A 71,603-nucleotide genomic window follows, 5' to 3' on the forward strand; every position below is an offset into this window, starting at 1 on the left:
GTGTTAAAAAAAAATTAATGTTATATAGGTATATCTTGGTCCTCTAATTAGCAGATCAGTGGGCCTGAAGGGCTACAAAAAGTGTTTTAGTAGAAGTGGACTCTGATATGAACCTAGGTGTTCTATTCGGGAGAGAGAGAGGAAGAAGAGAAAAATGGCTCAATGGATTTGGGAAGAGGAATATGCAGTTGGATGGACATTGTCGGTGAAGATATAAGGTGGAATGTGCATAAAACGATAAGACTAAATGCCCTATAGATCGCCGAAGTGACGCAGCAAAAAAGAACGAGCTGCCTAATAAGAAGATTAGGAGGGACACAGAGCACCTTCCTTGGATGAACAAGACCAATGGGGGAGATAATAAGGCAGCCCCCGACGACCGCAATGAACCCTACCTCGTGGAGCTCCCGTAGCCAAGAAGAAACTCAGAACGATTCCACTACAGAAGGCGTTGATCAGCGCGGAGGCCCCTTCTCTCTCACACCCTTTCTTTCTCCTTCTCCACCGTCTCCTTCTCCTTCACCACCTTTCTGAGCTCTCTCCCAGGTGATTCACATTGGACGGACTAATCGATCCTATATTTCTGACTTTCTTCAAATCCCGATATGACGTGGAATCCACGTGGCTGCCAGGTGGATTCCGCCTAGGTGGACTCCGCCGGAAACCCACCTGGCAGCCACGTCGATTCCACGTCACAGCCGGGTTACGGCGGCGGACCAAATAGGGAGTTTGGGCTGTGCCGCGGCGAAAAAAAAGTTAGGGCTATAACTCGAATTTTCGGAAAAGTTTGGGCTGAACCGTGATATTAACCCTATCAGAAACTAGATCAATCAGCCGATCTCTGATTCTGAATACGAGGTAAGATTTTTTAGGGTTAATATCACGGTTCAGCCCAAACTTTTCCGAAAATCAGCGTTCTAACCCTAACTTTTTTTTCGCCGCGGCACTGCCCGAACTCCCTATTTGGTCTGCCGTCGTAGCCCGGCTGTGACATGGAATCGACATGGCTGCCAAGTGGGTTTCCGGCGGAGTCCAGCTAGGCGGAATCCACCTGGCAGCCACGTGGATTCCACATCATAACGGGATTTGAAGAAAGTGAGATATATGATCGATTAGTCCGTCCAAGTAGAATCACCCGGGAGAGAGCTCAGAACAAGGTTTGAGAGAGAGGGGACGGCGGAGAGGGAGAAAGAAAGGGCGTGAGAGAGAAGGGGCGGCGGATTGTTGCTATTTGCAGTGGAATCGTTGCGAGTTTCTTCTTCGCTACGGGAGTTCCACGAGCTAGGGTTCATTGCCGTCGTCAGGGGCTGCCTTATTATCTCCCCCATTGGTCTTGTTCATCCAAGAAAGGTGCTCTGTGTCCCTCCTAATCTTCTTATTATGCAGCTCGTTTTTTTTTTTTTGAAAATTTATCCGAAAGTATCGCGGTTTGTTGCGTCACTTCAGCGATCTATAGAATTTTTTTTTGTTGCGGTGATCTTGTTTAAAGCTGATTGTTCTAAAGGATGAACTTGTATGAAAAGTGTTGATTTTCCATTGGAATATTCTTGAAAGTTGCTGCACTTTCCCATATGGACTGTGTACTTCTCGTTGTCTTTGTTAAATTTTTAGCTCAAATATCTTGTTGATGATCCTCTCAGAGTTTATCTCTTGGGAATTACCTGACATTTGTGGATCGTCTTGTTAATTTGGCCATCTATCTGAAAAAAACGATGTGATGTCCTTGTTGACTGTTGGTTGATCTAGGTTGAGAATTTGCGCAAGAAGAGTAGAATTCACATAAAGTGGCCTGAATGGACAGAAATACCATCCTCTCAACCAATCCCGTTCTCCCCTCTCTACACTGGAACTTCTCTCTCTCACCTCTCCCTCTCTCTTCTCTCTGTGAATGCTTGTCAACGCTTTGTGAGCTTTTGGAATATCATTTCTGGTTTGGGAATCGATTTACAAGTATGGATCAATCACGCTCCTCACCCGGGATCATATCACCTTCCTGGAAGGTGATTCGGATTTGTAAATGGATAAAATGTGTTTTTTTGAAGGAGTTTGTGATTGAAATAAGGATACAATATGTTCTACAATAGATTACACGAGTTGTAGACATCAAAATATTAAATACATTGTAGAATGTTTATATTTGAACATCAGTAATCCAACTTTAGAAAAATATTATGATTTTACCCCACTTTTCTATCCTTCCATTGTCTTCCGTCATCTTCTGTCATCTATCCATCATCTCAGAAGGTTGACAGACGAATGGCATAATGTTTCCGTCCAGTCATCCGTCCTCCAATCTCAACAATCATGGATTAGAACAAAACGGATGATGGTCAGTCATTCATTATATAACCCTAATATTGGGAAGATTTTTATGATATTCAATCCTACCCTTTTCCTATTTCCTCTGCTCCTTTTATATAAAATCATGTCTCCCTCTATCCAACCTTAAAAGCATCAATTTAGGTAAACCATATTAAATTATATCAATTCATATATTCCAATTTTGACATCTTTAGAAATCAAACAATAGGTTTCCAAATTCGATTTTTCATACACAACTTTTATTTTAATCCATGTTAGCATTCCTTTATTTCATTAGAGTCTTGTTTGATAAATGTACAATCATTTTTTACGTAATACAGATTAGGGTTAATTTTAAATCTTTTTTTAGATTTTTATTTGATTTCTCCCATGAAAAACTCATTTGTTTAGTTTTAAGATAAACTATATTACAATGGTCTAATGTTAGGTTAGCCATTAAAAAATAATCGATAGTTTAATATTTACTGGCGCACCTAAAGATTGCTGTTTGTTTTTAGATTTTATACATGACAAATGCGGGACCAAATCAGGTTATTAGTTTTTTTGTTGACTATTTTGACATTGTCCTTGAAATTTTTGTAAGTCATCTTTCTAATTACAAATTCTTTTACTCTTTTCGTCTATATTCAAAGTTCAAAAGATTAAGCATACCCTTATGATGTTTTTGATTTTTTCTGAATGATCCTGTCGCTCAAGTTTGTATTTGATATGCTGACCATGGATAAGATGAAGGTATTGTACATCATAAGTTGCTAATTATGCTTATTTGGATCAATTTATTGGACAGAATTGATTAACAATTTCATTTGTAGTTACCGTCAATTTTATTTGTCAAATTGAAAGCATGGGATCATGGAAGTAAACGCATCTAGATACCTGATATTTCTAATTTTTGGTGGGATGTTTGGAGCTTCGATCATTCATCAGAGATCTGTATGAGAATCCTCGGCACCTAGACCTCAAACAATAAATTTCCTCATTTTTTTAGAAATTCTTCTGTATGAAGAGCTGGGAGACCACACCTTAGTGTATCTGTACCGATGAATTCTCAACACATATCATTGGACTCGCAATATTTATTTATTGGTTCTTACTTATCAAATCTTGGAGCCCCATGTGTAAGGTTTGTGTCTTTCTTCCTACCAAAAGAAAGGTACTCCGCTGAGTATAAACATTGTCAAGTGTAAAAGGGAAATGATTTCTAGGTGACTTGAGTGTCACTGAGTTAATTTCCTGATTAATTATGCACTTGTCTGAATAATTGAAAGAATGAGTCCCTTCCTTACATTAGTACTGTGTCTCCACTTATGTCACATTCTCTGAAGATACATTATTCTTCACTCCCACTTTGTCCACTCCTATTATCTTGTGTGGAGGTGGCCTCCTTGATTTCACACCTCTTATCTTACATGCATTGCATCTTCTCTTATATTTTTTTGAAATTCACATTCCGAAATTTATGGTCTGAACGAAGCAGAACGAGCTGGACCACGACCCAACCTACTTACATTCAAGGTTCTGAACGTAAGAAGTATCTAAAAGCGGACTGAATTTAAGGTCCAGTTCTTCATCGTGCAGTGGTGATCTCCCCCAGCACGCTCCGATTAGTGTAGAAGAATGTAAGTTCTGCCTGGTAATTTAAGTATAGTGCACGCGTGATCAATTACAATTTTCCATTTGTCTCTTAAACAGGGCTGATGACGAGAGTAATGTGTTTGGTTCTGATTATGATAGCGATGATGATTCTGAATATGGTATATGTGAGGAAGATGAGGAAAGTGACTTGTATGCAAGTGCTCCCGACGAATATTCAAGTGACGAATGGAATGAGGAATTGGTTGACGGCCACAAAATTAGAAACGAACATGTCCAACAACAAACATTTGTTACTGGATATCATAGCGAGTATGATGATTCAGAGGATGATATGTTAACCCCCAATGATACCGATGATGAGGATGAAAATGGCAGGAACATATACAGGGGCAGGTTGTATGATCCGAGATGCCCCACTGAGAGTTTTATATTTCAATTGGGCATGAAATTTGAGTCGGCTTCTCAGTTTAGGGCAGCTGTGAAGGACCATGCTATATGGAACAGATTCAACATCAGTTTTATAAGGTTTGGTGACCGGAAAGTTGAAGTCGTTTGCAAGGGAGACTGCCCATGGAGGATATACGCTAGTTGGGATGGTACGAAAGAGGCTTTTGTTGTGAAAACACTTAATGATACGCATATGTGCAGTAGGGCTCCGAGGAATAGCCAAGCCGATTATCATTGGGTTGCGAAACACTTCTTAGAGAAAATTCGAATGAATATGGATTTAAAGGTGGCAGATATGATGCGAGAAATAAATGCTATGTTTGGAATCACAGTTTCAAAGCAAACCTGTTATAGAGCTAGATCCGAGGCGCGCATGAAGCTTCAAGGAACTTTGGCTGACCATTATCACATGCTTCCTGCTTATGTTGCCGAGTTAAAGAAGGTCAATAGGAATGGTACTTTTGAGCTGGTTCTTGATAGAGCCACTCCAGATTCTTTGGTTAGGTTTAAGAGGCTCTACATATGCTTTGATTCAATAGCAAGAGGTTTTCTTGAAGGTTGGAGAAGAGTCATTGGCTTGGCCGGATGTTTCTTGAAGACCAAACTTAAAGGCCAACTGTTGAGTGCTGTGGGCAAGGACGGGAATAATCAAATGTCCCCCATTGCCTGGGCAGTGGTCGAAGGATAAAATCAAGCTTCGTGGACTTGGTTTATTCAACTACTAATGAATGATTTAGGAATGGTGGACGGAAATGGTTGGACTATTATTAGCGATCAGCAGAAGGTACTTAATTAACTCGCTCATATTTTGGAAAGCTGTGAAGTGCACAACTCATGAAGATTTTCAACGGATTATGAGAGAGATGAGCACATTGAACCCACCAGCCGCGCAAGACTTCCAAGATATAGGTATAAAGAAGTTTTGCAGGGCGTACATTAGTAAGGATACAAAGTGTGAGGTGATTGACAACAATATTTGCTAGTGCTTCAACAATTACATCATACAGGCTAGATCTAAGCCTATCATAGATATGTTGGAAGAAATTAGAGGTGCAGTCATGCAGAGGGTAGCTAAAAAAAGGGAGTTGTTTTCTGACAGAACTGATCAATTATGCCCTCGGATAAGGGACTTGGTCGAAGATAACAAGAAGAAGTCTAAGACATGCACTCTTAGGCATGCAGGCAAGTATCAATTCGAGGTTACAGACTTGGGGAGCAGATTTGTGGTTGATCTACTTCGTAGAACATGTAGTTGCGGATATTGGGAGATAAGGGGCATTCCATGCCCCCATGCTATATCTTGCATTCATTAGATCAAGGAGGACCTTGTCATTCTTGTCAGTGAGTGGTTGAAGAAAGATGTCTACCAGCTAGCTTATAGTTACGGTATCCCGCCAATGAATGGAAAAAACTTATGGAGTGAAGATGATGGGAGCTATGTATTCCTCCTCTCGAGGAAACAACCTGGAAGGCCCAAGCTGAAGAGGAGAATTGACGTCAGTGAGAAAGAACCCATGGTACAAAGACTATCGAAGAAAGGCGTGCATATGAAGTGCTCCCTCTGCCACCAAGTTGGCCATAATCGGAAGACACGTACCCAACCAAGAATAGAAGCTGGACGCCAAGTACAGTTTGAATTTTATGTCCAACTTTGTTTATATGCTTCTTTGAGTTTTTTCAACGTAAACTAATAAACTTGTTTGATCAATCATGCAGGGATCTCAGGGAGCTACAGAACCTCCACGTGTTTAAGTAGACGACACATATCCGCCAATTATCAAAGACCATCGCCGTTGAAGTTGCAATGGAGCTACGAAACCTCCACGCGTTCAAGCTTATCATTCACTTGTACTATCAGAACATTTGCATAACACGATTTAGTTGTCATTTAATGATATGATCTTTGTTGTCTAATTGCCCACAATTTTCGTTCATGTTTGCCATTTCAGGCCCTCTAGCAGTCCATGGCTATGAGGAAATTATGGTTAAATTGTGTATATTAAATGAGAGTAACAGAAGCGACGACTGTTCTGCGATGTTTCCCATCTTTAAGGAAGCCAACACGCTTGGACAAAGGCATTTTGAAGCACGCTCAATAATCCATGAATTTCGGTGCTTGTTCATCATGCTTCTTCGTCATGGACCATGAATTTCCAATAAACCAAAAGATTCTTATGAATTAAGTCAGCCGGAGTCATGACTAATTATATTATGTTTTTCAATGATCATTATTTTCCAATAAACCAAAAGATTGTTTTCCAATAAAACAGATTTTATTATGTTCCTCGCTTCTTTAAAATAGAGGCACACAACAAAACATAATACACACGTCTGAGAAAGATGATACATCCTCATTTACGAGATGTCGATAAAAAAGATACATCCTGTTTACGAGATGTCGATAAACACAGGTCCTCATTGAAAACACAGGTCACATCAAAGGGGACGAGCAGTGTCGAGCCAAGCAGCTTAGCCCATGGCATACTTCTGGGTCCAGCTCTGGGCCGTGCTGTCGTACTTGTTGCGGTTGGTCTTGTACATGTGCGCGATCTCCGGCACCAGCGGGTCGTCTGGGTTTGGGTCCGTCAGCAGCGAGTAGATCGACAACAGCACCTGAGACACACCAAATTTGACCCCCGGTCAACAAGATTATTGGAGATGGTCAACGCCGTGCTCCACTGTTCCTTGAGGATGTCCAAACATCCGCAAGTAAAAGACTGTCAATTTTGACAAATTAATGGGTAAACAAAAATAACACTCACGCTACTACAACCGCAGCCAGTTGAGGAAGATCATCTCCCACATTGAAAGAGCAGTCAAAGCGCCACCAACTGACAACCTAGTAAACAATAGCAACTCAGTTATGCTGACTAAGAGAATATAAATAATTCTAATTCTTAGTAGAACTGCAGCGATACCTACGAACGTCGACAGCCCACACAAGTTTATTTGTACGAAACAATTCAGGGAAAAGGGCACGTCGAATGGCCTCTTGGAGCACTCTAGCTGCTCGTGCCCTTTGACCCAACCACCAGAGCGCCTCTAAGACTGCATTATACAATCGTACGGCGACACCACAACCTTGTGAATTTAATCTGTCGAAAACATATTCCACCACCTGCCAGTTTGATTCGTCATCATAGTCACCCTTAATCATGGACCCAATCACTTGGTGTGCATTGGAGAACTTGTTTGTTTTCATTTCTTCCACAACTGGTTCACACTATCCCACCTATCATGACAAAGACATCATCAGATCAAAGTGAGACAGTTTAAACGATTTAAAAAAAAATAATCATAAACGTACCTATCATTTTTAGCATAAACTGACAACAGCAAGCAATAAGCTACCACATTGGGCACGCTGCCAAGCGATTGAATCTCCGAAAACAGCTCTCGGCTTTCTTCAATCAGTCCAGCGCTGCAGTAAACATTCGTAGCTGTCTCAAGCATCTGCTCATCTGGTTTGAATCTGGCGTCCTGCATCTCCACATACGCTTTCAAAGCTTCCTCGAACTGCCCTCCTTGGCAAAACGCCTCGATCAAGCCATTGAAAGTGCTCCCATCTCTCTGAATTCCCGCATCATCCATCCTCGAAACAATCGCACGAGCCTCAGTGAAAAGCCCACCGCGAGCAAACGTGTGGGTCATCGAATTATAAGTCTCTAAACTCGGCAAGCTGCCAACTTCATGCATAGTATTGAAGGCAACAATGGCTTCTTCGTACAATGCCGCCTGCCCATTAGCTTCCACAACTCCACTAAAGGCCTTAGAGCTGGGCACAATTCCCCTACTATTCATGTATGACAATATCTTCCTTGCACTTTCATGAAGACCCCCTTTCCCACAAGCAAACAACAGGTTCTCAAATGGCTCCATGTTGGGCTCAACCTTCTCCTCAACCATGTCATAGAACAGAGTCACCACCTCCTTGAAGTACCCACCTTCTCCAAACACTTGAATTAAGATATTATAAGTAGAAGCATCAGGCTCATAGAAATTGAGTAGAACGCTGTAGGTGGAAGCATTCGCGGTGCAGCCGGCCGACTGCATCTGCCGGAGCACGCCGACGCCGGCCTTGGCGTCGCCGGCGCGGGCGTGGGCTTCCATGAGGATGTTGTAGCAGGCGGGCTTGGGGCATTGCCTTCCTCCTCCATCTCTCTGAGCAGGTCACTCACTCTGGAGAGACAGCGGAGCTTGCCGAAGGTCTCGACGAGGTAGGCGTGGGTGACGACGTCGGGGAGGACCCCGGCGGCGTTCATGGTGCGGAAGACCATCTCTTCCTCATCGCCGAGGCCCCGGCTGCCGCCGGCCGCCAGCAGAGTGTTGTGGGTGACAAGATCATGCCGCATCTGCCCAAAGAGCCCAATTAGAGTGTCCCAGGGCACCTCCGTGGCCCAGGCGCAGGCGTTGATGACGGTGTTGTAGGTGAGGACCGTCGGCGTGATGGAGTCGGGCGGCCGCTTCATCCGATCGAGGAGGGAGAGGGCGGCGGCGTGGTCGCCGTTGTGGCCGAAGGCGTTGATCAGCGCGGAAGCCCCTTCTCTCTCACGCCCTTTCTTTCTCCCTCTCCACCGTCCCCTCTCTCTCAACCCTGGTTCTGAGCTCTCTCCCAGGTGATTCTACTTGGACGGACTAATCGATCATATATCTCACTTTCTTCAAATCCCGTTATGATGTGGAATCCACGTGGCTGCCAGGTGGATTCTGCCTAGGTGGACTCCGCCGGAAACCCACCTGGCAGCCACGTCGATTCCACGTCACAGCCGGGCTACAGCGGCGGACCAAATAGGGAGTTCGGGCTGTGCCGCGGCGAAAAAAAAGTTAGGGCTAGAACGCTGATTTTCAGAAAAGTTTGGGCTGAACCGTGATATTAACCCGATTTTTTATATGAAACCGATGTTTTTGAGTTCTTTTGTTGAATTTCATTTGATTTCTGGCAGAGGAGGAAGAAGAAGAAGAAGAAGAAGAAGACGATGACGATGATTAGTCCGTTTATATTGGCGATCGTTGTTCCTATTTTGACTGCGATCTTGTTCTGGAGGAAGAAGAGTCCCAAAATTCGAGGAGTACCTGTTGATGCCGGCGGAGAAGCTGGATACACAGTTAGGAATTCTCGTTTTGAATTCCCCGTTGAATCGCCATGGGAAGGGGTTACGACGATCGCGGAGCTCTTTGAGCAGTCCTGCAAGCGATACGCGGGCGATCGATTTCTAGGTTTTCGAGAAGTAATCTCTCAGGAGACGGAATTGGCTGCGGATGGAAGATCCTTCGAGAAGCTTCATCTCGGGGAGTATCAGTGGATTAGCTATGGCGAAGCGCTCTGTGCGGTCTTTGATTTTGCCTCTGGTTTGGCAACGTTTGGACATGAGAAAGAGGCGCGCGTGGCGATTTTTGCTGATACCAGACCGGAATGGATGATTGCTTTGCAGGTATAAACGAATCCTTTTTCCTCGAATTAGCGATGATCAGCGGCCGAAATCTGCTTAATTTTGCAGTTAATGACTGATAGTCTTCTGTGTAATCAATGCTGTGCCACTGAATTATAAGTCTACCTTATACGTGGAGTAAAATGAAGTTTTTGGGTCTCTAGAAAAAAAATGCAGAGACCTTTTGATGTTGGAATTCATGGGTCTTTGGATGTTATTACTCTTTGGATCAAATTATTGATCCATCTTCTATAAACTTGCGATTATCAGCTGCAAAGTCACCAAATTTTGCAATAAATCATTGTCAGTCATCCGTTTAATCATCGGGGAGTCAGTAACTTAAAGATCTGCCTGACGCGTTGAGTATAAGGAAGTTGGGTCGTAGGAAAAATTGCAGAGATCCTGCTAAAACCTTTTGAGGTTTGGCCTCATTGATGTCCTTTTGATTTTGTCATATTTCATGATACATAATAATGCGGTCAGTGGCTCGGAGCGTGTAGTCCAACCTCCGAAAGTCGTAGGACTGAAAGCGGGGGATGGAGATAAGACGAGTAGAATGGCTGCGGCGGCGATGATGGAAATACCTCGCCTGCCTTCGCGGCGAGCCCGACTCCAACACCGCCGCTAAGCGACTGGTGAGTCTTCACGACGGGAGCCCGTTACCTCTGGCTTCTCACCAACAAGATAACTTAAAAGAAACTACTTTCAAAATAGGAGAAAATGTTCGACCCTGTCCCACACTATGGGAGCTCCCTATTTATCGACCGTCAGAGGGAATCAAAAAGGGAAAACAGAACGCCTAGAAGTAGAAATATTCCGATGGTCGGGCCGTTGGCTTCACAGGGCGCCGCGGACGCTCCGCTCGTCCTTCGGCCTTGGACAGGATGATCCCCTCAGGTCCCGTACGAGCATTGTCGCCCCCCTCGAATTCCTGTTTTTGCCCTGTCAGGTCTCCCCTCTCGGCGACCGCCTCTGGTTCATAGGCCATTACTTCCTTTTCCAGCGCGCGGGATCCGTCACATAAGATTCTTTTTTTTAACGAAAAATATGCAAGACCACCCGGGGCCGGTGGTCTACCTGATACCATTAAAATGAAGATTTAAATTTTATTCAATTACATTATTTTATTTTCTCTCTTATTTCATTTAGGGATGCTTGAGGAGGAACGCCACAGTCGTCACTATTTATTCATCTCTCGGTGAGGAAGCTCTTTCCTACTCGCTTAATGAGGTACCACGCCTAAACACTCTCTGATCAATTCTATTTCTAAAGGATTTTATTTTGGAAAGACTATCAACACTGATGAGAACCGAACTCAAGCTTCTGAAACTTTTTTGTTCGAAGCTCTAGTTGATTATTATGAAACTTTTTCCGTAAATACATGGGCAATCCGGTTTCAATCGCCATTCATAATTTTTACCCTGTTTTGATATATTTATGGAATTGAAATCTTTCATTGGTGAAAATTCGTTTCTAAACTTGAAAGAGTCCTGTGAGTGGTCCTATGATTTGATTTCGTTCCTGAAATACCCCAGGAATCTGGATTCGATTGCCACACATGATTTCAATAAAATAATAACCGTACTTTGTTGAAACTTCTTCTCTAATCCTTAAAGAGGACCTGTGCGTTTAATTCAAAGATTTGATTTCGTTATAGATACTTTGGCGATCAGGTTTCAACTGCCATAAATAGTTTGATTCACTATTTTTTTCTTTTCAGTGCAATAGAAATGTTTCTTTGGTGCAATTTAATTCTTTTTTGTTGATAAATAAATCACAGACTGAAGTCACAACCGTGATTTGCGGGAGCAAAGAGTTGAAGAAACTGGTCAGCATAAGCAGTCAGCTGACGTCAGTAAAGCGCATCATCTGCATGGATGACACGTGTCCTCAAATTAGCAATACAGACTGGAAGATCTCCTCTTTCTCAGAGATCAAGAATCTGGGCAGAGAGAATCCTCTAGAAGCAAATCTCCCAAGCCCATCCGACGTGGCAGTGATAATGTACACAAGTGGGAGCACTGGTCAACCCAAGGTTAACCTTCTAACACTGTGTGCATTCATACCCTCAAAAGTTTTTTGTCTTATCCTGTTGACCACTATCTCAATTCAGGGAGTGATGATGACCCACACTAATGTACTGGCCATGGTTTCCGGGGTGAAGTTAACAGTACCTGACATTGGCAGAAAAGATGTGTATTTGGCATATTTACCGCTTGCCCACATCCTCGAGCTGGCGGCTGAGGTTGACGTTTTTTAACAACCTTATGTCAATGTTGACCATGGCTAACCTTTTGGTTTTTTTGGTTTTGTAGAATGTAATGGCTGACATGGGAGTGGCCATTGGTTATGGCTCTGCGTTGACTTTGACTGACACGTCTAACAAGGTCAAGAAGGGGACAAAGGGCGATGCCTCTGCTTTGAGTCCCACACTGATGGTTGCTGTGCCAGCCATACTTGACAGGGTCAGGGATGGAGTTAGAAAAAAGGTATGATGTTCTCTCTCTTGTATAGCTTCATATTTTTTAAAGGAGAGGAAGGTGAAGTTCTTGTTTTGAAAGCAGTTTAGTGGGCCTCGGCAAGTAGGGTTTGCAGATGATGACAAATTAGTGATCATCATCCCTAATTTTTATCGTCATCATCGTCACCCTTGTGCGCAAATTCAATAGATGGAGGACGATGATGTCCCTTGGAAACTGGATGATGATGATGAAGACGACGACGATGATGACATGATTGAATGCTCTATATAAACTTGATAACGAATCAATGATGACGAAGAAGACATCAGTGATTTCTCTTTAATACTTGGTGATGACAATTCTTTATCCAGTGATAGATTACAGTGTCGATGAGGACAATGATCTATTGAAGGCTCTTATAACAGATTATTTCTGTTTCTTGAGAGAGAGAAAAAGAGTGGCCATGGGAACTGGGTGTTGGAATCAGGCCCACTCACAGGAGGACAAATTTAGTTAAAAAATGATTTGATGTTTCTCTTACTTCCAGTGATTCATTTTCTTTATAGATGGAGAGAGGAGGATGGGATTTTTGTTTTGGGGGAACCCTGAAATCATTAGAGAGAAGGATTTTTTGTGTTTCTTGAAGGAGAAAGAGTGTGGCCATCCAAGATCATTGATGATCAGTGAGTGAGAAAAAAGGGATATCCATTACCGAGACAGGAATTTTTGAAGAAGGCACTCCATGAGTTTAAAATTGATCATTCCTCTATTGATTTATGGACATAGCGAGAATGGGATGGACCTCCCAAATGTTTCTTCTAGCTTTAAGAAAAATGATAGGCCGAATTGGAATTTATTCTTTTCACTAGGACATAGGTTGGGTCTAGGGTTAGGCACATCCCAACAATGTTGAAATTTAGGATTGACATGTAACATTGACATTGGTTGATGTTGATGTTGGCGTCAATGCAGTCGTTGCTGTCAACTGTCCAAACTAGGGTTTCAGCACATCCAGATGATGATGCTCTATAACAGTGACGTTGACAAGCCCTGTCGTTTGTCAATGATGGTGTCAACATGGCCCTGAAGCAGCTGATAATTTCTTACTAAAATTAATGAAAATGGCAGTTGACGATCATGGATGGCATCAGCGGTCCATGACACTGATGTCGACGGCATTGTCAGTGTCAACTAGGCCAGTCATTGATGACATTGACAGTGTTGGCAAATTTTGACAATAGTTTTTCTTAGTAGGCGGCTGACCTTGACAGACGGTGTCAACCGTCTGTGATACATGGTCAACAACGTCATCACCCACCACTCTAAAATTCATCAACATCATCGTTGAGAATGGTATTGACTTTGACGAGTGTGACAAACCCTAGTACGGTCATATGTGAACTAGCTTATATTTTCGGATGGTTACTGATGTTGCCTCCTCAGGTGAGTGCAAAAGGGGGATTATCGAAGAAGTTATTCGATATGGCTTATATGAGGAAGTTAAATTCAATCAATGGACATTGGTTCGGTGCATGGGCCTTGGAGGGAGCAATGTGGGACTTTTTGATCTTTAGAAAGGTCCGCGCTATTCTGGGTGGCCGCATTCGCTTCATCCTTTCTGGTGGGGCCCCTCTCTCTGGCGATACCCAGAGGTTCATCAACATCACTCTGGGGTTTGTATCTCTGTGTCTCTCTCCATCTCTCTCTCTCTCTACCACTGGCTTTCTTCCTATTTCTCACTCTCTATTCTCTCTTTCTCTTTTTCCCTCTACTCTGCCATCATCTCCCTTTCTCTTTCTGTTCTCTATTTCTCTCCTTTTATTTTTCCCTCTCTGTTCTCTCTTTCTCACTCTCTTTTTATTTTTCCCTCTCTGTTCTCTCTTTCTGTCTCTCTCTTTTTATTTTTCCCTCTCTGTTTTCTCTCTCTCTCTCTCTCTCTCTCTCTCTCTTCTGTGCCGCTTTATCTCTTTTTATTTTTCCCTCTCTCGTCTCTCTTTCTCTCTATTGTGCCTCTTTCTCTTTTTTTATTTTTCCCTCTCTTGTCTCTTTTTCTCTCTATCTGTGCTTCTATTTCTCTTTTTATATTTCCCTCTCTGTTATCTGTCTTTCCCCCTCTCTACAAGCTCAATCTCTTTCTCATTCTCTCTATATGTCTTTCACTTTATCTTTCTTTCTCTCTATTCTCTCTCTTTCTTACTGTCTCTGTTTTTATTTCTCCCTATAAGCTCTCTCTCTCTCTATCTTTCTCTGTGCTGCTGTATCTGTTTTTCTTTCTATCCATATGCTCTCTCTTCTCTCTTTCTCTGCGCCACTGTCTCTGTATTTCTTTCTCTCTATGTGCTCTCTCTCTCTCTGCTCTCTGTGCCAGTGTTTCTGTTTTTATTTCTCCCTATATGCTCTCGCTCTCTCTTTCTCTGTGCTACTGTCTCTGTTTTTCTTTCTCCCTACATGTTCTCTCGCTCATCCCCCCCAATACTAGTCACTGTCCCGCTTCCTCTTCCTCCCTCTCTCGGTCATGGTCCATCTTTCTCTTTCTCCCTCTCTCGGTCATGGTCTCTCTTTCTCTTTCTCGCTCTCTCTGACACAGTCTCTCTTTCTTCTCCCTCTATATTCTCTGTATCTTTTACCGGTCTCTCTTTCTCTTTCTCCCTCTCACCCCTCTCGCCCTCTCTGTCATTCGCTCCCTTTGTCTTTTTCTCTCTCTTCCTTTTGTCTATCTCTTTGTCTTCTTTCCCTCTCTCTATGCGTTTTCTCTCTTTGTATTTATCCCTCTCTCCACGCTTTATCTCTCTTTGTTTTTATCCCTATCTTATATCTCTCTCTCTATCTGTCGACATCTATTCATCTATCTCCTCTCTCTGGGTCAGATATTTCTGTGTAGAAAATATAAATAAATTTGGAAAGGGGTCACTGTATTAAGACGATATATAATACAAGGACAAATGCAAATGTAGTCACAATAAAAGTTGGTGTTTAAAAGATAGAGGTATAGTGTTTTAATTAAGATAATCTTCTCTCTCTATATCTAGCTATCCCTCTCTCTACCTATCTTGTCCTCTCTCTGTATCTGTGTTTATCAATGTCTCTCCTTTCTCTCCCTCTTTATCTTCCTATTTCTGCCTCCCTCCCTGTTCTTCTCTATTATTTTATCCATCTATCTATTTATTCCATTCATATATCTCCCTTTGTCTCTTTCTTCTCTTATCCACCTCTCTCTATCTCTCTAAATATCCGTATGTATCTATGCAATTGAGTTGATCTAATATGGCTATGCCAACAATGGGTGCAGGGTTGCAATCGGACAGGCATATGGACTCACAGAGACATGTGCTGGCGGAACGTTTTCTGAGCAGGATGACACATCGGTCGGTCGCGTGGGCCCTCCTCTCCCTTGCTCATTCATTAAGGTGATCTGCGGGACAACTTATCGTACCCTTCCACCCATCTTACACATAAATTCTCTATCTCTAGCTACTTGGGCTTCGTCTTTTAACATTATAGGTGATAAATTAGCAGAGCTATATGCCGTCTGAAATGAACACCCTCTTATAAAAAATGTAGCTTAAGAAGAAATATAATAAAAGGAGAGTGCATGAATTGAAAAGAAAATGATCTGCAGGACCTTTCTGTCCTGTTACATCCCTTAACAGGGTTTACATCCTAACTGTAAAACATTTATACTTCGTTGTTCTTTGAGGGTATTGACTGTTGTCTCCTGTGGTCTGATCCTCTGTGATGTCGTCATCCCGAGTTTCCTTAACACTTGTCTATGCCAGTTTCATCCTCTTCGATTGTAAGTATGATAAGGTATTCATTTAAGTTTCTGTCATGGCAGCTGATAGATTGGGCTGAGGGTTCATACTTGACAACTGACTCTCCTCTGCCTCGGGGAGAGGTGGTTATTGGGGGGCCGAACGTAACGGCAGGCTACTTTAGGAGCGAAGAGAAAACTAGAGAAGTCTACAAGGTGAGGATGCTCCTCTCCTTCTGTTGGAATAAGTTTTATTTTATTTCTAATTTTTAAATTGGTATCAATTTTGATTTTTCTGGGGCTTTGGGTTGTGGAATGGATGGTGCAGGTGGATGAGAGAGGAATGCGGTGGTTCTTCACTGGGGATATTGGTCAGTTTCATCGTGACGGGTGCCTTGAGATCATTGACCGCAAGAAGGACATTGTTAAGCTCCAGCATGGTGAATATATCTCTCTAGGAAAGGTGTGAATTTTATGTGTATCTCTTTATACCTCTTCCCCTCTTTTTCTCTTTCTTCCCTTCTTGCATCCTTTCTGTCCATCTCTCTCTCTCTTGCCTTCTTGCTTCCTTTCTGTCTGTCTGTCTCTCACTACCCTTCTTGATTCCTTTCTGTCTGTCTCTCTCTTCCCTTCTTGCTTCCTTTCTGGCTGTCTGTCTCTCTCTACCCTTATTGCTTCTTTTCTGGCTGTCTGTCTCTCTCTACCCTTACTGCTTCCTTTCTGTCTGTCTGTCTCTCTCTACCCTTATTGCTTCCTTTCTGGCCGTCTGTCTCTCTCTACCCTTACTGCTTCCTTTCTGTCTGTCTGTCTCTCTCTACCCTTATTGCTTCCTTTCTGTCTGTCTGTCTCTTTTTTCTCATCTTTCTCCCTTTCTGTCTGTCTGTTTTGTCTCTCTCTCTCTCTCCATCTTTCTCTTTTTCTGTCTGTCCATTCTGTCTATCTGTCTCTCCCTCTCTCTTCCCATCTTTCTCCATTCTATCTTTCTGTTTCTCTCCCTCTCTCTTCCGTTCTTTCTCCATTCTATCTTTCTGTTTCTCTCTCTCTCTCTCTCTCTCTCTCTCTCTCTTCTTGTCCCATCTTTCTACATTTTGTCCGTTTCTCTCTCTCTCTCTCTTTAAACGCCTTTCTTCCTTCCTGTCTTCCTGTCTATCTACCATCCAGTCAGTCTGTCTCTCTGTCTCTCTCTGTTGCCATTTTCCTTCCGAAGTCTTTATCTCTCTCTTGTCTTGCGTATCTCTCTCTCTTTGTCTTTCTCTTGCTTCGTGTATCTCTCTATGTGTTTCTTTATCTCTTTCTTGCTTCGTGTATCTCTCCCTGTCTCTTATCTCTTTCTTGCTTCGTGTATCCCTCCCTGTGTCTCTTTATCTCTTTCTTGCTTTGTGTATCTCTCCCTGTCTCGTATCTCTTTCTTGCTTCGTGTATCTCTCCGTGTCTCTTATCTCTTTCTTGCTTTGTGTATCCCTCCCTGTGTCTCTTTATCTCTTTCTTGTTTTGTGTATCTCTCCCTGTCTCTTATCTCTTTCTTGCTTCGTGTATCTCTCCCTGTCTCTTATCTCTTTCTTGCTTCGTGTATCTTACCCTTCGTCTCTTTATATCTTTTTTGCTTTGTGTATCTCTCCCTGTGTCTCTTTATTTCTTTCTTGCTTCGTGTATCTCCCTCTCTCCTTCTTTCTGTCTCTCTCTGTCTGTCCGTCTCCTTATATCTTATTATCATTTTCTTTACATCTTTCTCTCTTTCTGTCTGTCTCTGACTATCTATCTGTCTTTCCATTTCTCTCTTACTATCTATGTTTCATTTTCTCGCTCTTATGATCTGAAACTTCAGGTCGAGGCAGCACTAATAGGGAGCCCGTACGTGGACAACGTCATGGTACATGCAGATCCCTTTCACAGCTTCTGTGTGGCCCTTGTTGTTCCTTCTGGCCCGGCCTTAGAAACTTGGGCCCGGCACCGAGGACTCGCCTTCTCCAACCTCGCTCATCTCTGCCAGACCCACGACGCCGTCGCCGAGGTCCTCTCTTCCCTCACCAAGGTTCTCTCTCTCTCTCTCCCCCTTTTTTACTCAGAGAGATGAGATTTTTTTTCATTAGGTATAGGTGACAGATAGATGGATTGATGGGTATTTACAGAGAGATTGATAAATAAATAAATTAGATCAGTAGGAAGGTCAGTAGACAGAGAGGAATGGAAAGACAGATATATTTGTAGGAAGGGTGGTAGAGAGAGAGCAATGGATAAATTTGGAGAGGTGGAAAGTGGAAAGAAATAGATAGACATAAAGATAAGAAGGTAGGTGGAGAAATAGTTTGACATACTGATTTGGATAGATGGGTAAGTAGGACTTAGATAGGTGTTGATTCGGATCGATGGATAAGTAGAAAGACACATATATATATATATATATATATATATATATATATATATATATGCAGATAGGAAGGTTGGGAGAGAGAGAGAGAGCGATGAATTGATTTGGAGCAATGGAGAAATGAAAGGATAGGGACATATACTGAAAGGTAGATAGGTTAATTGGATGGTGGACAATGTGTTGTAACAGTGGATTGATTTGTAGACATACATATATATGAAGGTAGGTGAAGAAGAAAGGTAGAGAGAGAATGATACAGAAACATAGTGATGGATAAATGAGTGAGAGATAGATTTAGAGAAATGGAAGAATTAGGAGGGAAATAAATAGGTTGATTGATCAATATATATAGGGGGGAGAGAAGATATTGTGATGATGATGATGATGTCAATCAGTGAAACATTAATTCAAGTTGTTTGCAGGAGGGAAAGGGTGTGGGCCTGGATAAGTTTGAGGTGCCGGCGAAGATCAAGCTTGTGCCAGAGCCGTGGACTCCTGAATCAGGTCTGGTCACATCAGCCTTGAAGCTCAAGAGGGAGGCCATCAAGAAGGCCTTTGCTAAGGAGCTCAGTGACTTATATTCCCCTTCTTGATCTCTCTCTCTATCTTTTTATATCTCCCTCTCTTTCTCTCTCTTCTTTGCAGACTTTCCTTTGGATTCTACAGGACATAGGACTTAGATTTATGTGTGTATACCTGTTCTATTTACATAAAAGGTATAGCTTACAGGTGAATTTTGTATATTATCTTCAGTTTAAATAAGGATGAGAGCTATTAAACAGCTTGTTGATGAATTTTTGTGTCTATGGCTGTTCTATTTTCAGAAAAGATTTATGTCATATTGTATAGTATCTTGATCTTATCAGAATGGCAGTAAGATGTATTAAAAATAATCAGAGGAGATTTAACATGATGAGAAAAGTCTGTTTACTAGAAAGAAACGTATGATGAATGTTGAGCTTGCATTCTCTTAGGAAGATTCCCATTCAGTTATTTTTTCAATTCTGAAGACTCTCTTATAATTTATCTTTGGTTTTTGTTTTTATCCTTGTATAAAATTAAAAATACTCAATTTTTGAGTATTTTTAATTAAAATTTTCTTCATGCATGATTAATATAACCGAAAAATGCTATTTTAAATTTAAATTAAGGAATAGATAGGGTCCTTGTTATCTGAAACAATATAACTAAATTTCAGAGTAAGACTCTCAAAATTTTCTCAACTAGATCCCTCTGAATAATGGGCTACTTATCCTATAATATTATTATATCATAACAATGCTCCAGAAATTTCTCATGAATTGAATAGCTCTAAAATCATATCTAACCCCTATTCATGAAACATCTTAAGAAAATTTACCCCGCCTATAAATACCAGATTACTCTCTCATTAAATTAACATGACATGTTTCACTCCATTGTCTTGATACACTGAAGGCATTAAATGTGATAATGTGATAATAATAAATCCATTTTTTATAGCCAGAAATAATCTAGCATTTGAGTGATAAACTCAAACTAGTAGGTTTAATTTGCCGTTGAAAAATGAGGTTGCAAATAAAATTTATACAAGGCATTCACTCTAAAAATTATGATTATATAGTGACAAGAAAGTGTAGTCGCCACAAGGAATGGTGATTAGGATATGACGATGGATATTTTATAATATAACACATGGTGATAATTATGATGATGATATGAGAAGGTTATATTAGATGTATGCGAAAAGACAGGGATATACAAATAAAATTCAACAGAATCCAATAGTTAAGCGAGTAATGAAGGAGAAAAATAGATATTAAAAAGTAGACAAATCATTAGTAGACACCTATATAGGATATAAAAAAATGATAACATGCATGAATTACATGGATAAATTTTAATATTTGTGCATTTTTATTTATTAGATGAATTAGTTTTAATATTTATGTAGTTTTATTTATTTTATGCATAATTGTATTAGTGAGCACATGGGCATGATATTTATTATTTTATAATGTATATAAGTAATGAAATAACTTCTATGCATGAAAATGAGGGTAAAAAATATTCAAGAATCTTAATTAGGGTTTTATGATTTGTCTAGCTTTTCAGGGATGTTTCCAGGATGTTGGTCTTTACAATGAAATGATTTATTTAATTCAGAAACTATTTAAGAGTTTATGTCTTTTGTATTCCAGGATTCTTCTGGTGATCAGATTGGCATATTGGATCAGAAAGTGAGCTCAGAATGCCAATGGATGGTTGCAGGTTTAGATGGAGTTAGTTTCTCTGAAAGTTAACAACAAATCCACATTATTTAAATTAATTAATACATTATTATTAATTTGTGTTATTTAAATGAAATGCAAGGGTATGTGAAATGATGAGGACATAATGCATTGATTCCCTATATTGAAAGACATATTACAAACATTACGATTCAAGGAATATTAAAGAAGTATATCATATTATCGATTAGTACTATATACTATGTCTCAAGTGAGTAGTATGGTAGATCTCATGAACATCTGTGGGAAGACACTCATGGAAGAAAACTGTGGTGTTCACATTAGTGATGTTGTAATATAATTTTCTTTAATCAAATAATTTTTTTTATTATAGAGACTCACTCAAGTACGTATAATGGGAGTGATGTGTCTCCACAGTAACTGGCCTTTAGAGGTAATTTAATGAATGAGTTAGGATTAGGGAAAATAAGATGATAATAAGGATAATGAAAGTAATTAATTACAATTTGAGTAAGCGAGGTGATAGTACTAACAATGAAGATGTTTAATTAGTAAGTGGAGATATATTTTAAGAGTTGGAGAGAAATAAAGAAGGTACATGTAAGATGTTTATAAGATAAGATATCAATTATTTATATTTTTTGAATTAATGTTTGTATGTATATAAGAGATGGTGATTAATTGAAGATGGAAATTTATGTATATTATTAAAATAAAGATAGACAATGGAAGAGTTTTTTAATATCTTTTCTAATTAATGTAAAGAAAAGTAAGGTGAACAGATATTAGTAATGATACTATGAGTAGTAAGTGATGTACTTAGTAGAGTTATTTATTTTAGTTGAGACTAGGTTATGTTTAATCTAGAAGATATATATATTTATTTATTTATAAATAGTAAGCAAAGGGATATTACGATTAAGGTAATAAGTACTGAATAGGGTTGTTTTATTTTATTGAGATATGAGAAGAAGAATGGAGAGGAATGGATAAGGACTATGATGGGATTAAGAGAGGGAGTATTTAATTAGATATAGATTAATGAAGGAGAGAAAGATCTATATATGCTAAGAATTTAATATTCAGAGAGACATATTAGAGAATAGGTATTCTTTAATTTTAGAAGAGTTAATTTGTTAGGTAGAGAGGATAAATTCCAACTTTTTAAAATAGTTTAATTAACTAGATATAGAGAGAGATTGAGAGACGATAGAAGGATTAATAAGATTAATTGAGAGAAATGTATTTATATTATTTTATGTTTGTGGGTAGACTAGAATCATATAAATATGGTTTACATAAAAATTTATATTTCATAAGTTTTAAAAATATTTTTATATGGTAAAATTAGGAATAAATTGGAAAAACTGTCAGTGTCCGATAGGTGTTTGACAGAATGCCTCAAAGACGCCACACTATGAAAACATGATGAAATGAAACTCCACTTGGATTAAAAATTATATTCTATTCAATTTACCGTGTTCATAAAATAACTTTCATCCAAATCAAGCCAAGAAAAGTACCAGATCACATCTGATTTGAAGAAAGAAGGATGGGGATGCCGATCGCCTCCCCCTAGCTTTGGTGTGAAAATTTCCCATTCTCTTTTCCTCCATCTACTTAAGCCTTATCTGGTGATGTCTTGAAGTTACCAAGCTCCTAGGAGAATGTCATGACCTTAAATGAACAGAGAGACTCTAAAAGGGTCCCCCTTGTTGCTACAGTTCCTATGATGAGAGATCTGGAATTTGGCATCAAAATTCAGATTTAAAGGGTCAAGAGACGCTTTCTCTGTCTCCAATGGGCTCATTTGGTGGTCCCATTTTTCTCATTGGTGGCTGCACCAAATCAGAAACATAAAATAGAAAATAACAAAAAGAATAAAATAATATTTGGGCTGTCTGATCTTCGTTAAGAGGATCAGATGGTCAAGATCAAGTAGCAACTTAAAAATTGGCCTGCCATGACCTGGGCTACGGGCTGAGACGGCCCAAAGCCTGGTCATGGTTTTCCTTAATTATTTCTTGAGATCACATCCTGTTGGTCTGCGACCTTCTTTTCTTCTCTTGTTGGTCCAGCCAGGGGATGGAAGGAATCCACTAGAGGTTGTCCCATATCAAAACTTTTAATAAATACTATTTCCATACAAATTCTGATTGGGAACTCAATTGAATAAATGAAACACTTCCCCTCTCGTGCGAGTGCATGAGCCTCATGAACATGCATTGGCCCTCCTGATTTTGGACCTTTGGTGGTCTCCTTTTCCAGGCCTTCAGTGGACTCCTTGTGCAGATCTCTGCATGTTGGCACTTTCAGACTGGGGGCAGGCTTGAGCGCTTTGTGCTCGCCAGCTTGTAGCTGTCTTGAGTGCTCTACGCTCGCCAGCTTGGCATGCTTGAGCACTGCCAGTGCCTGGCTCAGCCATTGGCTCATGGCATCTAAAAACTACTATGTTATTTAATTCTTTTATTTACTCCAGCCCTGAAAAATGTACACCACCAACTAGAAAGATAATTCAATCCATTAAAAAGGATGATCTTCAACCAAATTTTACATGAAACTGTATAGGCATGTATATTATGTAGAAATATTAAAATATGTTGTTTTAACCAAATGGCAAAATAATGCATGAAATGATAATTCATATCAAAATGAAGGTGGGATCAATAAATGATACAAAAATGACCTTAAGATGTGTATGTTTTCATGAGTCATTTTGGGGTCATCAAACACTAAGGATAAATAAAATGAATCTTTTTGTATATACCCACGAATCATTTTATCTGTGACTTTCAACCATGTCAATTCATGTCACAGTTAAGTGGTCCTTAAACACGAGACTCAAAGGATGTCTTGTTGAAGAACCTACAAGCCAATAATTACATGATTCCAAATACCCGAGCATATTATGTCATGTACATTGGCTCAATATGTTTCATAGAGTATGAATCAAGGATTAAAAATATTTTTTACTCTAGAAATTTTAGAAAGTAAAAAATATTCACATTTTTTTATTTGAAGTGAATTTTGAGGGTCCTTTTAGATTATTTCCCATGATTTAACTTATTCTTTAATTTTCATATAAAATTAAGTGAATTATTTCCTAGCCAAGAGTTAAGTGAATTTTATATTTTCTAAAATAAAAAAGTATTTAATTTTTAACTATATCAATCTTAGATGTAGAATTAAAATAAATTTAATCACTATAGAATTATTATACGAGAACTCAAATATATTGGCACTACTTGTAGATATTTCTATTCTTTTTTATGAGTTATTGAGAAAGAATCTGACATATTGGGTTGGGAGAGGTTTGGGACGAGTATGGGAAGGCTGTAAAGGCTACGGGAATGGAGAATGGCCTGTTGGAGCTAGCGAAAAGAGAGTTAAAATTGCCATGAAGTTAGATGTGGTAGGAGTATCTGAGAACATAATATATGTAAAGACAAATATAATTATTTTGGGCCTTTCAGTTTTTATGAGGAATCTTATTCATGTTAAATCATGGATATTTTAAAGTGTTTTCTTCATCATGAGCATCCACAGAAAATACAAATTTATTCAATATTGATTGTTATTATTCCAGAATTATGATTGTCTCAAAAAAGAAGTACATGTCATTTATTTTTAATGAAATGTTAAAGGGTCTTGGTCAAGTGCTATGCGCCCATGAACATCCGTTCATAAGTTATCCCTGCATTGAATTCTAGTTTTATGTTTTAATAATACGTATGGAAGTAATCAGATAATTATGTATAGTGTTCAATGAACCGATAGAAATAGCTGGGTGGAGTGCATTGGCCTGATAAGGTGAATTGCAAAGATTGTACATCCAGAGAGGAGTCAGAGGAAGTGACCCATAAACTATATTTGTCCAGTTTCTCTTTAGCTTACCTTCTTAAGAGGAAAAATGAAATTCAAGACTTTAGGGGCAATTCAATGAATAGTTATCTTGCATTATTAGAGTCTCTGTCATGTAACTAAATGCCTTAAAGAAAGGAAAGTGTATAGATCCAAGGTAGGTTTATTGAAAGTCAATATGTCACATTTTACCTCTTAAAAATATAAATAAACGTATAAAAATGGTTTTATACCTATATAACCAAACTGTTCTCCACAGTTGTTTTTATTGAGACTAGTCAAGACCATTAGCTACTTTTTTCTCCTATTTATCCCAATTTTAAGCAATATAATTTTCTCTTTATTTGTAGATGATTAGGAGAATATAAACTTTAGTTAAACCTAAAATTGTTCTTGGTAAATATCCACTGGTTTTAAAGTGTTTTCAACTTTTGAATGGACATGATTATGAAAAATTTCTGATTATACTTAAACTAAATTTCAAAATACTGATCAAACCCATAATCCTAGTAGATTGACTTGGTATAATCCTGTGAAATGACATCAAATGGATAATAGATAAAAAGTCTCATGTTTTATAAATAGTGTCTGTTATAAGGAAAATTTTAACCTATGTTATTGTCAACTATTAATATATTACTCAAAGAGAATTATCTTTTATGGTTTATTCATTTGTATTATTTTATAGAATATTATGTTTTGATTATTTAACCAAAGGAGACATTTAATAGTCACTATATAGGTCACAAACTAAATAACTTTAAATGAATGAAACTGCATAATTTAAAATTTTAGGCATGAACATTGCTAGAAAAAAGGAAAAATATTAAAAAATTATATAAAAGTTAGTTGTACAATTTCTTTTACTATGCATAAAATCTTGATAAAAGAAGTCACTGTCAGGTTTGATATTCACCATTGATGGTTATGAGGTGTCTTGGAAATCCAATCTCTGTACCACTACTTTGTCTATAATAATTGTTGGATACATGATTGTCACTGACGAAATACAAAGCTAATTTTATGATAGTCCAAGTGACTTTATTTTTTAACACAAGATTAATCTCTCGATCACCAACAATAAGTAAATTAGTAGTCTACCTTCTTGTTGTTACCCACTTATGAAGATATAACCAGATAAAAATTTAGTTATAAAATAACCTAATTGTTAAATCAGTTTAAATTCAATTAATTATTATTATTAAATTCCATTTAGACCCCTAATTAAGGCATATATTCTTGGTATTTTTCATGCTTCAATATGTGTTTAGAGATTAATTTGGTGTATCACATGGCACTAATCAGAGGCAAACCAAATTCAAGGAAGTGGGCTGCCTTGCCCGTAAGGGACATGCCCAATGCTGTCTCATTATCTGGGTCCACTTGCTAAATAATGCCAGGGACAGTGAAATCACCTAACGATTCTTGATTTTCAATTTCTAGCTCTCTCTCTTGATAGGGACAAAGCCCTTCTCCCCCGCCAAGAGATTGCGTTGAAAGTAAATTTCAGTCATCTCCCACTTGATAAATTCCTTGCTTCACATGAAATCAAAGTATAGAAAGAAAACTATATCATCTTTCTGATATGTCATAAATAAAACATAGAATGCTAGAGATTTCCAAACAAATGCTCTATCTATCCCTCCATTGCCCCTAATTGATTATATTCAGAAAAAAACTACTAGATAAGCTTCGGCAAGAGTAAAAAAATTAAGCATTTGAGATCACAGAGATCATGCTAGTCCAACTTATTATCTCTGATATTTTCTGCCTGATCCTTGCGTTGAACATACTGATTCAGCAGGCTGAGCCTAGCCGTCTCAAAAGCAAAGTACCCTATAGCAGCAAAGCAAGCACTGTGAAGAACACGAGGCCCCATGCCCCTGAACAACCCCTGCCACCCTTCTTCTGTTAGAATCTGCCCCACTGTCTCCGTTATTCTCTTTCCCCCCTCCCCATGCATCTGTGTCATCAACCGCGTCTTCACCACGTCGAGCGGTGTCGTCAGCAATGCCGATATCGCCCCCGCCAGCGCCCCACATGCCACACTCTCCGCCGGCTCGAGCGCCGCCCTCCCTGTCCTCCCTAGCACGAAGCCCTTCAGGTACTCAAACGAGGAGTAGCTCAATATCCCTGCCGGCAAGTTCCTCAGCAACGTCGCTGAGTACCCCGCATACAGCCCCAAGACTCCGTCTTTCTGAAGTATCCTCAGGAGAACTTCCCATGACCTGCCTGTTGCACCCGCCTGCATGCAAAAGTCACCATGACGTGTTACGATGATGATGATGATGATGACATTGATGAGTGGTTAGCATTTAGAGGTTAATGGCATCATTATAAACAATTGTCGTCGTCATCATCAATGAGGGTCAAAGAAATTGGCCCGGCCGATGACTTTTAACTTCATAATCGAGTGAAACTGTCTGGGCATCCTTCAAAAATAGCCATGACATGTTACGATGATGAGGATGATGACATTGATGAGTGGTTAGCATTTAGAGGCTAATGGCTTCATTATAAACAATTGTTGTCCTTATCATCAACGAGGGTCAAAGAAATTGACCCGGCCGATGACTTTTAACTTCATAATTGAGTGAAAATGATGGTTGACATTGACAGATGACCTCAAACTGTCTGGGCATCCTTCAATATCAAAGAGGATAGAACCCCCCATGAATGGCGTCCTCCACTTGCTCACATTCAAAGATCTCCAGGACATGTGACAATGTCGATGACGTTGACGGGCGGTTTACTTGATGTGGTCGACTTTGTCAATGTCAACAACCCTTCTCATCATGATTAAAAGTTTGAGGATGGACAACATAATGGGACTAAATTGGTCCTCAGATCTTGGACGGACGGAGTGGGACGACAAAAAATAGACTAATTGACCGGAGTTTGATGACAGAATGGAACCGAGTCGGTGACTGAATTCGTTCCATTTCCATTCAAAGGTCAGGACTGATGACTGGTGAAGGATTGGAATCTGTCCCGTCACGTTTGTCATCCATGCATGAACCATATCATCAAAGATGGTTAACAGTTGATGGTTGACTGACAATGTCAACCACCCGGGGCTGACGGTTGACTAATAGTGGGACTAAATTGGCCTTCAGATCTTGGACGGACAGCATGGGATGATAAAAAATAGACTAATTGAGCGGAGTTTGATGACAGAATGGAACCGAGTCAGCCACGGAATTCGTTCCATTTCCATTCAAAGGTCAAGACTGATGACTGGTGAAGGATAGGAATCCGTTCCGTCACGTTTGTCATCCATGCATGAACCATATCATCAAAGATGGTCAACAGTCGACGGTTGACTGACAATGCCAACCATATCAACAGTTGACGGTTGACTGAAAATGTCAAAGATGGTCAACATTGCAGTCTGTAATTGAAAAATGTCAACGAGGGTGTCGCCTTTGACATGCCAGTTGACTTCTGGGCAAATTCTACCTGCATGCGCTGCGTGATGAGCTCCTTGGGCACCATCACGGCGGAGGAGACGATGTTGCCGGCGGCGCCGGCGGCAGGCGGCACGAGCAAAGCCGGGAACGAAGGAATTGTGGACAGGACGGCTTTGGCGAACTCGCACGTCCCAAAGTAGATGGACGACGAGACGGCGGAGCCAACGACGACGGCGGAGACCCCCCTGTAGAAGCCCAGAACACCGCTGGCCTGGCATAAACCACGCAATTAACTACAAATTCAACCACTATGAACACAATTCTGAGGAATTAAATCAACTGGGTTGATGATAATTACATCTAATTCTACAATTCTACGACTGGGTTGATGATAATTACATCTAATTCTACAATTCTACGACTGGGTTGATGATAATTACATCTAATTCTACAATTCTACAACTGGGTTGATGATAATTACATCTGATTCTACAATTCTACAACTGGGTTGATGCCAAAGCGTTACCTGGAAGGTCTTGACGGCGGCGTCCAAGGCGCTGGAGTAGACTTGGGCGGCGCCTTTGGTCTGAAGCTTGGTCTTGACGGTGTCGATGGGGAGGAGGCAGACGTAGGTGAAGGCGCCGGCGATGCCCCCGGCCATGGCTCCGATCAAGGCGCGATCGACGGTGGAGAGCTTCTTCAGCAACGATCTGGGCCTCAAATCGGCGCGATTGTGGGTCGAAAGGGAGGTCGATGCGAAGCTGTTCTTCTTCAGGGAGTGCCCATGGCGCCGGCGAGATGGGTTTATTCTGGGTATGGAGATTGGGGAAATGCTGAGGTCGAGGATGGAGTTGTGCTGGTTGGAGAGGAGAAGGGTGTTGAGATGGAGGAAGGAAGCGTTGAACTGTGAGGTGTCCGGATGGGAAGTGGGTTCGGAGCCCATTGATCTGAGGAGGGGAGTCTCTGCTCTGGATGTTTTCTCTTCGGCAAGAAAGTGGAGAAGATGAAGAAGGTAGTGGGGAAGTAGCGAAGGGAAGGGAAAGATGAGTTTTTTGGGAGAGTTACTGACTTACTGGTTCGGCCCACGTCATAGCTGTGGCCCAAACATGTTTTTGGGCACAGATAAACAGAAAGATGATATGCATATTTTCTCTCTCTCTCTCTCTCTCTCTCTCTCTCTCTCTCCCTCCCTTCTTCCATCTCTTTCTCTCTGTCTGTATCTCTCTTTATATCTCTCCCTCTATCTGTCTGTATCTCTCTTTATATCTCTCCCTCTCTCTGTCTGTATCTCTCTTTATATCTCTCCCTCTCTCTGTCTGTATCTCTCTTTCTCTCTCCCCCTCTCTCCGTCTGTATCTCTCTTTCTATCTCTCCCTCTATCTGTCTGTATCTCTCTTTCTCTCTCCCCCTCTCTCCGTCTGTATCTCTCTTTCTATCTCTCCCTCTCTCTGTCTGTATCCTCTTTCTATCTCTCCCTCTCTCTGTCTGTATCTCTCTTTCTCTCTCCCTCTCTCTCCGTCTGTATCTCTCTTTCTATCTCTCCCTCTCTCTGTCTGTATCTCTCTTTCTCTCTCCCCCTCTCTCCGTCTGTATCTCTCTTTCTCTCTCCCCCTCTCTCCATCTGTATCTCTCTTTCTCTCTCCCCCTCTCTCTGTCTGTATCTCTCTTTCTCTCTCCCGTCTCTCCATCTGTATCTCTCTTTCTCTCTCCCCCTCTCTCTGTCTGTATCTCTCTTTCTCTCTCCCCTCTCCATCTGTATCTCTCTCCCCCCCTTCTCTCTGCCTGTATCTCTCGTTCTCTCCCCCCCTCTCTCTATCTGTATCTCTCTCTCTCTCTCCCCTCTCCATCTGTATCTCTCTCTCCCCCCCTCTCTCTGTCTGTATCTCTCTTTCTCTCTCCCCCTCTCTCCGTCTGTATCTCTCTTTCTCTCTCCCCTCTCTATGTTTGGATCTCTCTTTCTCTCCCCCCCTCTCTGTCTGTATCTATCTTTCTCTCTCCCCTCTCTCTGTCTGTATCTATCTTTCTCTCTCCTCTCTCTGTCTGTATCTATCTTTCTCTCTCCCCCTCTTTATGTCTGTATCTATCTTTCTCTCTCCCCCTCTCTCTGTCTGTATCTCTCTTTCTCTCTCCCCCTCTCTATGTCTCCATCTCTCTTTCTCTATCTCCCCTTCTCTCTCTCTGTATCTATCTTTTTCTTTCCCCCTCTCTCTGTCAGTATCTCTCTTTCTCTCTCCCCTTCCCTCTGTCTCTATCTCTCTCCCCTCTCTCTATCTCTCTTTCTCAATCCTTCTATCTATCTCTCTTTCTCTCTCCCCTATCTCAATTTCTATCTCTCTTTCTCTTCCCCCCCTCTCTATCTCTTTTTCTATCTTCCTCTCTCTCTTTTTGCTTTACATTCCCTCTCTCCCTCTACCTCTCTCTGTGACACACACACATGCGCACACACACACACTCCCTCACATATACACCCAATCTCTCTCTCTCTCTCTCTCTCTCTCTCCTGACACACAAACACACACTCTCTCTCACACAGATACATACTCTCTCTCTCTCACTATCTCTCTCACACATACATTCTCTCTCTCTCCCACACACACATACATTCTCTCTCACACATACATACTTTCTCTCTCTATCTCTCTCTAACACACACACACACACTCTCTCTCTCATGCACACTCCATCTCGAACTCTCTTGCTCACACACACACATACTCTCTCTCTCTTTCTCTCTGTCACACACTTGTTGTCTCTCTCTCCCGATAACATACACACTTTCTCACTCTCCCTCTCACTATTAATATATTTATATTCTCTCTCACCCACACCTATTTCTCATATGAACACCTCTTTATCATATATATAGTCTCTCACTCTGACACTCGGACTACTCTCTTTCGATATCTCACTCTCAATGTCTCCAATCTCTCTCTGTCTCAATCTCTTACACTTAATATATTTCTATCCAATACTCATTATCGCATGATTTTCTCTCTCACACTCTCTTTTTTGCTCTCTTTCTCTCTCTCTCTCTCTGATACACTATCGTTCCCACTCACTCTATGTTTGTCTTTTTCATCATCAAAAACTCATTTAATCTCATTTCCTAATTCTATCATCATTTGTTACACTCTGTCTCTATCTCTCATTCTCATACACATTCTTTCTTTCTTGACCTTTCATTCATACTATCGCTCTTTCTATCTCTCATTCATTCATGAACATTTAGTTCTCTCTCTCTCACACATTTTTACAAAAGCTCACCTTTTTTCTTGCTTTGTCCCTAATTCTCTCTAGTATATTAAATATTTATTAAGTGTACCAAATCACTGTATTAGTTTATTTTTTCTAATATATGGTTTAAAGTTACAAAGTTTTTGAAAATACCAAATAAGTCACACTCTAACCATATTTTTTAAAGATTGTGTGTCTTGCCTTGAAAATTCTTTTCACCAATAATTTTATAAATATCCATTTTATATTGGGACAATGGAAGCATAAAATAAAACCAGAATGAATTCATTGTTCCGAAGAAACTCATAATTGAAAAACATGATGAACATATCACCTAGTGCCACTTCAAAAAAAATACTTTTCAGTTATCTGATCAACTTTTTCAAGCAAAATAGATTATTTATCGCCAAAAGTTTCCACACAGACTTCAACATGTCAAAATTCATCCTATTTCTCCTGATCAGCACCACCAGGGATCTTCTTAGACCTCCTCACCATTCTATATCACATGAGGAGAGGGATACTAAGGAGAGAAAAAGGGGTGGAAAAAAGAAAAAGATTTCATGGGCCATTTTACTCTAAAGTTCCACAATTTCATGGGCCAATCTACCATAAAGTGAAAAGGTCGCAAAAAACTACATACTTAGAGTATATCCTCTCATGTCTAATGAGCCTCATTGTGTGAAACCCTTTTGGCCCATGTATCAGTCTATTAATTATTCCATTCCTAATAACCCCTTATTCTTATCCAAATTAATCAGCTCAATCAAAAATAAAATAAACCTAGATTTGCATAATCCAATAGATTGATTGAGCCATGCTTATCCCATAAGGTACATGGAATTTAATCAAACCTTTTATGGAACTTAATGACATTTAGTATGTGCAATAAGTTTGGAGGCCACAATATTCCAGAAGTTTCTATGCCTAATTCTTTAATCAAAACTAGCAAAACTTTTGTTTTATGATGATTCCATCTTCAAATTCGATGTCTGTAATATTGAAGCATCTATGTATATAAATTTAAAGAAAAAATATTATTGTATCAAACTTTAAATACTAAATTTTTTTGAGAGGAACAAATGACTCATCGACTTCTCAAATTTTATGCTTGCAATTTTATGATTTTAAAGGTTATATCATGTCTAAAACTTGAATCATTATGCATATTTCTTGGTTTTTAATTAATTATCTCATTTAGTCATTAATTAACATTGTACATATTTTTCTACTTTTTATGAAATTTACATGATTTATGCATGAAGGACACTATGAATATAACCTCAATATTTTAATTGCATTATACTGTTTGGGTTTATTTGTTAAAAATATTTATTTGATTGATTTTGAGGTAATTTAGTCATGCAGGGATTGAAATAGAGAAGCAAATATGGGGAAGAAGGCACAACCTTCATCCCTGGTCAACAAATAAAGAACACAGATCAACCGTGGCCATCAAACAGAACATTGAAGCAACCGTAACATAACTTAAGCAAACACAACGAATAAGTGCTCTGCTCAAGCAGGTGCAACATCAGGGCATCATTACAGCACACACTGCCCAATAGGTCCATAGAAGACCTGAATGAACAAGTCTAAAATCCTTCACGTGACAAAGGTTAAACTTTGATTTAAAAATGAATCCTGATCCATATTCATATCGGCTTTCTGAATTCTAAAATTTCTGGTAATGGGTTTACCTTCCAGTAGCTTAAGCTTCAGTGCAGGCTGGGCCAAGGACGGTAATAAAGGCATATTACATCACAAGGGGTCATGAGCTTTGATAAACTAGAGTCTAGGCTAAACAAATTGTTATGAGGCTTTAATTCCTTAGTACAGGGTAAGTAACGGTCAATTCCACAAGGGAGAGGTAATGAGAGAGTAAAATTTAATTTGAATACATTAAAAATTTTTTTTGGTAATTTTATTTTTATATATTTTAGAATATTTTCTACAAAGAAAAATCAATCAAATGAAGGAAAATAGTCAAAACTATTTAAATAAATGAAATAAATGTTTATTTTGTTTGGATAAGTTATAATAATTTATTATGATTTTAAAGAATTTTGGGAGATTTTTAGGGAAAGAAATAAAGTTTAAGGTGAAAGAGAACCTTTGGCCACCCCCTGCGATAGAATCTGCCGTTGTCGGCACATAATTAGCAGGGGACAACACACCTTCGAGTGGCAGAACTGGACTGTAATGGGCAGCAGAGAAATAATTCTACAACTTTGCTATATGTGGAAGTTTTGAGTGCCGTTTGATGCGTTGGAAAGCTTGAAGTCTAAGATATCCACTGGACTGTTTATTTAGAGAAAATGATCATAAAATTTAAACATTCAAGATATCACAAAAGCCTTGTCATCACTTCCCCAAGGGCCAAGTGGTGGTTTTTCTCGAAGAATCTTGATCACCCTTGAAGTCTCTTTCCCACACTCTTGTAAAACAAGAATGTAACAAATAAATCTGATTCCCAACGCCTCCGACAACAAGTTGGGAGCAGAAATCCAAGATGAGATAAAAAGAGAGGGTATAATAGATTAAAGAGAAGAGCCTTAACTTTTCCAGCCATTAGATTTAATTACAAGGGTTTGAAGGTCTAGGATTACTTGTTTTCCTTCCTGGACCCAAGTTTCCTCCTTCCTAGATTTGAAAATAGGCCTTTCAACTTAAAATTGTGGGTTAGTTCCACAATTCATGCATTTAGTTGACCTGGTTCTTAAACAAGTTTGAATGAAATTTTATAGTGGGCTTTTTGTGTATTGTTTCTCTTATTTTCTAGGGGATGGCTTGGGTTTCTTTTTTCCTCCCATTTCTATCCCAAATTCTCCATTTTATTTACCTAAGTCCTGTATTTCAAATAAAATTCTAAGAGGATGCTAGAAATCAACTTGACCCTACGTAATCAAGTGGATTTTGTCTAAAGATCAATAAAACACATAAAATTTGAGCATAGGAAAAGAAATCATAAATTTCTCATCGCCCCCTTGAATGGCGAATAATGCAAGTGAAAATATAAAAATAAGAGGTAAAAAGAAAGTATAAAAAAATAATTTTATTGATCTAATTTGATGTTATCAAGTACCTCAAACCAAATTATTGCTATAACCTTGGAAATCTCCATTCAGTTTTGTTGAATCATTCAATCATCCTTGAAAACAAAGAGAGAAATTGTGAAGTGTTAGAATTATCAATTGCTTATGAATATATACTACCTTCTTTGAAAATTTAGACCTGTAAAAGGCATGTAAGTCAACCCCATTGTAGCTTGGAAAGCACTGATGAAGATGAGAAAGGGAATCCACTTTTCTCCAAGTACGATTTTATAGATAAGAGTGACCTTACAATTCTCAACAAATAGTTGGCCATCACAAATTGATTCCATTTAGTATTATTACGCTCCTACTATAACTCTTATCCTTAATCATCTTTCTCTCTATTATATTTCATTTATATATTAATTATAAATGGATTTGTACTAACTATGTACATCTTTATTGTTATTATAATACAATGGACAATTTCATTTATTATATTTCATTTATATATTCCCTTTAATGTATTCACTATCTTTTATCTCTTAAAAAATATAAAAATATTCATTGAATAAAAATATTATTCCTATTATTATATATTTCCTTCTCTATTATAATTATTTTATTTCATCATTAAATAATATTAACCTCATCTTGACTCAAATTTTCTTAATATAATGCTTATTGTATCTCTTTTAATTTCATTATCACTATCTTGTTTGGCCTATGATAATAGATCTGTTACTTCTTATTTTTCCTCTTATTCCACCCTTCATTTTTATATCCACAACCCTCTTTTTATTCTAGATTTAAATATATGTTCATACTATAATATTAATATTTATCACATTCTCATTTCAAGATCATTCATATTTTTCTCTATGTTATAAAAATTCTCTAATATCTGTTTCCTCTTGAGAGGATCCTTTCTCATCACTGTCTAATCATATTGTTAAGATTCAAGGTAATTTACAAATAATATTGATTAAAAATTTTTTGATGAAAAAAATAATCACATATAATTAAATTAAATAAGCATGAAGACCACCAGTGACATTGGATGTAGAGATTTGAGGTAGTAGTTTCCAGTGACTAGCACTGGTTGCATGGAGAGGAGCCACAAGTTTTGATGCAGCACAGATCCCATGGAAGAATCTGGATATGATACCAATTGAAAATATTTTGATACACAATGGATGAAGATTAGAGATGAAGTTAGGGTGACAGGAGGGACCATTGCCCTAGAGGAGAATGAAACCAATGGGAAACCCAGGAGAGAACAGAAGGGAATAATATATTTCACTCTATCAATTAGGGAGAATATATCACATGCCTTGATATAGGCCTGAGGCAGGCATGATGTATAAATATACCATTTGTGATAAAAGGGGCATGGAGCTTTATAAATATAATGATATATTGGCTTAATGGACCCATAGACTCATTAAGCATTCACACCAATAATATACTTTTCCAAATTTTCTTTCTCTGTAATGGATAATTAAATATATCTTTAAAATGGTGCATTGTGTTTGGTTATCTAGGGTTTATTAAAAATTTCAAAAAAATTTTGGCAAAGAAAAATATACAAGTAGAATCAGATAAAAGCCATAAAACACAAATGATCACATCACCTTGTGTGGAACATATTTCACTAGAATATAGTTCCTCGGATGAGTTTCTTCAAGCCCTTTGTGTGTTCAGCATCAAGATGGATTCACGTGACCTTCAAAAGATCTCCTCTTGGTTATCTTGAACAATGCCTCTTGGTTCAAAACTAGAATAGAGAGGTTTTGAGAGAGGAAAAGAAGAGGGTGGGGGGGAGGGGGCGCCGAGGCCTGATTTTCATTCAGACCTAATGGCTCTATCAAATTACACCAATATTTTAGACATGTTATAGGCAACGTAGGAGACATCTTTATTTTTACTTGGGGACTCCTTTAAATATCACTTATCAGATTTTAATTTGCCTGTGAACATCAAATTAAATGTGAATCACTGGTCTTATATTTGAATCAAATGTTGCTTCAAGTTCTGTCTATGCCAAAAAATTGGGGATCTGAAAATGGATGCCACCCTATTTATACTCTTTTTTAAGCTTCTCATAAAAATCCTTAAAATTTGAGGATACCCAAATAAATCCAAAAATCTTATGTGTGGGCCCCTCCAGGTTCATGTATTGTTGTAGTTACCAACTTTAATGGTTAGGAATATTTATTGACCAGCCTTATTAACTTTAAGGGCTGAAGAATATCCAAAAAACTTTAATTTTCTGGGTCAGTGATGTGGATTGGAGTTGTTCTAATAGGATTCTTGATTCATGTTCTTGCTGTAGTTCTTATTTTGAGCTCTCATATCCTTTCATTCTTCATTAAGTGCCTCTAAGTCATGACATCTATTAGATGAATGCAAATTATGTGTGTATTTTTAGTGTTGTTGAGATTTACTTTTCCCAAATCAAATAAAATTTATAATTATAGAAAACTCAATAAAATATGTATATTAGGAGTAAGGTCGTTTCCATTAGGCCTAGCCTTTAGAGGGGAATCTAATACTAGAGTTAGGGTTGGAAAAAGTAAGATTAGAAAGTGAGAGATTAGAGGAATCAAGTGTATAAAAAGATAATATAAGAGATGACTAGTAGTAATAATAATAATAAAGATAGTGAAATGGTGGAATATAAGTAATTACTAAGTGGGAGATAAATTAAAGAGAGACTTTGAGATAATAGGTTATAATAAGTAAAATAAGATTGTGTTGGGGAGAACTACGAAATAAAGAGAATATAAGATATTATTTATATTATTTGTAGGATTAATATTTTTATATATTTGAGAATTATCAAGGAAGTAGAATATCGACAAGAATTTATGGTATTATACTTAAGAATGATATTAAGATAGGTAGCGGATGGGTTATGGTTAGGGCGTTAGTTAAGATGTTACGGAAATAAGGTGTAGAGGAATTACTAAGTGTGCTATACTTAGTGGGAGATGTACTTAGTATGCATATATATTTTAAGTGATACTTAGTTTATCTTTAAGGTAGGAGATATATGTATTATTGATGGATATTAAGACTTAGGTAGGTAGTGAATAAGGAATTGTTTTAGTGAGTTATGAGATAAAGAAGAAAATTGGAAGGGGGATAAGAACTAGTAGAAGTTTGTGAGAGATGTTATTTAATTATATGTACAGTAATGAGAAAATTAAAATTATATATATGATGAGAGTTTAAGCTCAATAGAAACAGGATGGTGAACATATTTTAAGTAGTTTCTAGAGATATTTACTTAATTAGATAAAGAGGGTGAGAGCATTAGAAAATAGTAGGAGTAATCACAACGTAAATACTTATTGCTATATTTTTAATAGTCATATTATAACAATATAATGTGATTTATATAGTTTTATACTTAACTAGTATTTTTTGATATTTTTATACAGTAATATGAAGATAAAATAGGATAAATCTGCAAACAACTGGTAAACATTCAACAGAATGCCTCAAATAGGCCGAGCTATGGAAATCACTTCCTCTTCAAATCAAACTGAATTCTAGTCAATGAAATATGTTTAAAACTAAGTTTCATCCATATAAAGCCAATAAGAGTATCAGATCTGCCAATATTTGAAGAACTTGGGGCGGGGACGCTGATTGCCAACCCCAAACCTCGGTTTGCAACTTCCCACTCTCATCTCCTTTGTGCTGGCACATTTCTTCATCCCCTAAGCTGTCTCTGGCACCGTCCTGATGCTCCCAAGACCATCTAAGGCTGTCATGGCCTTTGATGGGTATGAAACAACCAAACATGTCTCCACCACTGCTCTCATTCCTATGATGTGAGATGCCCCAATCTGGCATCAACTGGTCCATGATACAATGGTTCTTCTAGGTTGTTGGATCGACCTATGATCCCTTTCTCTGGCCTCGATCGACTACCGATGAGAATAACCAGGGATGGGGGGTGGGGGGATGGAGAAGGATGGGTTTACCGTTGAATGCACAATCTCCCTCTTATGGGTCCAAAGGCTGCAATTAAGTCACATCCATGGGGCCATCTATTTACGATGTAACCCTTGTATGATGTGTCCTCTACTTTGTCAGCTGCCTCATCAATGGCTTGTGCTCTGATTTTTTCATTGGGCAGCCTCATCATCCTCGTTGGCGATCATTGAAAAATCAGAAACCTACAAACGAGAAATAAAAAGGTAAGCATTTTCTTATCAAACTCTTACAGTCCCATCCTCTTTAAGAGGATCAAATGGCTGATATAAGATCCATCGATGTCAATAAGCCTGCTATGAGTCAGTGTCACGTGATCAAATTTTGAGCTCGGAACAACGCTTGAATCTAGAGTGCGCCGGCCTCAGTGCTTGGAGCAGAACACCGAGCAATTTTGATCTCTTGCAACGAAAGCCTTCACGAGTCCCATCTGGAAATATGATCATTGCATTAATATCATCAAGAGTCTACATCGTAGTCATGTACATTACATGGGGAAATACGAGGGATGGTACCGAAGTAACGAGATGAGGCGCCATGCACCTTGGTAGTGTCACCCTTGTGCCTTGAGGCCTGTCGCTCCTCGTACGCACCCGCTGGCCCCGTTGCAACACACGTGCCCCCAAGCTAGGCGCCACGTGCCCATGGGCATGGCGCTCGGCCATCTGCCGCCCATCCCTGCCTTGACACTCCACACACTACGAGCACTCGTGCTGACACTTATCGTGCACGGTCTGTCCGGATGCCACTGTGCTCAATGCCTCAAGATGGGCATTGCGCTACCCGCAGTGGGGTCAAGCGCCCGAACCATCTTGGCATCCTCTAGCGCTCTAGCGCCATGATTTTGCCGCTTGTCTGATAACATGCATTTCTAGTGCCTTAAATGATTATATTTATGTGTCTTTATGCATTAAATTAATCATATTATCATGTTATCAAGCTTAAAATGATTAAATCTATTTTTAGAACAAATTTCTGAATTTTCTGTATTTTTAGGAATTTTCTAACAATATATTCTAAAAGAATATCACTTTTGAGACAGAATATGATTTTTCTGGAATTTTTTGATATTAATTTTGGAAAGATATGATTTTTCTGAGTCAAAATATATATTTATACGTATTTTTTGGGATTTTATTTTATTTAATATGAAATTTTAAGTATTTTGGTTTTTTATGGCATAGGGTGACGTGGCGTGCCAATGCGCCGCCATGTCAGCATCGAGAAAGAGATTTTTTTTCTTTGTTTTTTTGTCCTTTTGTCATGTACATGTGGCACAGAATGCGAAAAGCCACGGAATACGAAAAGCCATGGAATACGAAAAGCCATGGAATACGAAAAGCCACAGAACACAAAAAGCCACGGAATATGAAAAGCCACGAAATACGAAAAGCTACAGAATTCCAAATGCTTTGACTTCTTTAGACATGAGACACTAAAGGTGCCTTGTGGGTGGATGTTGATACTTTTGAATATGGTCTACGAGTTACTAAGTACAGAATTCAAAACAATCTTAGTTTAGTTTCAGCAATAGTTTCACGAAGACAGTTGAGTGATCAAGATGGGATTGTTCTTCTGTTGTATAAGAGTAGACATATCATTACCAATCTGTAGCTGATCCCTTACCTTGATAGGAGTTCTCATTTTGAAGATGAGAGATCACTGGAGTCACATGGTGAGTGGCACTACTATCTAGATATTAGGAGATGGATGATCCATCTTCTAATGGTGTTGTGATATTGTTGAAGTAGGCTTGAGTCTCTTAAAAGGTTGGTGTCCATAGCTTTGGGCAATGTGTTTCAATACTGAGTTTGATTGATTTTTATTTTGAGGCTGCCATTCATGGAAGTTTCAATTAAACCTCTCTCTGCATTCACAAACTCTATGGCCAATTTGGCCACACAACTGACATCTAGGGTAGTATCTATTATTACGACCTCTTCCTCGTCATGATCTGCCTCTGCTTCTCCCTCGTTCCGATGGCATGTTCGAATGAACCTGATTTTTCATTGGTGGAAATGCATGTTGTCCTTTGTTTCTGCTCCTTTGGCTTCTCATTTCATTATCGGATTGAATTTTGGCAATAGCATCATCCAAGTTCATGCCATCAGTGTGAGCATTGAGACCTGAGATGAAGGCATTGTACTCGGAAGGGAGACCTCTATGAATATGAAAAATGAGCATGGCTTCACTGACTGGTTCTCCCCTAGTATCTAACTCATCACTCAACAGCCTTAATTTTTTAACATAGTCTTTAGTCGATTTGTCTCCTTTGATGACAGTTTGCGGTTTATCATGGAATCTCATGATCTTGGACTGGTTTCTTCCTGCAACACTTTTACATATAGCTTCCCAAGCTTCTTTAGCAGTGTTGCTTCTAACTATGCATGACAGCATTGACTCAGATAAAGATGTGGAGATTATCATAGATACATGCTGATCTAAATGGGCCCAAGCATCATAATCTGGATTAATTTGAGCATTCTGTTTTTCATCCATGTAGGAAATATAAGGGAGGTATTTCGCAATAATTTTACAAATACCACAACTTTTAATCAAGGGGATGAACTAGTTTTTCAGGAGAAGAAAATTATCTCGAGTAAGCTTCAAATGAACACGCATACCCTCGTGTAGCACATTTGGAACATTGGCATAACCTGAAATGATGGATTGTGGTGTTGCTGCAGCACTTTCTGTGAAATTGGAAGATTTGTTGGCCATCTTGATGGATCTGTGCCGTCAGCCTTTGGGCGCTGATACAATGAAAAGAACTGAAGCTCTCTAGACAGAGAAGAGGAAGAAGAATGAGAGGGAGGACAACCAGTACAGTTTCCCCGTTTGCCAGTTTTATTTCCCTCATTGGGTTTCTAGCCAGTGTATTCTAAACGGTTTCCCTGCAACCTTCTGTACTTTGAGGAGTAAAACTCCTTAATCTTTAACAATCTTATTTACGCGTTCTCTGTTTATGAGTCACAACGATCATATTTACCCCTTCTCTGTTTATGAGTCACAACAATCATATTTACGCGTTCTCTGTTTATGAGTCACAGGTCAATGCTTCCACAGAGTTTTTATTTTATTTCTCGCTTCCCCTTTTGCGTTTCTTTTCTCTCTCTCTAGCCTTCAATTCTTCTCTTTGTCTTCTACCGTATTTACGCGTTCTCTTTCTCTTTCTCTTTCTCTCATGACTCTATCTCACGACAAAGTGAGAAAGGTGTGCTCGGGTCTGTCTCTAATCCCCCACGCGTTTCCATCTCTCATTTCTTATCACGCGTTTCCACTCTCTCTCTCTCTCTCTCTCTCTCTCTCTCTCTCTCTCTCTCTCTCTCCCTCTCTCTCTCCCCTTTATTCAGTTGGCTGTCTACCGGTCTATTTATCTGTCTATCTAACCTTTTGTCTGTCTGTCGTATTCTCTCCGTATATCTCTCTTATATTTATAACTCTATATCGAAATATATTTATATTGATAACTAAAATCTATCGATAGATATATATCGATCGATATGCCGAATCGTATGCAGTCTGTCCATCATTTGTCTATCTTGCAATCTACCACGCTATCCCTCTATCGTAAAATGAAACAACACCAGAGACCGATCTAGTTTCCCCCAAAGAACCTTCAAGAAAAAAAAGAACGCGCGCGACTTCAAGAAACTCAGAACGGTGTTAAGAAATTCGTAAAAAAATAACAAAAAAATGAATCAGAACGGGGCGATGTCCGCTGTTTTCGCAACGCTATATCTCTATCGTAAACTGAAACAACACGGGAGATCGATCTAGTTTTCTCGGAAGAACCTTGAAGAAAAAAAAGAACAAGCGCGGCTTGGACAAATTCAGAACAATGTTAAGAAATTCGTAAAAAAATAACAAAAAAAAATGAATACGAACGGGGCGATGTCCGATATTTTCACAACGCTATATCTCTATCATAAACTGAAACAACACAGGATATCAATCTAATCTTAACATCAACAATGTTAAGAAATTCGTAAAAACAAAAACAAAAAAACAATCAGAACGGGGCGATGTCTGCTGTTTTCGCAACGCTTGCCGCGCCGCATGCGCGGAAGAGTTTGATCAAATCCCTTGCCATCTCCTTGGTCGCCGGCGAGCAGTCGCTCTGCATGATCAACAACATCTTCGTCAACCCGCCGCCTCTCGCCGCCGCCAGCCCAGCCCGCCGGTCGCGGAAACGACAGCAAACCAGCCACAGCGCCGCCACCGCCGCCTCCCGCGCCGCCGACGAAAGCCTCATCATTGAGCCCACCATCGCCGCCGCCGCGTCCCCGCCAATGGCGGCTCTCCCCTCGCTGCAGCGCGCCGCCGCCGCCATGAACGCCGCCGCCTTCTCCGCGGCGGCGCCGCCGTTCCCCGTTAAGTGCTTCACGGCGGCGGCGACGGCGCCGCCGGCGAAGATCTTCTCTCTCGCCTTTCTCGACGCGCAGAGCGCCGCCAGGCAGGAGAGCCCCGCGGCGGCGCTCTCGTTATCCTGTTCCCACGCTAGACGGGCGAGCTCTGCCAGCAAGCTGTCTTCCTTGGCGATAATGGCGGGGTCTACGGTTGCTTCTATTATCCCTGCGGCGGCCTCTCTCGCCGCCAAGTTCTCGCCTTTGAGCATACCCACGAGAGAGAAGACGTCGCCCGAGTCGACGGGCCTTCTGGGTATTCTTGGTTCTCCGCCAGTGCGGAGAACGGCGAGCAAAGAAGAAGAAGAAGAAGACGAAGTTGATGATGACGATAGCGATAAAGACTCTAGAAGAAGCTCAGAATAACAAGAGGAATCTAGAACGAGCTTGGAAGAAGAAGAAGACGAGTTTAGAAGAAGCTTAGAAGAACAAGAAGAATCTAGAACAAGCTTTGAAGAAGAAGAAGAAGAATCTTGAAGAGGCTTAGAATAACAAGAAGAATCTGGAACAGACTTGCAAGAAGAAGAAGACGAGTCTAGAAGAAACTTAGAATAACAAGAAGAATCTGGAACAAGCTTAGAAGAAGAAGAAGACGAATCTGGAGGAAACTTAGAATAACACGAAGAATCTGGAACAAGCTTAGAAGAAGAAGAAGACGAATCTGGAGGAAGCTTAGAATAACACGAAGAATCTGGAACAAGCTTAGAAGAAGAAGGTTGGGAGGAAGACCAGATGTGGATGAGGCGACGAAGAGTTAGATTAGGGATGAGCTCGGTCGAAGGGAGGACTTGCATGGTGGCAGGGCAGGTGCTGTGGCCGGCCTCAATCCATGGTTTTATAGAGGAACGGTCGTAGGTGATGCCTGTACACAGACTGACGGGCGATTTCATCAATTCTAGAGAGATTGGGCACCGGAAAAGGACAGGCACCTCCACTCTGAGGCCTTCTCTCCCTCTTCTCTCTCTACCCATCTCGTTTCTTCCCTCGCCTGCAACCTTCTCGTTTCTTAAACTGTTCACCCGAGGAAGAAGACGATAACATCGCCACGGAAATTCTGGTCAACGGAGAAGCGAAGGGCAGTTTAGTCCATGGCTTCGTCTTCCTGGTCAACGTTCCCTCTCCAGGACGGATTTCCTGCCGTGATCTCAGCCGGGTTTTACTGCCCAGGTAGGAGAACAGGGATAATCAATAATTTTTTCGTTTGGTTTACTGGTATCCCCCGGATCAGAGCTTCATGGTAAATGATCAGGTTTGAGATAGAACGGTGAAAGAGTTCAAATGGAATGGGGGCATTGATGAAAGACTATCGTTGGCTGGTGAGTTGATGAAAAAAAGAGGGCTGTGGCATATGCTCGTCACCAGCCTTCTTTCATGAGGGTGGTGTTGTCTGCCCTAGGATGGCAAAATTTGTTGAGACATTCATCATGCCCACGCTGTGCGCTTCTCTCTTTCTCACTCAATCATCCGATGTGTCTTTCTCCATCATTCATTCTCACACTTCTTCTAGGATATAGAAAATGAAAGCCCAACACAACAGTTTTAATCATCTCTCTCTCTCTCTCTCTACATATATATATATATGGCCCTTCCCTCTATTTCTCTTCTCATCTGTATATATATTTATCTATTTTTTTTACTTGAAATTTCATTTATATTTACATTTCATTACAGGTAAAGGAGATTACATAAATATTAGCCATCATGCTAAAGGACTTTCCCTTCAAGATGGGAATTTGTCCATGGGAATCTGATAGACATAACTGTTTCTTAGTGCCCTTCATGGATTGGTAGCCAGCTACTCCTTGATTGGTTGTTGGTATTGATTTCCACCTGTTTAAGTGATGTGTGGCATTATGCATGACTTCTGCGCCTTGTGGAAGTTGGCTTTATGCTGGTTTCCTTCTTGGATTCTCTACTTTCCTAGTTCACATTGGATTCTGAGGATATGCTTGGTGCATTAAAACAAAATTAATGCAGGCGAAGCTAAATATGAATTCAAAATTGATATATAAAACAAATCAAACGTAGTGTACCTTGTGGAGAACTTTTTCCGCCCTTGACTTGCTTCCTAGGAGAGCTTCTTTGAGCCGTTCCCTTGCCTTGCCTCTGAAATTATTCACACGACTAAAGACTGATGAATATCCTCTCTTTCTTTACCAAATCTTCTTCAAGACATTGTGGATCTCCTCGCCATCAAGACTTACTTGTGGAATGAGTGGAGAAAACAGAGAAAAAAGGGGGGCGGATCTTCCTGGCATGGGCACCTAAAATGGATGCCCCATATATCAATGTCTGGCGTGTGACCCTCCAGACCTATATATCGATCTAGTAACTAAATTAACAACCCAATAAATTTTTTTCCTTCTTAATTAACTATATGAACATATTGATTAATCAATCATGGATCAATTTAAACCAACAAATAGATTAACTTTCAAGCCCACTAGGTGCCAAACTACACCTCATGTTTTGGAAGATACATATTATCAAATGAACATTCTCATGGAAACTTTACCATCATATATATAATCCTTTGAGCGTGCATGACTCCAGAAAAACTTGGGGGATGGTTATTCACCAAACCCAAATATGTCATAGTTCGTACTAATGTGTGACAGTCATCATTGTAGAACACCTTGTGCAATGTCCTCAATACCCTCTAACTCCGCTATCTTCCTTGAGTCAATCTCCTCTTACACTACAGGTGAACGATTGTGTCTCAACCACTCAACCACCACTGTGTAATTCGTACTATATGTGATCTAAAACTTATATGAATCCCATGATTACATACTCATACGCAATAGTTAAAAAATAGTTGTTCATTCATATTATGTCCTTGGTGTGTGAGATCAACAGATCACTTATACGACCGTGACATGAATCAACCTAAATAACATTTAGGGGTAAAACCAGTCAGGGATAAAGTGAAATTTTTTTCTAAAGTGCACTTACCATCTGTCCTTGGTGTCTCTACTATAATAGCCATAAGCTTGTACATACATATCATATCAGTCGGATCAAATAGTGTTATTTTATCCAGATAATTCAATCTCCATCTTGACCGTTCATCAAATATGAATATTTAGAATACATGTTTATTGTGATATAAATATAATTCACTATTTCATAGCACGTACTGATGGACTTCATAATAAACATCACACATGAATAACAATGAATAAATGTTTCTTTGAACGAACTCCAAAGAAAATATGGTTGCTCGGTTGGATTTATAAATTAATATCCATAAAAGGCCTACATAATTTAAAAGATATAAATTTCTAAGTGATATAATTTATTTCACAATTTCTGATTTTTAAGGCCCAAAAAAAGAAAAAGAATATACAGGTGTGGGCTAAGTATAACTGATGTGGGTGCACCTATGTGGAGGCATTCCTACCAGCCAACACAACTACCTGAGATCTGCATATCACCTATAAGGTGAATGTTGTATATCTCCCTATCGGTTTAGTATTTTGAAGTTTTATACAACTACATATTAAAAAATGTGAGACATTAAATGAAGATCTAATGATCAAGACATGTTTGAAGAATGAACAATATGGACCCAACAATGTACATTACATGATCTGTCTCATCTTCACTGTCTGATTTTATTAAACAAATAGGTGGACAAGTGCTCACACATGAATATGAATCTATTTAAGAGTAATATCTCTTCACAATAGAGATACCTCAGAAATCTTTGATCGCTCACAAGTATAGTCATGTTTATTTGGTGTGCATTGAGTTTTGTTCATTAATGACTTGATGGCACTTGTCTTGGTACAATAATTTTGTGAATTGATTGAAAGAAAAGGAAGAATCATTGTTAACACACCATAATACTCCAAAAGCAAATGATGAGATGCCTAACGAAGTGTAAACCTTGTTTCAGGCTTAATTTTTGGGGTTTATGAGTTACAAAGATACACTTTTTTTGACTTATAGTGACCCACATTTTCATGTAGAGATTTTAACAAAGTCCTAAACATTTTGCTCAAATTCCACGTAAACTTTTACTGCAACTTCTTAATCATTTTTCTGATCTGCTACTTAACCACAATTTGTGATTTTGTGCATCCAAAAGATGCACTTTTAGATCATCTTTCGATACATATGAATCATTTTTTGGATATTTCACATGTTACTGTGAATCTGTTTAAGATTTATCTCCCTTCATAGCACAGATGCATGAGAAATTGTCGGTTGATCGGGCATGTAGTTGTGTTTGTTTGGTCAATAATAGAGTGACTTTTATTTTTGACTTGGGTTTCGCTCATCTTGGTGTAAAATTTTGTCAATACATAAAGAAAGACAGAGAATCGTCACAAAAAGCCGAAAAAACTCCAAAAGTGAATAATAAGGTGATTAATGAGCTTTGAACTAGGCTTCATGTCTAGTTTTGGGAGTTCTAGGTTGGAAATATCTGTTGTTTTTTTATTTTAACTCATAATGGCCTGAATCTGGAATTAGATTACAAAAAAATAAATATTTTGACTGAATCCTCACCATTTTTCATCATTTTGTCATGAATATTTTTGGCAACTTCAACTACATTTTTTCTCGCTCATTGTTCAACCAGGTCTCATGATTTGGTGCTGGAAGAGATGTCTTTTTGAGTCGCCTTTTTATTGAGATAATAGGATGGTCATAATTTATCATGTCCGTATGAATCTATTTAACAAGTTTCTCTCTTCACAACAAAGATATTTAAGAAATCCTTAATTTATCATGCATATTTCTTTGGTCCAGAATAGAGTGATATGCATTGTTATATTGGTGGCTTTCATCTTGGTGAATATTCCAGACATCAAAAAAAGATGGCATTCTAAAATGAAATATTGCAGACAAACCGGAATACTCTAAAACTAAATTAGGAGGTGATTAATGATCTTTGAATTTGGTTTTTTGACCTAAATTTAAACGGCTCTGAGATGGGAAGATGTAATTTTTTTTTCATTTTTCAATAATCTCAATTTAAATTTAGATTCAAAGATTATAGAAATTTAGAATGAGTCCTCACCATTTTTTCTCAAGTTTACCTTGGAGTTTTTCATGCCAACTTTGGTGGCATTTTTCTCACTTGTTACTACACCAAATATCGTGATTTTGTGTGTCCATAGATGCAGTTTTGTGTCTTATTTCCATGGATATTAACGTGGTAGATGAGATCTGTCACGTTCAAATGAATCTACATGTGATTTTTCTCTCATGACAGCAGAGATACCTGAGAAATCCTTGATCGATCAAGCGTGTAGTTGTGTTTCTTTGGTCAAGATTACATTGATTGCGTTTTGACTTTGTGGTGGCGCAACTTCTGAAACCTTTTTCTTACTCATTACTAAACCAAGTTTAATAATTTTGTGCATCCAAAAGATGCACTTTTGAGTCCTGTTTCAATTGATATGAATAAGGCTTTTTGAGATCTCATATATTCATATTCATCTATTTAAGATTGTTCTCCCTTTAGAGAAAAGATACGTGAGAAATGGTCAATAGGTCAAGCGTGTAGGTGTGTTTCTTTGATCAAGAATTGAGTGATTTGAAAATTTGACTTTGTGGCAGTCGTCTTGGTATGCAACGCTCACCAAACATTCAACGAAGAGAGAGAATCATCGCAGACACACCAAAATACTCCAAAAAATAATGAGGGCATGAATGAGATTTGAACTTGGTTTAGAGTATAAATTTTGAGTGTTCCTGGTTGGGAAGATGTATTCTTTGTTTGTTTTGACATAGAGTGACCTTGGTTTGAATTTTGATCACAAGTACATAGATTTTGGATGACTCACCCTTTTTATGAAATTTGTTGTGATTACTGTGCATCATTATAGTGAGTTCGTGTCTCCAAAGATGAATTTTTTACTCCACTTTCTATTGACGCTACTAGATGAGATCTCGCATGTTCATATGAATCTATTTATGATTTTGATCTATTCACAACACAAATACCTGATAAATGCTTGATTGATTGAGTGTGTAGTGGTGAATCCTTGGTCATAGAGTAATTCACATTGGTGCTTGTATTGGCAATCATTTTGTCAATCGATCCAAAATAAAATGGATAACCAATACTAACATGTTAGAATAAAAAAATAATGACGTGATTAATGAACTTGGAACTTTGTTTAATGCTCAGTTGTTGGGTGTTGTAGGTTGGAAAGGTGTACTGTTTTAATTTTTCTTATTGAGATTGACCTTAATTTTCTTTTAGATTAGACAAATATAGAGATTTTCACTTAATCTCAGCATTTTTTATTGACTTCACCGCAATTACTTAGTGGCAACCTTGGTGACATTTTCTTGCTCGTTACTCAACTAAATCTCATTATTTTTTGTGTCTGAAGATGCTTTTTTAGTGCTCTTTTCCTTTAATATGAATCAAGCATTAGAGATCTCTCTCATTTTATATGAATCTACTTTAGACTTTTATCTCTTCACATTAGATATACCTATAAAATCCTCGATTGATCAAGCATGTAATCATGTTTCATTTGTTAAGAATAGAGTAATTTGGATTTTTGACTTGGGGGTGGTTGTATTGGTGCTAACATTTAGTTGACCAATCAAATAAGAGAAAGAATCATGGCCAACACATCGAAATACTCCAAAATCTAATAAGAAGATGATTTGCAAGCCTTAGACTATAGTTCCGAATCGTCAGAGACACGGACGATGGACAGGACGGGACGAAGATTGCCCCTCCGATGTCTGGATATTTCAACTTCGTCTGAACCTTCCTGTCCAGGAATTTGTCCATTGGAGAAAGAAATCATCCGCATCCTGACTTTGCCAGTTTTGTCCTGTCCAGAGAAAAATTGTCTCGTCCCTCATCCAGACAAAAATATTGTAATATACTTTTAATATGTATTTTTCTGAGTTTTTAGGGAAATATGGAGGAGAGAGAAAGCAGATGGACATACGTACAATTACTTTTAAGCGGCGTCAGTTTGCATGTGCAAAAAAAGCAGGAACTTTGACGCAAAATGTCAAGGAATTGATATAGTGATGCCACTTGGCAAGATCTCAACCATCAGAAGTGGATCCGACATATTTTTGTCCATCCCTTACCATCCATCATCTGAGACCTCCAGATGGGACGGTTTTTGTCAAACGATAGGAAAACCATCCCGTCCATTCGTCCCTCGGATGAATTTTTGTCCCGGTTTTCATCCACTCTTGCAGACGAGATGATTTTTTTTGTCTTGGGACGAAAAGCTGTCCCTTCCGCGATCCCTGCACTATACCTTGAACTTGCTTTAATGCCTACTCTTTGGGGGACTGAGCTGGAAATATGTAATCTTTATTTATTTTGAATTAGAATGATCTATTTTTATTAAAATTAAAAATATAAATATTTTGACTGACTCATCACCCTGTTATGTCAAATTGGTGGCAAACATTTTGAGACAACTTCTGAGACATTTTTCTCTTTTGCTCCTCTAACAAATATCATTATTGTGGGTGTCCAAAGGCGCATTTTAGAGTCTTATTTCCATTCATTGGAGTGGGTCAGCCGAGATCTCTCATTTTCATTTCAATATAGTTAAGATTTTTATCAATTGACATCAGAGATACTTGAGAAATCCTCGATAAATTAAAAAGCTGGTGCTCGCCTTGATACAAGAATTTTGTCAGTCCATCCAAATAAGAGGGGGAATGAAAGGCAACATGCCAAATAAACCTTAAGAAAATAATGAGGAGTTTAAGTTGCATTGAACTTTGTTTAAGGCCTAAATTTAAAACATTCCTGATTTCAAATATGTACCCTTTGTTTCTTTTTACTCAAAGTTACCGAAGTTTGCACTTACATTAGAAAAATAAATAATCATCACAGTTTCCCCTCAACCTCATCATGAATTGTTCGCGGAAACTTTGGCAACATTTTTTGACTTGTCCTCAACCAAATATTCTGAATTTGTATGTGCAAAGTTCCTTTTTTGTTTCCTCTTTCCATTAATATGAATCGGGTACAGACATCTCTCACATTCATATCTATATAGCCATCAGAGATCACATAAGCATATTTATTTTGTACAAAAATAAAGTGACTTGAATTTTTTACTAGGTGGCCTTGTTATGCTGTAACAATGTCATCGATACATGAAAATAAGAGGGAGAATTGTAGCCATCACAAAGGAATACTCCACAAGTAAATCATAAGATGATTAATGAGTTTTGAACTTGATTTAAGGCCTAAATTTGGTGTTTTGGGCTGGTAAGCTACACTCTTAGATTAGAAAAAGCATGAGATTTTGATTGATCCTCACCATTTTTCCTCATGTTTGCTGTGATTTATATGTGACAACTTTGGTGAGATTTTTCTCATTTTTTACTAAACTAAATCTCGTGATTTTGTGTTTCCAAGATGTCTTTTTTGGTCTTTTTTCCATTCATATGAATTTTCATGATTTTGGTGACACCAATCTTGGTGCAGAGATTTCCTAAATCCATAAAAAGAATATAAAAAATCATTGAGGACACACCAGAATACTCTAAAAGCAAATAATGGGAGAATTAACGTTTTTTGAACTTCCTTTAAGGCCTAAAGTTTTTGGTTTCTGGGTTGGAAAGTTGTGAACCTCTCAGTTTTTTTGTCAAAAGATGCAATTTTACTCTGTATATTCGTATATATATGAATCATGTGGCCAAGATCTGTCACATTCGCATGAATCTGATTCAGGTTTTCCCTCTTCAGTGAAGAGATACCTGAGAAATCCTCAATCAAAAGAAGAGTATGGTCAACCATACAACATAACATTCTATAGCCAAATACTAAGGTGATTAAGAAAATTTAAACTTAGATTAATGCCTAATATTTATTTCTTTTTATATGCAATGGCCTAAATTTGAATTTAGATAATAAAAAATATAGAGATTTTAATTGAACCCTCACAGTTTTCCCTTGAGTTGGCTGGGAATGTTTTTTATCACTTTGGTGTCACTTTTCTCAAAAAAAAAAGTGATCACCTACCTATTATAATTTTTCACTAACTTTCAATGTATAGATATTATTTTACCATTTATTATCTTTGAATTCACTATATACTAGATTTTAGTTAAATCCTAAAAGGAATGTTATAACAATTTCAATTGACTTATACTATTGTACAAAAACTTTATGTTTACATCATAGGACAGTTACAAATTGTGACTCTATATTTATATTTCAATGATATATTTATTTCTGGGATATGTATATTATCATCAATAAGTGGAAGAATAAGCTATGAGTGATCTGAAATAAAGTTCATGGTCTGATAAAAATTGTGTAATTACTTCATTCTAGAAAATCCATGCACATAGAAAGTCGTTGATGTAATTTTTTTGAGAAATAAAAAATCCCCTGGGCACTCCTTTTTTACATTTATTTAAAAATTATTAGATAACTATTTAAATAAAATCCCACACATTACTTCATATTAAAATAATATAAAGATGAATTCCTATGTTGTTGACAATATTGTTTCTGTGAACCAGGCCAAATTTGCAATCAAAAGTATTTTGCCATCATATTTCTCAAAAATATGGAAAAAAGATATTTTGTAAACTTTAAATTGTGTTCGCTATAGTTTTTAAATCTTTATAGGTGGCCTGTTTGTGTTGCCAGACATATATTCTCCTGTGGCAAGGGATATTCACAATAACATATATTACTGACATGATACTATTCTCAAGGAAGTTGTGATGGCGCGGCACTGTCCGAGACCGCAGGACCATCGCTCGAGGAGTCGGCATCGTCATCGAGCCCGCCGCTGACGCGCGTCTAGCCTGCGCGACAAGCCAAAGCGACGACGCGCACACCCGGGTTCAAATATTCCGGGTGACGGCGAGCCATCTTCGACCCTGTGACCGCTCTCATTTCCCGCTTTTATTTGCCACTTTCATAGCTTTCTGTTCTTCGTACCTCCGTTGTAGTGAGGGGAAGTTCCCGTATGAGGATATCTTCCCTCCCGCTAATGGGCCCTAGCCCTTAGCCATTTCCCTTATTTTGTTTTCTTTCAAGGGGCCCATCGACCTATTTCCCTTTAAAAGGAAGGGTTGGGCGCCCTCCTTACACACTCTTGATTTTCTTTGAAAAGTTATAACGTTTTGAGAAGTCAAAGAGTCACTCTTGTGAGGAGAGGAAGAAGAAGAAAGAAGAAGAAAGAAGAAGAAGAAGGAAGAAGAAGAAGAAGAAAGAGAAGGGGAAGGAGGAGAAGAGAAGAGAAGGGAAGAGAGAGAGAGCTCGCCGTCCCGGCCGCCCCACGCTGCCGTTCTCGCCGCTGCTCGCCGCCATTCTCGCCGCCGTTCCGCCATCCACCGGCCTCCCCTTCGCCGCCGCTGGGAAGATCAGCACTGCTGTCGCCTGCCGCCGCCCGCCGCCCCTCTGTCGCCCGCATCCGCGCCCCGTGCCATGCCCTGCGTCGCGCCGCACCACGCCGATCACCGCGCCGCGCCCCATGACCTGCGCCCGTGCCACGCCCCGCACCGCGCCCGCGCTGCGTCTGACCACCGCGCCGCGCCCTGTGTTGCCACATCCCGCGTCACCGCAGCCGCACCGCCGCGCCTTGCCGCGCCGTGCCGCGGCCCTTTGTGCCGCCCCGCACCCGTGCTCCGCGCCACGCCCGCACCTCGCGTTGCGCCCCGCGCCGCGCCCGACCGCCGCGCTGCGCCCCGCGCTGCGCCCAACCGCGCTGCCCTGTTGGTACTTGTCTGCGCCACGCACCAGCTCCGCACCAACCGACTGTCCGCGCCGCTGCCTCGCCCGCACCCCGCGCTTCTCTGACGTTCGCGCCCGCGCAACTGATGCTCCTCCGGCTCCAAGGTGCGACGTGATATCCGTCGCAGGTCGCGACGAAGGTACCCCTCTTTACTGCTCTTTACGTCTTTTATCTACTTCAGTATACTTTCGAATTACCTCCTCCGCACTCGGGTTATACATAGGTGAGAGAGACAGGCTGAGAGAACGACGACGAACTGATCGAGAGTCTTACCTGCCCGGTACAAGTCGGGTTTGCCCGACGCGTGTGAGCATATCAGCGGGATATTCCCGTTCCGCGACATATACGTCCTCGACCCCCTCGGGCGACGATCGGGTGGCCTGGTTTATCCTTCCCTAGGCGACCCCGTCGAATCTCAGGAATGGCATATCCGCGATCGGCACTTGCACGTACTACAGTTAGGACTTTCGCATTTCCGTCATTTATCATATCTGTTCATCTTCATTATCGGACGACTCTTCCCGTCGTTGCCCTATAGGAATCGTTATTCGATACTGAGCTACTACCCTCGGTGATGACCGGACGACGTCTCGCCGACGTCCGGCATCAAGTTGTGTATTTCCAATTGCAACAGTATATTTCAATTTCCCCACAAATGGATGAGAGTATTGATGTATCAAGGTGCCCATTTAAGTTGTCGAATAATATTTATGGATCAAGGATTTCAAAAGAAAAGACATTTATTGAAATCAGTTTAAACTCTGTTTTCAAGCATATGAATGTTTCCTACCATTGGCTTTGAGGAGTAATTGGTAAAAGTTGGTGTCTTTTCAAGAATATTATCACATGAAAGTAAGCTGTAGGAGAAGCAAGAACTTTACAGATAGCTCGAAGGCATGATGCCTCTCTTTTCTTTTCTCTGTCTCTGTTTCTGTCTGTCTCTGTCTTCCTTCCTTATCTCTCTCTCTCTCTCTTTCTTTCTCTGTCTCTCTCTCTTTCTATCTCTCTCTGTCTCTCTCTCTCTCTTTCTTCCTTCCTCTTTCTCTCTCTCTCTCTCTCTCTCTCTTTCTTCCTTCCTCTTTCTATCTCTCTCTCTTTCTTCCTTCCTCTTTCTCTCTCTCTTTCTTCCTTCCTCTTTCTCTCTCTCTCTCTCTTCCTCTCTCTCTCTCTCTCTCTCTCTCTCTCTCTCTCTCTCTCTCTCTCTCTCTTTCTCTCTCTCTCTCTCTCTCTCTCTCTCTCTCTCTCTCTCTCTCTCTCTCTCTCTCTCTCTCTCTCTCTCTCTCTCTCTCTCTCTTTCTTCCTTCCTCTTTCTCTCTCTCTCTTTCTTCCTTCTTCTTTCTCTCTCTCTCTCTCTCTCTCTCTCTTTTTCTTTCTCTCTCTCTCTCTCTCTCTCTCTTTCTCTCTCTCTCTCTCTCTCTCTCTCTCTTTCTTCCTTCCTCTCTCTCTCTCTCTCTCTCTCTCCCTCCCTCCCTCCCTCCCTCTTAGTTTCCCGGAGTTTTAAAGTAGATTCTTGGAGAAGATTGTAGCCAGAGAGACAAGTTGCTACTGTTGGGGAAATAAAAGCAGTGGCTGAATGAGAAGTCATGTGAGAGAAGTCAGGCCCACCATAGCATTTCTCTAAAGCTCAATACTGGCCATCTTTTTTCTTGGATACTATTCATTATCATTTATTTTTGTATACTGGGTGTTTAACGAAGGTAAAACAACAGCTTCTCTGCATAAACTATGAGTATCCATTTTATTCAAAAGTATGCATGACTTGATGAAATTCGTTTAACATATAGGACTTGATGTCAGTTTCTCACCAGGACTATAGAGTCTAAAAACCAAGTTGATGATGGTAGAAGAATAGTGCATCTTAAAATCCTCATGTAAAATTACCATTAGTAAATATATGAATGTTAAAACATTTGTGACACCAGTGAATAAAATTGCTTATCTGTCTCTGTCTTTCTTCTGCTTCTATACGTACCAGTCATCGTTCAATATCAATTTATAAGCAAGCAATTTGCTACGAAACATTAGTTTTCCATCATTTAATAACCTAGAGTTAGACTGTAAGATTACAATGCCACTCCCCACTTCATTAGGAAGTTTAATGTAATGTTGTAATAGTCCATCTACCTATTTAAGGCAGATAGAATGTAGATGAAGATGAACTATTCTACTGATTTTCTAAGGGTTATTCTCTTGCTTTCTCCTGTCATCCAAAACTTAGAGCAGGTGTGCCAGAGCTGAAGCACAAGGCAGACCTATTGCCCATACCTAGAGGGTGTTCAAGACAATGCTGATATGGGCATGGGCTACAGAACTCAAGTCATGCCCTACAAATGTTTGCCGAAGCGCGGCCAAGGCCAGACTGTGGCGAGAGAAACACAGGCTGGACTGCGGCAAGACCTAGCCAAGTCTGTGGCAGGACTGTGGGACCTAGGCAAGTCTGTGGCAGGACTGTGGGATTCACCACGACCATAGCGTTGATCTCGGCACTGGCCAAACTGTGTCTATAGTTCAGGGACGCGGACGGGACGACTTTTTCGTCCTGGGACGAAAAAATTATCCCGTCCAAGGGTATGGACGAAATTTGGGACGAAAATTCATCCCGGGGACCACCGGACGGGACGGTTTTAGTCTCGTGGGATGAAAAAACCGTCAGTCCGGAGGTCTCGGACCATGGACGAACGAATGTGGACTAAAAACAGCCAGATTCACATCCGATGGTTGAGATGTAGCCATGTGGCCCCGCTATGAAAATTTGCATCAAAGTCCTTGTATTTCTTTACCTGTGCAAATTGACGCCGCTCAGAAATATTTATACATTTGTCCATTTGGATTCTCTCTCCTCCATATTTCCCTAAAAAACTTAGAAAAATCTATATTAATGTATTAAAAAAATCAAATGTTTTTTTTTCGTCCGGGACAAGGGACGGTATGGTTTTTTCCCTGGACGGTACAAAAATTCATCCCAGGAGGACAGGAGGGGACGGTTTTCGTACCGTCGGACAAAAATTTGTCTCGTCCTTCGTCCCTACACTGAATCCGGACGTCGGACGAGACGAAATTCGTCCCGTCCCATCCATCGTCCATGTCCGGGACAATCCGGAACTATAACTGTGTTAGATGACCATGGCGTTGACGACTCAAGGAATGCAGCGGAGCACCTCAGCATTGACAGGAGATTTAAATAACCATAGTGTTGAATGCCAGGAAGACTGGCAGTTTGATCACAGGTTTGATTGTGCTGAAGACTGTAGTGTTGACGACAGATACGACCTTGCGGCATTGGCCGTAGGTTTGACAGCACAAAAACTGCAGCGAGGACTCCGTTGATGACTACAGGTATGACCATGGATAGAGCATCACAGCTCCAAAGTAGCACCATGCGAATAGCTTAGCTGATTCATAGCTGGGCTGCAAGAGACGCATTGGCAATGGCGCCATGACAGCGGCAGGGACACATCGGCGCCAATGCCTCACCACAAAAAGCCACTTTGGCAGAGAAACCACTTAGGCAGGCCATGCCATCAGGTAGGCCACACCTTTACATCAGCATGCAGTGCCACGCTAACGACCAATGCGACATCAACAGTTGCTACCATGCGATCAGAGGTGCCATATCATTAGTACGGTCTTCTCTATCCTGTGCTCAACCTCCAAGCTGGCAATGAAGTACATTATTACCAGCTTTAGAGGGATATTAGACTGTTAGGTTCAATCGGTACACTCAACTTTATTTGGGAGTTTAATGGAAAAAATATAACAGTCTGTCTGCATATTTTAAAGCAGAGTAAATGAAAATGAGTTATTAAACTGATTTTCTAGAGTTATTCCCTCGATCCCACGGCATCAGGTTCCTCTCATCACTCTGCCTTCTCCCTCTAGATTGTCCTATCTTCAATAATCTCAGCTATTAACATCGACTTGGAGGAACTGGCACGGCCAAGGAAACAATATGCCGAGGTCAAAGCAGACATATGAGGTCATAGAGATCATTATTTAAATGCGGGCAAAGATGCAAATTTTCAGCTCAAAGGGCCAAAAATGCTGTGTTCAAGATGATTAGATAAGAAGAAGATGGTGGCGATGGAGGTCATGATATCAGGTCATAGATATCATTAATTCACAGCAGGCCAGGTGACAATTTCAGCTCAAGGGTCCAAAAATGGTGGGTTCCGTATGATTAAAGGAAGAAGATGATCATGGCGATGGAGGCGATGATATCAGGTCATATAGATCATTAATTCACAGCAGGCAAGGTGAAAATTTCTGCTCAAGGATCCTAAAATGGAGGGTTCCATATGATTAAAGGAAGAAGACGATCATGGCCATGGAGGCGATGATATCAGGTCGTATAGATCACAAAGTCACAGCAGGCAGCGATGAAAATTTTCAGCTCAAGGGGCTAAAAATGGTGGGTTACAATACGATTAAAGGAAGAAGAAGATGATGCCGATGGAGGTGATGACATCAGGACAAACAGATCAAATTCAAATGGCGCAACGATGAATCCTTCCAGATCAAAGGCCAAAAAATGATTAGTTGCAGATAATTAGAGGAAGAAGAAAATGATGATGATGATATTGATGACACAAAAAAAAGATGAATGATAAGAACAAGCAAATTCACCAAAAAAGAGGAAAGGAATTGACATACAGAGGAGGAGGAGGTTCGGTCAAGGAACCGCGCCGAGGTCAGCATTGAAGACGAACCCGCGGTAGACGCCGTCGCCATGGCCGGGCGCGCCGTCGACCCATCTCCACTCTCCCCCGGGCTTCCTCGCATCGTCTTCCTCCCACATGGCCAGCCTCCCCTTCACCTTCCTCCCCGAGAACCACACCCGGCCGTCGGCCCCGAACACCTTCACCTTGTTCAATCCTCCGGCGGCGCCGGCGCCGCCGAAGCACCTGTACATCTCCACCGGCATTCGGCCCGCCTCGTCCCACTCCAGCGAGCCCAAGTCCAGCCTCAAGATCAGCACCGTAGAGCATGGCGCGTCGACCGCGAAGGACGAGCGCAGCCCCCCAACCATGAGAATTCTCCTCTGCCCGGTGCCCCTGATCAGCCTGGGCCGCTTCAGGATCTCAAGAACATCCCCCCAATCGAGCTGCTCGATCCGATCCCACACCCGGGGGCCCCCAATTTCGCGCAATTGGCAGGAGAAGAGCTTCCACTGGCTCCGCCACGGCGAGCCCACGTCGCAGAGCACGAAGACGGCGTCGCCGACGAGCACCGGGCTGCGCGGCTTCGACGGCAGGCCGAGGGAGAAGGTGAGCCACTGCGGCGAGCCGGGGGCGAACCAGAGCGCCGCGAGCTCGGCCAGCACCAGGACGTGGCCCGTCGCGGCCGCGAGCACCGTGCCGTGGCGCGACCACGCCGAGCCCAGCTGCGGCAGCGCGCGGAAGCTCCTCGTGAGGGGGTTGCAGAGCACCAGCGTCTTGGCCGACTGCTTGGGGTCGGAGCTCGAGTCGGCCCAGAGGTAGAGCAGCGAGGGGGAGGCGGTGACGGGGACGGATGACGGGAAGGGGAGGAAGGCGAGGGGGAGCCGGATCCAGCGGTTCTGGGACGGATCGAAGCAGTGGAGGTCCGCGGACGACGCGTGGCGGTGCGGATGACGGAGGGCGAGCAGTCTGAGCGGCGGGACGAGGTCGATGAATGGCGGGCAGGCTAGGGTTTCGCGGAAGCGCCTGCACACGCAGCGGCACGCCAGGACCTCGCGAAGGGGAAGATGTGAGAAGATCTGGTGCAGAGAGTCGTCCGGAAGGCTCTGGATATGGCATACCCCGTCTTCTTCTTCTTCTTCTTCTTCTTCTTCCTTCTTCTCCGAGGGAGATCTCGAGATCGTCGCCATGGCCGAAGATTTCCCCCCTTCTTCTTCTTCTTCTTCCTCGCAGGTTTCGGGGGAAATCCGTATTACAAGAAGAGTCCCGGAGAGCGGTCTGCTGCCCCGCGGGACTCTCTACGGTTAAGATTTTCCCCTCTGGATGTTATTAAATTAAATACCGCGCGCCTTTTGTGCGATCCGGAAAGGAGAAAAGCTCCACCGGATAAGCCGACGCCACCTGAAGCTAGCCAATGGCACGTCCGGGACGGGACGGATGACGATTCGTGACGGACGGTAACGTGACAAAATTTCGTCACGTCATCGTCCCGTCACGCGTCCACGGATTTTGGTAAAATCCGTGACGTTGCATCGCGCGCTCTATTTCTCTCCCTTATTTTTAAGAATCTGTCATGGCCTTCGTTCGTGAGGGCCGTCCCATCACGTCACGCATCCAAGGCCCCCGTCACTGTCGCATCTCTAAAGGCGGATGAGGGGTTGGGACGAGTCGGCCAGTTCTCGGTAAGGTTGGGGGAAGAATTACAGCCTGTCAACCGTCAATCAGTCATCCATCGTGTCCTCAGCACAAAAAAACAGAACAAAAGCCTTCGCGCCCACCGTTCCATGCCGTCATCTGGCATGAGATCTATAAACATTATAAAACTACGGTTAAGATTGCACAGACCCGTGTGCAATCTTTTGTTCGCTTTGTGCGAATTTTGTTTTAGTTTTGTGCAATTGTGCGAATTTGAGCGAATTTGTGCAAATGTGCAAATTTTGTTTGTTTTTGAAAAAAAAAAACAGAACAAAGAACAAGGCCATATGCGGTTTTTTTTTGCAAATATTTTGTTCATTTAAAACGAACAGAACAGAACAACCATGTCTAGGACTGACGGATGACCACCGAGGTAACTTGGAAGTAGTCTTATAATAATATTTTAAGATTATTCCTGGGCAAAAGTTTATTGAATATAATAAGATATTGGTAAGGTTACATATAGGCTGTGGACCGAGGAAGGGGTAGGGTATATCTTTACAATAAATGTAGGAAACTGGGGATATTAGAAATTTCCTAGTTGGCCCCACCTATTACTCACATGAAGTGCGGCGTATTTTGTGGCGAAGACTGTACGAATTGCGTTGACCCGCCAGAAAAGGAACCGCCGTTGACCAGCCGGAGTTGACCCGCCGCCAATTTCAGCCGCCGAAGCTCCTCCCTAAGAGCCTCGTTGATGGCTGCTCATATTCAGAAATTCCTCAAAATTATCAAACTTTTACAAAATCACCAGATAAAAAAATCAAGTTGATTGCCGTTTTCGTGTGTTCTTTCCTCTTTCTTTCAACGCAAAGAAAGTGTAGACGAAACAAGGGCAAAAACGAAATTAAAAGAAAGAGGGGGTGAGTACCGTCACGAAGATGAGCTTGCTGCTCCATAGCCTGAAGTCGTAGCTTCAGCTCCTTGTTCTCGGATGTTAATCCAGTGGTGTCTCTCTGATTATGAATAATTTTGATTTTAATTTCATGGAGAAAAAGTTATAACAGTCATTTAATTCCCCCAGAAGATGAAAGAAATTAAATGTTAGTAAGCTTCTGGAAGGAAAATTGTTTTTGATCGGTGGATATATTGTTTTTGAAATTAAATAAGTCGGAGAAAACAGTATAAATATGGCTTAATTTACACAGAGACGAATAAAATTGAACGTAAATATAGTTATAGAAGGAAACTTGGTCAATCACGGGAAAATCGATGAGTCATAGGGTTGTTCCAAGACCGCCCAAAACCAGCATAAATACAATTTAATTTCTGAATTTTAGTAGAACCTTGGTATCTATGGAGAATTGCTGAATATAGAATACAGTACAAATAAGATTGTTTTCCCCAAAAAATGAATAAACGTGAAGATGAATATTTTTATAGATGGAAATTGACTGACTTGTAGAGAAATTACAAAGTCAGACGGTGATTCAATCTCCACAGAAAAGATAGGATGAATATGATTTAATTTCCCCGAAAGACGAATAAAGTTGAAGATAAATGAATTTATGTGCGCAAACAAATATTGTTGATTTATGGAGAAATCGACTAGTATAAATCGTATGGTGGTTCAATGTGCACAGAAAAAAGGTATAAATATGATCTAATTTCCCGGAAACATGATTAAACCAGAAGATAAGAGAATTTATGCACGCAAAAATGGTTGATCTAAGGAGAAATTGACAAGTATAAGTCCTAAGGTGATTCAATGTCAACAGAAAAATAGATCAAACATGATTTAATGTCCAGAAAAGATGAATAAACTTGAAGATATTTGAATTTATGTATGCAAATATCGTTGATCTAATGAAAAATTAACAAGCACGTGTCATATGGCGGCTCCATGTCCACAGAAAAAAACAGTATAAATATGATTTAATTTCCCCGAAAGATGAATAAACTTGAAGATGATTGAATTTGTATATGCTAATATGGTTGATCTACGGATAAATCGATGAATGTTAGAGGTATTTTCTGTGCCTGTAGCATGGTAAGTTGAGCAGAGAGAGTGGTGGCTTCCGTTTGGAGAGTCTGAACCTTCCTCTCCAACTCGCTGGTGTAACGGATCTTCCTCTCCTTTGATCGAGCAGCTGACTGCCTATTTGCAAGAATCCTGAAATCGATGAAGGAAAACAAAGATCATGCACGAGATTTTTTTTTTTTTTTGAGGAAAATAGAGAGAGTCCCCCAGAATAGGGGCCCCCCGTTGCCATTGATATAATGACATAGAAAATCAAGTCATACATTACAAGGGGGACGAAATCAGGGGGCCACAGCCACCTCTCTTCCAAAAATTTGCCAATCCCCTAGCATCGTGCAGAATAGCATCGACGGAGGGAGGCCTCCCCTTGAAGATGACTTCATTTCGGTGTAGCCATATCGCCCAAAGGTGGGCGAAGATCCGTTGCCACTCCGGCTCCCGGCGGAACAGCCCACCACTGATGGAGTTCCAAAAGTCCTCTTCAGTAGCGGGGTCAACGCTACCCACCCCGGCCGCCTGCCACACAGCCTGGGCCTTCGGGCATCGGAAGAACAGGTGGCCACAGTCTTCCACCGCCCCGGAGCATAGGACACATTCGGCAGTATTCCCCGGGTACCAGCGTTGACGGAACTGTCGCGTCACCAGTCTACGCCGCAAGAGAAGCCAGCCGAAGATTTTCACCTTCAGTGGGATTCGCCGCCTCCACAGTATTTGACTTTGGGGTATGAGGGAGCGGTCTGCTGGACTCCCCTGTCCCCGCAGAATGCGGTATGCAGTTTTGGCCGAAAAACTGGCTCCTCGCCACTCCCAGGTGTCCCGCGCCCCTTCTTGCGGTTGCAAAGAGGCAATCAATCGCTGTAACTGGAGGAAGTCTTCCATTCGTTGCTCGGAAAGATGGGCAGGTAATGTTGGGCACCACGCATTGTCCCACATCCCCCAAACCGGGGCACTGGGGGCGGGCGAGAGACCATATAATCTGGGGAATAGGTCTCGCAGGGGCCCAAGACCGGTCCAATCGTCCAACCAGAACCGAAGGCTGGTTCCATCCCCTAGCTTCGGCCGAAAGAGAGGCTGAGCCTTGACGAAGACCCCCCTCAGCCCCCTGATGAAAGCGGAGTCCCCTCGGAGGGGTGTAGCCCATTGCTCCCAGTCCATTCCCCTTCCGTAGCTGTCGTGCAGGACCGCCGTGACCTGATCTGATGGAGGCTGCATCAGTCGACGTACCCATTTGATCAGCAGAGCCATGTTGGTGTGCTGAATGTGCCTGACACCGAGGCCTCCCTGTGACGTGGGGAGACATACAGTGTCCCAGCTGACGAGGGCCACGCCCCTCGATTCCCCTTGACTGGGCCCGCTCCAAAAAAATCGCCGCATGCAGCTTTCAAGCCTTCTACGAACGCTCACCGGCATCCTGAAGACTGACATGAAGTGTAGAGGAATCGCGGCTAGCACAGCCTTCACCAAGACCAGTCGCCCTCCTCGAGACAAGAGACAACCTCGCCAGCCTCCCAGCCGCTGTTCAACCCTCTCCACCACCGGTTGCCATTCCCGTGCTCCAACTCGGCCATCAGTGAGAGGCAGGCCCAAATACCGAATGGGCAGGGAGCCAATTGTCGTATATAGAAGTTGGGAGCACTGACACAAATCTTCTGGAGATAGCCCGATACCGACGAGTGTAGACTTGGCCCTATTCAGTTTGAGTCCAGAGAAATCGGAGAAGATGTCCAGCAAGATCGAGAGGTTCTCAGCCTCCTCCACCGATCCCTCGATGAAAAAAGTAGTGTCGTCTGCATACTGAAGGAGTGGGATCCCGCTAGGCCAGCCAGGGGTGTGAAATCCTCTGAGCAGCCCCCTTGCACACAACCGTTCCGAGCACCGCGTCAAGGTATCCGCCACCAATATAAATAAAAGCGGGGCCAGTGGACATCCTTGCCGGATACCCCTTTGGGGGTGGATCCAGCCCCCTTGAGGTCGGCCATTGACTAGGACTGCAAAAGTGCTGGTCGCTACACAGAGCTTCATCCATCGCACCCAAACCTCCGGGAAACCACGCTTGCGCAATACATTCCAGAGATATCGCCAGTCAAGCGTATAATATGCCTTGGCGAAGTCCACCTTCCACATAAATCCGGAGGTGCTTGTTCGCCTCCAGGCCGCAAGAATTTCCTCTGCCACAACCACACTCTCCACCATGTGTCTACCCGGGACAAAAGCAGATTGAAGAGGGCTCACTAAGTGGCCGATTACCTCGCGGAGTCTGTTGGCAAGTACCTTGGCGATGATCAGGTATATCGAATTGGAGACAGCGATGGGCCTGAACTCTCCCACTTGTTCAGCTCCCGGACATTTTGGGATAAGCACGATATAAGCTTTGTTCAGCCGGTCCATCTCGCAGGTACCATTCCGGAATTCCTCCAAAGTCGCCATGACCTCCGGACCCACCATATCCCAGCACTCCTTGTAGAAGAAAATTGGCATGCCGTCCGGTCCCGGAGCCCCTTCAGCATTCAACCCACGAATGGCCAGCTGAGCCTCTTCAGTTGAGAAAGGCTCGATTAGCTTAGTTCGTTGCTCTTCCGAGATCCTGGGTGCGTCGGCTCCAGACCACTTCCATTTGTTACGCGGTCCCCGACGGTAGAAAGCCCGAAAGTGGTTAGCTAGGGCACGTCCAACCTCCGTCTGGCCGCTGACCACTGTCCCCTCCACCCGTAAATGGTTGATCTTGTTCATTCTTCGTCTCCCACTTACTGCTTGATGGAAGAAGCGGGTATTTGCATCCCCTGCCGCCAGCCAAAGCTGCCGTGATCGCTGTCGCCAGTCCATTTCAGTCTTTAAATCCTCCTCAGCCACTACGTCCCGATGGGCTTGACGCGTCGCCAACTCCTCCGCTGATAAAGGCCGGCTATCCTCCTCTGTGTCCCATCGTTGTATCTCCGCAAGAGCAGCGTCCTTGGTTTGGTTCCGGTCCTCGCGAATCTTCCGGCGGAAGTCGATGAGGTGTCGGCGGAGCCCTGTCAGCTTAGTAGCCAGACGTGCCGACGCTGATCCGATAGCAGGAACGGTACCCCACCACTCGGCAACTCGCCTCTTGAAGCCCTCCTCTCGTAACCAGGAACGATCTAGCTTGAAATAGGGGGGCTTTGCAGTTCCTGTTTGTGCCTGCCAGGAAATAGGAGTATGATCAGAAATAGGGCGGGGTCGGGACGTGACCTCTGCGAGCGGAAACATCTCCAGCAGCGCGATGGAGCATAGGAATCGATCGAGCCGAGAGCGCGCCAGAGGGCCTGCTGCGCTTCGCCAGGTGAATCGTCGGTCCGAGGGCCCCATTTCTTGAAATCCACAGTTGGCCAGTAGGTTCCTGAACTCCGCCGAACCTGGGTCCATCCCCCCCAAGCCATTCGGCCTGTCCTCGGCCGCCACAGTCACATTGAAATCACCACCAATGAGAATCGGGAGCTCCTGGAATTTGTGGGCAAAGGCGTAAATATCTTCCCACAGTTCCCCTCTTCGCAAGGCCGGTGGTCCGTAGGCCGAGGCCACCACCCATGTCCGCCCGTCCTCACGGTTGGACAAACGGGCTGCAACCACATGCCGCCCTTTCCACTCCTCCAACTTATCAAAGTCCTCCGCCCTCCAAGCCACTGCAATACCCCCTGATCGGCCAATTGCATCACCGGTTACGTGTGCTCCATCACCCCCCCGGCCGAGGGCGCCCCACACTTGGGGTAGATCCTGCTCTAACATAGTCTCTTGGATGCACACCACCTTTGCCCCCCATTCATTGATATATCTTCCCACTACTCGCCTCGCCGTCACGGAGGCCTCGCACGTTCCATGAGAGGCGATTCATGGGGAGGCTACCGTGGCGCCCTCTACTGTCGAAGCCATCATAGCTCCTGCTGCCTCCGCAATCATTCTCGTCTTGGGATGTTCAACACGTTCTGGCGCTGTCCCCTGGGAGCTGGGCTCAGCCGCGATAGGGGCAGCTGGGGAGGTGGCCCCTTCATCTGCCATGACACCTTCCCTTGTTGCTTGAGTCCATGCTTCTCTCCCCTCCGATGAGCCATGCTTGGCTGCTTGCTCAGGAGTTGCATCGCGCGTTGTCGGAGGATTGCGCCCCAAATTTTGAATGAGCGAAGAAACGCTCTCGGAGCCAATTGTGGAAAGCGCCGCAGACTTTTGCCTCCACTCTGTTCGGCCTGCCTGAGGCCCTGAGGTTCCCCTGGTGGACCGTCCGTCCCCTTCGATGCCTGTGGGGGGGTTCCCGACCATCACAAAGTTGGCCGATCGAGGAAGAGGAGGAGGCGGTGGGACCACCAAGAGCTGGACAACCGGGGCCCCTGGGGCCGCCTCGCATAAAACTGATCGAGGGAACATGCCGACTTTGTGGGGTTCCACTTCAAGCACTGTGATTAGAGGGTCTCCGCTCTCCAGCCCGGTGGATATAATCCGGCGAAGGCGAGCAAATTTTCGCACCATATGGGCTGTGTGTTCCACTGAGCGATATCCGAACGGAATGCCATGAGCCTCCACCAAGATCGTACCGTTCTTTATCTTGCATCCCCCGTCTGTCTTTTTGACTCCCCACCATTTGACTGTTCCTTGCGCCGGCATCTGCTGGTGCCATCCACAGATGTTTTCTCTTGCTGCCCGAGGCAATCTTCTAAGTAGGAATTGTTTCTCGTCCACCATTTGGAGTTCCGCCTGAAAAAGCGGGGCATAGTGTTCCGCCAAACCTGCTTGAACTGCCTCCAATGTCGGAGCGCCTCCTTGAACCTCCCCGATGAGAGAGGTGACTCTGAACTCCGCGAAACTTCTCGAGTCAGCACGGCCTCCCAGCTTTAGGTTCATTGGGCACTCGGATCGGCGGTGACCTGTGCGTCGGCATCGGCGGCAGATTACTGGATCTCTGCAGTCTTTAGCGACATGTCCGCGTCCCAGGCAATGGAAGCAACAGTTCTCGTTGATTCGTTCAAGCCGTCGCTTCTGTTGTGTGGAATGCTCTTCTCGCTGGGCAAATCGGGCTGTCAAAGGGTGCGCACCAGAGCCAGCCCAACGCGGAGCTTCTCGGAGTATGTCTGCAAAAGTACTCCGTTTGCCAGCATCGGCCTCCGACCCCGCACGGCCTGGACTTCGCCGTTTGCCCGCCCGGTCATTCGGTCCGTGGCGCGGGGGGGCCCGCCAGGCCCTACGGCCATAGCTTTGGCTTCTTCGTCGCCTGGGGCTAGGACTCGGGCGTCTTCCACTTCCCATCCCTCTGGAGCCGATGCTAAGTCGGCACACTCTGGCAAGATGCCCCGGCTCGCCACACTCATAACACTTCATAGCCGACCCCACATGTCGCTCCCGAGTATGGCTACCTCCCCCATGAGACATCTCAACCCTCCATCCATTTTTTGCCATCAAGCTCACGGATAGCATCAAGAGCATCCCTTCTGTCAGCAAATTCAACAAAAGCATAACTTGGAGGTTTACGGGCCACCCATACACTTCTCAAAGCGCCGTAGGCCCGAAACTTGTCTTCAAGCTCCCTTTTAGTAAAACTGGCGTCCAGGTTTCCAACGTATATCCGTGCCATGTATTTTGCACAATCGCGCCAAAGGAAACCCTCAGCAGATCCTTCACGTCGGCGAGAGGGGTGGAACCCCGCTTCAGGAAAAAAACGGCCGCCCTGAACCGACCAGCAGCGTCGCCCCCAGTCCTTTCTTTCTTCTTCGTCGGGCGCTAGGGTTTCCGGTTCTCGCTCGAGCTCCCTTCCATGGCAGAAATCTTCATCACCCTGGATGTGGAAGCTGGGTTGGGAGCCGACGGAGAGGCTGGAGGAGGCGAGTGTTTTTGCAGCAGACGGTGGAGGGGGGGCCGTCGACGTCGGCGACGAGGCAAATGCCGACGACGAGTTGACCACCGTCAGGGCCGACGGCGGAGATCGTGCCCGACGGCGGAGATCGTCAAGCAAGAAGCGAATGCTGCTGCCGGGGGGAGCGGAAGACGGCCGAAGAAACTGCAGACCAGTGCAGTGTAGCCCCATGCACGAGAATTTTCTTTTCAATTAGAAGATTATTCTGCAGGGATAAATATTCTTTTTTATATTTCATGGGGCAGGACAAAAGACAGTTTAAATATTATAAAAGTCGTAATCAGGGGTTTTGGCGTGCAGTCGAAAATTAAGCCTGATGAATAAAATGTAAATAATCTATTAGAATATCGAAAAAATACTCTCTCAAAATCTTTCCTTGTCAATAGGAAGGCTATAGTGAAAAAGTAAATATTAATATTCCACTTCCTGAGGTAGAGGAAAGATAGTTCAAATAATTCTAGAACATCGTTATAATAATATGTTGAGATCATTCGAAACAAAATACACAGATTAGGAGGTTTTTGGCATCGTTTTAAAATTATGGTCGATGAACAAGTTAAAATAAGATCCCAAGTGCCAGACGTATCAGAGGATAGAAAAAATCATTCTCAAAATATTTTCTCATGAATTTGAAGATTACACGCTAAAAATAAAGATCAATATTATACATCTTGAGGCAGATAATCTTTCACAATAATTCAAAAACAAAGGCACAGATTGGGAGGTCTTGACATGCAATCCAAGATTAAATAAAATTATCTCTAAGAAGCTAGACCCATCAAAGGATAGCGAAAACTTCCAAAAATTTAAGTTCTTGAAATCTAACTTTTCTGCGGATGAGCATTAAAAAGCTAACTAACCTTTTGGCTCTCTTCGGGTCGATCAGCGCCAGCTCTGCGAGCCTCTCCGGCGGCATAGCCTTCTTAGCGTAATCCGACGGCGGAGCGGACTCCGCCTCGAACGACACCGAAGATCCATCCATTGAATTGCTCCGAAAATGATGAGCCCTCTTGTTGTTCGCGTTCCCGAAGCCGTTCGGCGTTGTCGCCGCCGGCAGCGGCCCATCAGACAAAACCAGATCTTCAAAGAAAGCCGCATCCACGGACAAGCTCCTGAAGTGAGACACACGGGGAGGCCTCTCCCGCTTCGCCCCCGGCTGCTCCTCCGAGACCGGCAACCCGCCGCTGGTAGATCCATTGTCATCCGACAGAGAAGGCAATTCGATGTCCGTAAAACCGAAATCTGGATCAGAATCGAAGAGTATGTCGTCCGGGATATGAAGAACAGTCTCCGATTGCGCTCTTCGATGCCCTCCCCCAGTTCCAGACGACGGATATCGCCCGAATCGGGGATTCGAGGGCATCATGCTCGGATCCATGGAATTCGAATTTCCTCTGCGATCAACAGCGAAAGATTGAAGAAGGCGCCGATCGAGGCGAAGATCGATCGATTGACGTCGATTGCATCGCAATCGAAGACAAATCTGAAGATTTGGGGCCGGCGATTTTCAAAACTGATACATGTGCTCAATCTCTTCCCCCATCAACGAAAACTAATATTTTAAATTACCGCTGTCCCGCGGAGCAGCTTATCTCCGTTGGACACCGGATAACTCCGCCAATCAAAACCCGCTCTTGTGAGGTTTAGTCTATTTTACCTTAAATCGCCGGACCACGGGAACACAAATGCGCGGGACCTCTTGCTATTGGCCGAAAGGTGGGCCCCGGGCATGCGGTATCGTCACCGCCTTCTAGAAGCGCCGTGTGTTTTATTTATTGCTTTGGCGGTGATCAGAACACTAACCGCGTTTCCCGCCGTATATCGTTGACTTTAGCCAGAACTATGATTTGGGCTTACGAAAAGGCCCATTTCGGCCCAATTAAAGATTTCTATTTTTAAAATTATTTTCCGCAGGGTAGAGAAAATTAAATAAAAGTTATCGACTCGTTTTCTTCAATTAATTAGCGGCATTATTGCCATAAATTACATTTATTGGCCGGCACCTTTATCTAATTTTGACATGACCAGGATAGGGGGTGATGTTATTGGGAATACATTCTACAGGTGGCTTCCTATTTTTCCATAAGAAACTGGTGGTAATGCCTTCTGGTTGTCTGCCCTAAATTTTACGTCATCTGTGGTGAGAATAAGCTTAATGCCTAGATGGGTTTGTGATATTAAAGTCAGGGTAGATATATTTTGATCATATAATTATTTTAAACTCCTGTATGGGATTCAAGGAGTTAAGATGGTGGAGATTGATCCAGGTGGCATAGTTGACTACCACAATCATATTATTGGGCAAGGCCATTATGATAGAATCGAAATTTTATTTTAGATGGTTGAGTTTTATTAAAATTAGGAGTCTATGATACTCCATTCCTGGTGATTCGCCCTATCTCTAGGGTGCGAGCAATGGTATCCATATCTGATATCCATTATCCTTAAAAATAGACGATGATGTTGATATCAATATCGGCATGATCTGAAGTCTAGATACAGATAATGGATATGAATATCAATAGTAGAAGCTATCAAGCAGATCATGATAATGGGGTCACTATCGATAACAAATAATGGGAATTATAAAATTTTACTAATTATCATGATTAATAAAATTGTTGGATTTAGGTGTTGACCTAGTCCTTTGAGTAGTCATTGGTCAATATTTTGAGAACAATATCAGTGATTTTTATGGGGATTGTATTATGAAATAATTAGATTCCTTTAGAATTAGTTTGATTTTTCACATACCTCATTCAGCCTCCAATCATTACCTCTAACATTATCTCAAAGAGCCAATATATGATAAATGAATATATCTAGTGAGTCTCAGTTTTAATCTTAAGGAAATGTGATTTTAAATCCTTCAAAGAGATATAAAAAATTGAATAATAAATGAAGAATATACCAGCATATCATACATACATAACTATTCGGTAAAGTTATTCTATAATAGTGGAACTTGCCTTAACCTGAGATAAATGCCTACCAAGTGAGTAATTCAAAACCAAAATATTCAAGTTGTTTCTTACAATCAAGGGAAAGTAATCTTAAAAGAACTTGAATTGATTTCACTTTTACCAAGGAGAGGCGTCAACTCTACGAAGAGTCTATCATAAAATCTTTCTAAAATTCTTCTTTTGCTAAATTTTGATGTAGTCTTTTAATGTTAAATTATTTATTTTATGTCCATATTTGTGTTCCTTTTATAAGTTTGATTTCTTATTTTTAATTTAAAAGAGCTCATTAGATCGGTGCTGATGCTGCGTCTTGAGTGTAATCTACATTATTTCTTATTTTGTTGTTTAACAGATGTGAACTTGTAAATGCCTACAACATCAAAAGTAAGTCTTAAAGATGAATGTTACGGTACTCGAAAATCGGGCATACATTCCTACTTTCCACATGTTTTACTTTTTATCATATATTTTTATTTGTGCAATCTATATCTAGACATATTTTCATTATTGAACTGACAACTAAAAAGAAAATATATTCTTACATGTTCACACGATAAAATTAAATGTTCCAATATTTTTAAATTTAATAGTTTCTGTAATTTTGGGTCATGCTTGAATGTGGGTAATAGTGAAGTATAACCTGACCTATCTGATATTAGAAAACTGATTGGTTGAGCTTTACAAGATTTGTCCTGGAAATAGAAAATCTAGTAAAGAATCAGCCCTAGAGTTCAATGTGGAAGCCAAATCACAAATAAGATCATTGAACTTGGAAAAGGCTTTTCTAAAAGAGAAAAGGATAAAAGCAAGCTCATTAAAATTTGAGAGAGAGAAATAAATATAGATTAAATGTGCCATAATATTGGAGGTGTGTGCTATTTTTCTATTCATATTTTATGAAAGTATTTTCCTTCCAATAAATTTTCTCAACTCAACTAAAGAGATCTTCAAGAGTTCACCTGGACTTTTTTTCTTCAGTTATTCTTTTTGTGAACATGATATACCAGTGATACAAGATACTAGAACTATGAAGTTGAGATATAACTGCTCGCCAAGTTGCTTCTGCCTACCACTATCACTATTGTTGCTGCCTCTCGATGACACTTTTTAAATAATTTGAACCTTTGTTGAAGGGGTAGGTAAAATACCAAAAGGTTGAATCTTATTATCTAATTACCTAAACTAA

The 71,603-nt window shown here is 41.4% G+C and overlaps 5 protein-coding genes across 7 annotated transcripts; 1 reads left to right on the plus strand and 4 right to left on the minus strand.

Annotated features, from left to right (window-relative positions):
• Positions 1-6,834: 6,834 nt before the first annotated feature.
• Positions 6,835-8,909, minus strand: LOC144705410 (uncharacterized; the record flags this gene model as incomplete). Its single annotated transcript, XM_078578071.1, is given in 7 exon segments — positions 6,835-6,978; positions 7,067-7,082; positions 7,139-7,204; positions 7,284-7,575; positions 7,578-7,597; positions 7,673-8,495; positions 8,498-8,909. Coding segments are annotated over 7 exon segments (1,773 nt in total), but the record flags the coding sequence as incomplete, so codon positions are not given.
• A 379-nt stretch (positions 8,910-9,288) lies between these two features.
• On the plus strand, positions 9,289-19,169 carry LOC144705967 (long chain acyl-CoA synthetase 9, chloroplastic-like). Its single transcript, XM_078578843.1, has 11 exons — positions 9,289-9,797; positions 10,944-11,024; positions 11,575-11,829; positions 11,908-12,039; positions 12,110-12,283; positions 13,700-13,929; positions 15,546-15,663; positions 16,092-16,223; positions 16,336-16,470; positions 17,833-18,039; positions 18,798-19,169. Exons 1-11 carry the CDS (start codon positions 9,342-9,344, stop codon positions 18,966-18,968), a joined length of 2,091 nt encoding a protein of 696 aa, XP_078434969.1. The 5' UTR covers positions 9,289-9,341; the 3' UTR covers positions 18,969-19,169.
• A 6,831-nt stretch (positions 19,170-26,000) lies between these two features.
• Positions 26,001-28,911, minus strand: MFL1 (Mitochondrial substrate carrier family protein). The gene is made up of 3 exons (XM_078578844.1): positions 28,404-28,911; positions 27,927-28,148; positions 26,001-26,712 (listed from the first exon to the last, which is right to left on the minus strand). Exons 1-3 carry the CDS (start codon positions 28,818-28,820, stop codon positions 26,206-26,208), a joined length of 1,146 nt encoding a protein of 381 aa, XP_078434970.1. The 5' UTR covers positions 28,821-28,911; the 3' UTR covers positions 26,001-26,205.
• Positions 28,912-42,055: 13,144 nt separating this feature from the next.
• LOC144705765 (uncharacterized) lies at positions 42,056-43,571 on the minus strand. The gene has a single exon (XM_078578579.1). It carries the CDS (start codon positions 43,526-43,528, stop codon positions 42,164-42,166), a length of 1,365 nt encoding a protein of 454 aa, XP_078434705.1. The 5' UTR covers positions 43,529-43,571; the 3' UTR covers positions 42,056-42,163.
• Positions 43,572-56,180: 12,609 nt separating this feature from the next.
• On the minus strand, positions 56,181-59,163 carry LOC144705558 (F-box family protein). Of its 3 annotated transcripts, none has more exons than XM_078578311.1 (2): positions 57,917-59,163; positions 56,181-56,921 (listed from the first exon to the last, which is right to left on the minus strand). In XM_078578311.1, the coding sequence occupies exon 1, from the start codon at positions 59,109-59,111 to the stop codon at positions 57,936-57,938; it is 1,176 nt and encodes a 391-aa protein (XP_078434437.1). In that variant the 5' UTR covers positions 59,112-59,163; the 3' UTR covers positions 56,181-56,921; positions 57,917-57,935. The 3 variants fall into 3 exon arrangements, with proteins under 3 accessions (XP_078434437.1, XP_078434436.1, XP_078434435.1); XM_078578310.1 differs by lacking the exon at positions 56,181-56,921 and adding an exon at positions 56,929-56,947; XM_078578309.1 differs by lacking the exon at positions 56,181-56,921 and adding an exon at positions 57,543-57,772.
• Positions 59,164-71,603: the final 12,440 nt, after the last annotated feature.

The sequence above is a fragment of the Wolffia australiana genome, chromosome 7 (assembly GCF_029677425.1).
Source record: "Wolffia australiana isolate 7733 chromosome 7, ASM2967742v1".
Taxonomy (NCBI): Eukaryota; Viridiplantae; Streptophyta; class Magnoliopsida; order Alismatales; family Araceae; genus Wolffia; species Wolffia australiana.

What these genes read in the sequence shown, in the direction of transcription:
- LOC144705967 (XM_078578843.1), top strand. Translation starts at nt 9,342, where the DNA reads ATGACGATGATTAGTCCGTTTATATTGGCGATCGTTGTTCCTATTTTG. An exon ending in TTTCCTACTCGCTTAATGAG is followed by an intron (nt 11,025 to 11,574) that starts GTACCACGCCTA and finishes AATAAATCACAG; the next exon opens with ACTGAAGTCACAACCGTGAT. An exon ending in TTCATCAACATCACTCTGGG is followed by an intron (nt 13,930 to 15,545) that starts GTTTGTATCTCT and finishes CAATGGGTGCAG; the next exon opens with GGTTGCAATCGGACAGGCAT.
- MFL1 (XM_078578844.1), bottom strand. Translation starts at nt 28,820, where the DNA reads ATGGGCTCCGAACCCACTTCCCATCCGGACACCTCACAGTTCAACGCT. An exon ending in CCGCCGTCAAGACCTTCCAG is followed by an intron (nt 28,149 to 28,403) that starts GTAACGCTTTGG and finishes GGTTTATGCCAG; the next exon opens with GCCAGCGGTGTTCTGGGCTT. An exon ending in TCATCACGCAGCGCATGCAG is followed by an intron (nt 26,713 to 27,926) that starts GTAGAATTTGCC and finishes TTTTGCATGCAG; the next exon opens with GCGGGTGCAACAGGCAGGTC.
- LOC144705765 (XM_078578579.1), bottom strand. Translation starts at nt 43,528, where the DNA reads ATGGGTAGAGAGAGAAGAGGGAGAGAAGGCCTCAGAGTGGAGGTGCCT.
- LOC144705558 (XM_078578311.1), bottom strand. Translation starts at nt 59,111, where the DNA reads ATGGCGACGATCTCGAGATCTCCCTCGGAGAAGAAGGAAGAAGAAGAA.